Raw genomic sequence first — 71,614 nt, 5'->3', positions numbered from 1 at the left:
GGGGTGTTACAAATGGTATCAGAGCAATGATCCTGAAACCTGTAACCAATGAACCTAATGAACATAGGGAGTCAATTAAAATGAACCCGGGGTAAAAGTTGTAGGAGCTAATGCAAAGGCTTGGGAGACGTCCTAAAGTCGCGAAGTCACCCTACAATTTTGAACCGGTCACATGGGGGGGAGTGTTTGTCGAGTCGTATGTGTGTTTGGTTAACTTGTGTAAGAATGTGATGAAATGTGTTAATTGTTGGATGTTTGAAGTAGAAGGTTGAGAATGTGAAAGAAAGGTTAATGAAATATGTAGACTTGTTGTTGGAGTGATAACATGTTGGATGTTTATAAGGTGGCATTTAATCACATGATATAGTGATCTCGTAGATCGTACGAAAGGATGCGTAGCATTATATGCTTAGTTATGATATAATATGTAGTTTATAAAGTTTTTAGCATGTTAGCATATGATATACCATGCGGGTAGCGTTTCTGAGTTAGCATGACTCGATCGAGTGGGACTGACTTGATCGGGTGGGTTTTTGATGATTTCGAGTCCAGAATCGTGTTTTTGGGCACTCAATCGAGTACCTGGGGCACTCGATCGAGTAGGGGGTCACTCGATCGAGTAGCCTAGTTACTCGATCGAGTATGTTAGAGATCAGAAGGTCTGTTTGGGGTCTGATGTTTGGGTACTCGATCGAGTATGTTGGGCACTCGATCGAGTAGCTTGTTACTCGATCGAGTGTGTGTGGGAACTCGATCGAGTAGGTTCTGGGCAGTGTGTTTTCGTGTTTTTGAGGTTTAGTACGTGTGTTTATTTCTACCCTTTCTTATATATAGTTTCAAGATGCCGCCCAAGAAGACTGCTTTGTATGCGAGAGCTGAGCTTATGAACATAGATGACATCGTTAAGATGTTGGAGCATCAGGATGCCCTCACTGAGGCTTTAAAGACTATGGGAAAAGATAAGGATAAGGATAAGGAGAAGGAGGTTGATCATTCTAAAATCAGCCTCTATATAGCGAGGTTTAACCCGAAAGAGTATAAGGGAGTTGGGGAGCCTAACCTTCTCGATAGTTGGCTTAGAGAGATGGAGAACATACTAGATTTGGTTCACTGTCCTGATGAGATGAGAGTGGAACAGGCTGCGTTCTATCTGAGGGAGGCAGCTGGCAAGTGGTGGGATACAGTGAAAGTGAGTGCTAAGGAGATATATACAAACCAAGGCTTACCTGCTATACCTTGGGAGGAGTTTCGTAGGGCTGTGAGAAAGGAGTTTGTACCGGAGCATGTGAGGAGTAAGTTGAGAGAGGAGTTTGACAGTTTTAAGATGACCGCTGAGATGTCTGTGGCTGAGTACTACATGCAGTTCAATGATAAGTCTAGGTATGCTGAGGACATGGGTTTGAGTGAGGAGAATTTGGCATTAAGGTTTGAGAGAGGGTTGACCCCTAAGATTATGGATAAGTTACCCGTGGGAGTCCTTACTGATGTTAAGGAAGCCTATGAGAGGGCTGGGAGAGCTGAGAGGTTGGTGGAGATGGCTCAGGAGAGGTCAGGTGGTGAGAAGAGGAAGTCGGAGAGCGAGGGTGGTGGCCAATCTAATCACAAGAAAGGCAACCACAATCAGTCTAAGGGGTTTTCTTCTGGATCAGGGTTCAGTGCTGGGGCTTCCTTTGGGCGTGGCCGTGGAAGTGTTAGTGGTAGTTGGGGTGTGACCTGCTATAGCTGTGGTGGTGTAGGCCACAAGAGACATGAGTGCACAAGTGCACCGGGATCTTTCCAGAGACCTGCGCAGAGCTATGCGAGCAACAGACCGGCTGGATCATGGCCAAACCGGGGAAGTCAGAGTTACCAGAGTGGAGGCAACCGCAACGGCGGTAATTCTTATCAGAAACCACCGACGAACAACAACAAAAATCAAGGGTCGGGTGCTAAGCCGACCACCTCAGCCAGATCTTGTCCGGGGAGGTGGACGAAGACCAAAGGAAAGTTATTCATGATGGAGAAGAAAGCAGCTGAGGAGGATGCTCACGTTATCACCGGTACTTTTCTTGTTAATGGCGTTCATACCTTTGTTTTGTTTGATTCGGGGGCTTCTCAGTCGTTTGTATCTTCGAGTCATGTTAAGCGGTTGGGTTTGAGGGTATATGAGTTTGTTAGTGAGCAAGTTTTTATACCTTCGGGTGAGTCTGTATCATGTGGGAGGTTGTTTAGAGATGTATCTATGATAGTTGGGCAAGTGGATCTACCTGTAGACTTGCTAGAGTTTCCTTTTGACGGTTTTGAGATGATAGTCGGGATGGATTGGTTAGGAAAGTATAAAGCTAAGATAGACTGTCATCAAAAGAAAGTGTCTTTAAGGGGTCCTAAGGGTGTTAGTGTGTCTTATCGTGGGTTTCTAGTCAAACCCAAAGTTAAGTTGATTGCAGCTGTCACCTTGAAGTCTTATCTGAGGAAGGGATGTCCTTTCATCTTGTGCCATGTGAGAGATGACCGGATAGAGAGTCCGACATTTGATGCGATACCAGTGGTGGGGGAGTTTGCCGATGTTTTTCCTGACGAGATTCCGGGGTTGCCACCAAAGAGGGAGATAGATTTCACCGTTGAGTTGAAACCAGGGACGGGGCCAATCTCTAAGGCACCGTACCGTATGGGTCCTAAGGAGATGGAGGAGCTTAGGAAGCAGTTGGATGATTTGATAGAGAAGGGATACATTAGACCAAGTGTATCGCCGTGGGGAGCACCAGTTCTTTTCGTGAAGAAGAAAGATGGGAGTTTGAGGTTATGCATAGATTACAGGGAGCTGAACCGAGTGACGATAAAGAACAAGTATCCTTTGCCAAGGATGGATGACCTGTTTGATCAGTTGAGTGGTGCATCAGTCTTTTCTAAGATTGATTTGAGGTCGGGGTACCATCAGGTGAAGATTAGAGAGGTGGACATACCAAAGACAGCTTTCACGTCGAGGTATGGCCATTATGAGTATGTGGTGATGCCGTTTGGGTTGTCTAATGCACCGGCAGTGTTTATGGATTTGATGAATAGAATCTTCAGACAGTTCTTGGACCAGTTTGTAGTGGTATTTATCGATGACATCTTAATCTACTCCAAGACTAGGGAGGATCATGATGAGCATCTAAGGATCGTGTTGCAAACTTTGAGGGACCATAAGTTGTATGCTAAGCTATCCAAGTGTGAGTTCTGGTTAGAGAAAGTTGCTTTTCTGGGGCATGTGATCTCTAAAGATGGGGTAGCTGTGGACCCGGCGAAGATTGAGGCAGTGACAAAGTGGGAAGCACCGAAGAATGTTGCTGAGGTTAGGAGTTTCTTGGGTTTAGCTGGATACTACAGACGGTTCGTAAAAGATTTTTCCAAGATAGCTAAACCTATGACAGCGTTGATGAGGAAAGAGAACAGGTTTCGTTGGGATGAGAGTTGTGAGACGGCGTTCCAAACATTAAAGGAGCATTTGACCACAGCTCCTGTCTTAGCATTGCCTGAAGGGACCGAGAACTTTGAGGTTTATACAGATGCCTCGAAGAATGGGTTGGGATGTGTGTTGATGCAGAATGGTAAAGTGATTGCCTATGCTTCTAGGCAATTGAAGCCTTATGAGGAGAACTACCCTACTCATGATCTGGAGTTGGGGGCTGTGGTGTTTGATCTCAAGATTTGGAGACATTACCTTTATGGAGCAATCTTTAAGGTATTTTCTGATCACAAGAGTCTCAAGTACATCTTCACTCAGAAGGAGTTGAACATGAGACAGAGGAGGTGGATGGAGCTGATTGGCGATTATGACATAGAAATTATCTACCATGAAGGGAAGGCCAATGTTGTAGCTGATGCTTTGAGTAGGAAGAGTGTACATTCTCTCGTGTACAAATTCTATCTTTGATGAGGCTGAGAGATGAGGTAGCGAGCTTTGGGATCCATATGATGCGAAAGGAGATGCCATGGGTGATATGACAAAGATCACTTGAGTTTTATGATGATATTCGAGGTAAGCAGGCGTTGGACCCTAAGATGGTGGAGTGGAGAGCTGGAGTAGAGAAAGGGACAGTGTCCCGGTTTTCTATTCATACTGATGGTAGTTTGAGGTTCGATGGTAGGTGGTGTGTTCCTAATGATGAGGAGTTGAAAAAGACTATCATGACAGAGGCGCATTGTACACACCATACTCGACATCCGGTGGTGACAAACTGTACAAGGATTTGAAGAAAACGTTTTGGTGGCACTCGGGATGAAGAAAGAGACAATGAATTTGTGTCCGTTGTTTGACATGCGAGAGAGTTAAAGGGGAACAACGACGACCACAAGGTAAGATTCGATCTTTAGAGGTACCGAGTGGAAGTGGGAATCCATTTCCATGGATTTCATTGTGGGTTTGCCAAAGAGTCAACAAGGTAACAACATGATTTGGGTAATAGTGGATCGACTAACCAAGTCAGCTCACTTTGTTCCAATGAAAGATACATGGACTAAGGCACAATTGGCTATGGCCTATCGAAAGAACGTGCTTAAGTTACATGGAGTCCCTAAGGACATAGTGTCTCAGAGATGCGAGGTTTATATCGAGGTTTTGGAAAGAGTTGCAGGAATCGTTGGGAACAACTTTGAAGATGAGTACAGCATTTCATCCTGCGACAGACGGGCAGACTGAGAGAACAATCAAGACTCTTGAGGATATGTTGCGAGCTTGTGTGATGGATTTTGGTGGTAGCTGGGAACAGAGGTTGGACTTGATATAATTTTTTTATAATAACAGCTATCACACTAGTATTGGTATGGCACCGTTTGAGGTTTTATACGGGAGGAGATGTAGGAGTCCAATCTGTTGGGATGATAGTGCTGAGGCAGTGGTTTTAGGACCAGAGATGGTGCATGAAATGGTGGAACAGATTAAGATGATCAGGGAACGGATGAGGGCAGCTTAGGATAGGCAAAAGAGTTATGCAGATCTACATCACCGGGACATAGAGTTTTAAATGGGGGGACAAAGTTCTTTTGAAAGTGTCTCCTATGCGTGGGGTTATGAGATTTGGGAAGAAAGGCAAGTTAAGTCAGAAGTTTATCGGGCCTTATGAGATCTTAGAGCGAGTTGGGGAAGTTTCATATCGTCTGGCTTTACCAGCTGCATTAGAGAGAGTGCATAATGTGTTTCATGTATCGCAGCTGAGGAAGTATGTGAGTGACCCGTCACATGTGTTAGAGGCAGAGAGCTTAGAGCTAGATGAGTCCTTATCATATCTTGAGGTGCCTAAGCAGATTCTTGACCGAAAGGTTAGGAAGACTAGGAGTGGTGAGACAGTTCTGCTCAAGATCCTTTGGTCTAACCACGAGACCGAGGAAGCTACATGGGAGCCAGAGGAGGCTATGAAAGAGCGTTACCCTTTCCTTTTTGATCAGGTATGTATGGTTACGGGGACGTAACCTTGTTTCTTTTAGGAGGGTAGGAGATGATCGCGAACAGTTTTTAAGAGTTTCATACCCTTTTTGTATGTTGTGTCGGTATGTGTGTCGGGATGAGTTGGGTTGGTAACACGTTTTATGTTGAATTTTGTTTGATTGTTGAGTCGGGAATGTTATGGGAGTACCTTTGTTTAGTAGTGGTTTGAACTTCGGGGACGAAGTTCCTTTTAAGGAGAGAAGACCGTAATACTCCGTATTTATAAGTCTTGGGGTACTCTATCGAGTAGGCCTTACTCTGTCGAGTAAGGGTAAGTTGCGTTTTAGAAAAGTTTCTGACCTGTTGGGTACTCGATCGAGTAGCTGGGGCACTCGATCGAGTAAGGGGGTACTCGATCGAGTACCTCGGGTACTCGATCGAGTAGCCGGTTTTACGGGGAGTTTTCTCGGGTTTTGTTAATTATGCGATTAAGGAATATAACCTTTGTCGTCATTATTCTAAATCACTTTTACAAAACCTAAATTACTGTTTAAGAGAGAAAGCAAGAAAGTTCTTCATCCTAATCGCATTATTAGCAATACCCGGAGTTTGGAAGGTCAGTTCTTAGCGTTGATTATACCGTTGAGTTCCTTGCGTCGAGGGTAAGATCTATGTACCCTTTTTATTGTCTTTTCTTTGATTTGGTTAAACCCTAATTTAGAGATTTGGGGGTTTATGTGTAGTATGTGATTTGGTAGCCTTTATATGTTGTATGATAGGAGGAGGGTTCATAGAGGAAGCCTTTTGATTCAAAGATGAGACCGCCGTCGATTGTGTGCTTACCAGGTAGGATTTCCTACTCAGTATTAGTCCCATAATGGGATATTGGTTGATGTGTTGTGTTTGGTTGTTTGATATAGTAATTGTATTGTGATTGTGGTTGTGATCGTTGTCTATGGTTCGTGAGGCGTGGCCTCGGCTGAGTGGGGTCACTTGCGGGAGTGACTTCACGCCCTAGTTTCGCCTATACGTGGAACCCGCCACGAAAGGGATGTGCACATTAATGGACAGGGGTTATCGCTCACTATGTGGAGCGGGGATTTGGTGGGTACGGCTGCGGTCCCCCATCGGGCGGTGGTCCAAAGGGACGATCGGTGATAGAGATGATTGGATTTGGCGTGATTGTGTGTGTGTGATTAAGTCTGTCTCATTTATTTTATTGTTAGTATATATTGAATTGTGTGATTAGTACTGACCCCGGTGTTGTTTTGTAAACCTGCGGTGATCCATTCGGGGATGGTGAGCAGATATTGAGTAGGTATTGAGATGAGTACTGGGATAGCTGGGATTGCCACGACATGATGATAGGAGTCTTCCGCTGTAGCTTATTAGTTATTTACATTTTAGTTAGAACAGTCAGTTTGAGAACATGTATCGTACTTTTGGTTTGGTTTTGAGAATTGTAACTCTTCGCTAAGTATTTATATTTAAACGTTGTTTCTTCATTGTTATTTGATTATCATTGCCTCAGGTAACCGAGATGGTAATGTCTTCATACCTGAGTGGTCCTGGTAAGGCACTTGGAGTATGGGGGTGTTACAGAAATGACTTATACCATTGTCGAGTAGGGTTGGGTTTAATTTCTGAAATTCGCCTCCATTGTCCGAGAAAAATTGACGGATGGGTTTGTTAAAAAAAATTTCCACTAATGCTTTAAACCAAATAAATACTTGGGTTGTTTCGGATTTTTGTTTTAGTGGAAAAAGCCAGATATATTTACTAAAGTGGTCGACAAAAACTACGTAATATTCATATTTTTCGCGAGAATAACAGGGCTAGTCCATAAGTCGGAGTAAATTAATTCTAGTGGTGATGTGGTTTTGAATGACGAGATTGCAAACGGAAGTTTCTTCCTTTTGCTAATATGGCACGATTCACAGTAAGAAAAACGAGACATATTAAAATGCAAATGTTTATTGATAATATTCATAACATCAAAGGTTGGTTGGCATAATCTATGATGCCATAATATCGAGGTTGAGTCTTTCGTTGTAGAGTAGACAGTTGGTTGCGACGGACTCAATTCGTAAATTCCATTCTTAGCTTGGCCCTAGAGAAGGGTTTCTCCCGTCGTTATTGCCTTAACAAAAAAATTAGAAGAGGAAAACACAACATAAGCATTATTTTCTTTGCATCATTGCGAAATGGAGATAATATTTCGAGAAATTTTCGGAACATGTAAGACATTAGACAGTTTAATTGAAGAGAAAGGTAAAGTGGTTGAACCTATATTGGCAATATTGAGCGCGGAGCCATCCCCAATAAGCAGGTCGTCCGAGCCAAGATATGGCGAGTGAAGAGAGAGCGTTTCAAGGTCGTATGTGACATGATTCGAGGCGCCGCTGTCAAGGGGGTAATTTGGGTTTTGGGCGGTTGAATTATGGGTTGCGGCGGTGTGGGCCTGGGGTACGAACTGGTGTTGTCGGGTAGGAGGTGCAGGGAAAACGATGGTAGGAAATAACTTGCGAAATAAAAGGCAGTCGGCTATAACATGGCCGACTTTCCTGCACCATTGGCAGTGACCCTTGAAGGGCCGGGGATTTGGGTTGGTCGAGGCGGGTGTATTTCCAGGAGAGGGTGTATAGGCAGGGGTGGAATTGTTGTTGTGACGGTGGTTGTTGCGGTACTGGTTGTTGTGGCGAAAGTTGAGATTGACAGTGGCTTGAAAAGGATCGGTTGTCGGGTTTTGCTTAATGAGAAGTTCGTGTTGAAGTAACTTCTCGTGAAGTGCTTCAAACGAAATTGGAGTGTCTCGGGCGCGAACAGCATCGATTACGGGTTTGAATAGGTTATAATCGAGACCTTTAAGGACTTTGAATACGACATCTTCTGGATCCAAAACCTTACCCATTAATGCCAACTGGTCGATACACGCGTTAATGGCGTGCATATACTCGGTGATTGATTGGTTAGCGGTTTTTATGATTGAATCGAGGCGGTCTTTTATTTGTAAGATGTGGGTGCGGGACGGGTTTACATAGGTTTGAGCGACAATGTCCCACGCCTCTTTTGAGGTGGTTGCGCGGATGATTAATGCTTGAATGGTGGTTGATAAGGTACCCATTAGGGTACACAAGATGAGACCATATTGCTTGAGCCACGTGAAATATGCGGGGTTGCGCGTTCTGTTTTGTCGTCAGAGACGATTGTCTTTGATGGTGGTGGATTGGTACCGTCAAGAAATCCCAAAAGGCTGAATCCGAATAGGAGATGAGTCATTTGGAATCTCCATGACGTGTAGTTAGCCGAGGTAAGTTTCACACAATGGTTTAAATTGAGTGAGGTGAGAGGAGAGGTGGCATCGTGAGGGTTGGGAACATTGTTTTCGGTTTGGGTCATGGTGACGGGAGGTTGAAGGGGTTTGATTGTGGTTATTTTAGGGTGTTTGAACGAGGGTGAGCGTGGACAGAGGCGGCTGGTAGAGGGTGTTTTTAGGGATCGTTTTTGGCGTCTCGATACCATATAAGATGAGGAAGTTGTATGTATTAAATGTGTATTACAATGTAGAGAATGTAAAGTATATATAGTTGAAGGGAGTAAGCTAAATAAGGCTAATATAAGGATCCTGTTACATAATAGGATAGTAGATAATATTTTCCTCTATTTACAATAGAAGATAATTCTAATAGCTTGATTTGAGGAGCTAATTGATTGCATTGCTTGTTTGAGATATTTGGTGAATATTGTTAATACCGAGGATTTAACGTCTTTCCCATGAATAAGAAAACCTCTGCTGGTAAACAATGGATATGTCCATTGCTACTCGTTCTTCTAGCATATTATTGGCGTTGTTTGGCTTTGATGTTCTTTATTCTGTTGTTGATTGTAATAGTCTGCAACCTTGCATTGTGGCTGCAGAAGAGAGGGAATTTGTGTTATTTAGCTGTTGTATGGCTCTTCCTTTTTCTTGCTTTCTCTGTTTCAATGTTGGCTAAGGAATGCAATTCCTGCTTCTTATTTGGATGTTGATGTGGTGCTTGAACTTAAATCACTGGCCGTCACTATATGATTGTGCAATTTAATTTACTGTGTCATTCATTTGGTATTAACCATTCAATTTAGTCTTGATTTGAGTTGAGTAAGACACAAGGATTTTGAAGCATCCCACATGAAATTCAGCACCTCCGCGTTTATTTGTTAGGTCTTGACTCTGAGATGTCTTTTTAACCAAGCTTTCGCCCATCACACAACTTTTTATTGCACCCTTTTTAAACAAATGACAGTTAATTCCCAATGTTACCGACTTCTTATTATTCTGTCCTAATTTATCGTATCTTGCTGAGTAATTATGTTATACTCCGTATTTGACTTTAACTATTTAACTTTAATTATTTGACTTTAATTATTTATGCAAGCCAACTAATTTATGGTGATTGGAATGAGAATAGTCTATGTGTGACGATCCGCACACTTCGAACCCTTAGGTTTATTTATGCTATGTAGTTTCATTTCCTCTTGTATATTTTTAGTAAATACTTTGCTAGTTTAGCATAGTTAGCATAGCTTTTCTTTCCATAAATAGGTATATCGCTATTCTACACTTTCAATGTTTCCTGCTACCCGGATGTAACTATCAAATTTCCCTCTTTAGGTAGTACTAGTCAATCAAAAATCTACTTCCTACCAAGTTGCCTTCTTATTGCTTGTTGTTGCTTTCTTGTGAACGACTCTTGCCTTCACTTCACTAACAATCCCGTGTGTGTCGATCGAGACTAAGATTCCGACACCCACAATGCGAGACCGATTACGAATGCACTAGTGCTTGACAAACACTAGTGCTTGACGCTTTCGCTTGCATTCTTGTCGAGTGTAGACAAAGGTGCGCGTCACGCCCCGACTCAAAAGTTTCAGACCGTGACATTTGGTATCAGAGCCCGGTCTTCTTGATGGGCTGCTGTATACGATGGCATCAAAGGCGGTAGATCCGAGTGGGAACAAAAGTGACACTAAGGCCAGAGTGGCGGCTTTAGAGAGATTGATGGACGAGAAAATTCCATCCTTGGAGGCTATCATTGTGAGTTTGGAGAGTACTCACCAAGTAGTTGATGAGACGGTAAAGGGGCATGATGCCCGCTTCGAGGCCGTAGACGAGTCCATAAATAGGCACGATAGCCGCCTTGTGGCCGTCGAAGAGGCAATTCCGAAAGAGTATAACTCGAATGTGGGTTATCTTTTTAAAAAATCGAGCAACTACTCGAGAACATGTGCAATACCTTGACGAAAATGGTCGCGGACGGGAGTTTTGGTGGAACTCCTAAGGTGAAGCCGCCTACACCCCTCAAGTATAGTGGGGCGAGAGATTCGAAAGAAGTCGATAACTTCATCTTCGACATGGAACAATACTTCCGAGTGAGCGCGCTCGACGAACGTCTAAAGGTTAGCACGACGATTATGTACCTAACGGATGACGCTAAACAATGGTGGCGCTCGAAACATGCCGTGATCGAGGCAGGGACCATTAGGCTAGAGTCATGGGACGATTTCAAGTGACTCTTCAAGGAGCAATTCTACCCGGAGAACACCGATTTCCTAGGTCGAAGGAAATTAAAGAACTTGAAACATACAGGCTCGATTCGTGATTATGTGAAAGCGTATTTGGCTTGTATGTTGGAGATAGCGGACATGACCGAGAAGGATCAGGTGTTTCAGTTTATTGATGGTTTGAAGGAGTGGGCTCAGCGAGAAATCATGCGACAGCGACCAGAGTCCCTCTCGGCTGCGATGACAGCGGCTGAAAGGCTAGTTGACTATTACACGGAGCGCGAAACCTCCCAGAAGAAGGGATTCGCTGCAACGGGCGGAAGCAACCAAAGGTTTGGAGGGACGACTTCACAAGCAAGACCTCCATCTACGGGTAATAGTCGGTTCCGTCCCGGAGGTGATAATAGGAGATGGGGTCCGGCGAATTCTACTCCAACCTCTTCTAAGGGTAGTAATTCTGAAGCGTCGACTGCTAAGAAGCCGTTCACGTGCTTCCTTTGTAAAGGATCGCATCGAATGTCCGAGTGCCCTCACCAGGGGGAGTTCAACACCCTCAAGAAGAATTTATCCAAGATGTCGGTAGAACAGAATCCCGAGGGGATAGACCAGGATGCAGAGGGGTGAGATGATGATGAGGCCAGTGAGCAAGGAGAAATGGCTCGAATGGGAGCAGTCCACATGATGTGCTTAATGGGCATGGGCGTTGAGCGCTCAATGGGCATGGGCGTTGAGCGCTCCGAGACCAAGTCCACGGAACTGATGTACATGAAGATAAGTGTCAATGGGAAGGCTACTCGAGATATGATAGATACAGGGGCCTCCCATAATTTCTTCACCCCCGACGAAGCAAAGAGACTCGGAATGAAGTTGAACCGAGAAGGAGGAAGCATGAAAGCTGTTAATTCCAAGGCCTTGCCGATTCAGGGTGTCGCTAGAGAAGTGGTGATTAAGATGGGCGAATGGACGGGAAAGCTCGACTTCACCAGCATCCCGATGGATGACTTCAAGATCGTCCTCGACATGGATTTTCTGAAGCGAACCCCAACCTTTCTGATTCCCCGCAATGGGTCTTTAATAATGGTAGGATCAAAACCCTATCTTGTGAAAGTTGTTAAAGCTGACCGAAAGCAAAAGGGGCCACTCCTCTCGGCAATGCAGTTGAAGAGGGGACTTCAAAAAGGAGAGCCTACATACTTGTGTACCGTGTCCATGAAAGAAGACACACTTGCTGAATGCTTGGAACCACAAGTAGAGAAGGTGATAGGAGACAATAAGGACTTGATGCCTGATCAGTTACCTATGAGTCTTCCACCCCGACGTTTGGTAGACCATCAAATTGAATTAATCCCGGGCACAAGACCTCCTGCTCGAGGGCCATATCGGATGGCGCCTCCCGAACTTGCGGAACTACGAAGACAACTAGACGATCTGATTCGCTCGGGATCGATACGACCTTCCAAAGCTCCATATGGAGCCCCTATGCTCTTCCAGAAGAAACAGGATGGTAGTCTGAGATTGTGTATCGACTAATGGTCTCTGAACAAGCTGACGGTGAGGAACCGCTACCCCATCCCATTGGTGGCGTATTTTTTCGCCCAATTACAAGGCGTTGTATACTTCACCAAGCTCGACCTGAGATCTGGTTATCATCAAGTTCGAATTGCCGAAGGAAATGAGCCGAAGACTGCTTGTGTGACGAGGTATGTGTCTTTCGAATGGTTGGTCATGCCCTTTGGCTTGAGGAACGCACCTGCAACGTTTTGTACGTTGATGAACCATGTTTTCCACGAGTACCTGGACAAATTCGTGGTGGTATATCTGGACGATATCGTTGTATATAGTCGCTCATTGACTTAACACGTAAAACACTTGGAGTTGGTTTTCGCGAAGCTACGAGAGAACCACTTATTCGTGAAAAGAGAAAAATGTGAATTTGCCAAACCCGGAGTGAATTTCCTTAGTCACATAGTGGGCAAAGGCAAACTGAAGATGGATCCGAAGAAAATTGCCGCTATCAAGGACTGGGGAATCCCAAAGAGTGTGTCTGAGCTCCGCTCTTTCTTGGGGCTCGCAAACTACTATCGAAGATTCATCCGAGCGTACTCGAAAATTGCTGCCCTGCTCACTGATTTGCTGAAGAAGGATAATAAGTGGGAGTGGTCTATCGACAAGAAGAGGGCCTTTGAGAAGCTCAAGGAAACGGTGGTATAATAGCCGGTCTTGGCGTTGCCGGATATCACGAAGCCTTTTGAAGTTGAGACGGATGCATCTGATTACGCCCTCGGGGGGTGCTACTCCAAGAGGGTCACCCAGTGGCTTTCGAGAGCAGAAATTTTAATGGAGCCAAGAATCATTATGCGGTACAAGAGAAGGAACTTCTAGCTATTGTTCATTACTTGCGGGGATGGAGGCACTATCTCTTGGGATCGAAGTTCGTTGTCAAGACTGACAATACCGCAACATCTCACTTCTTGACTCAGCCCAAGCTGAACATCCGACAAGCTAGATGGCAAGAATTGTTGGCAGAGTTCGATGTGGAATTCGCTTACAGACCAGGAGCCGCGAACAGAGTCGCTGATGCCCTCAGCCGAAGATGTGATTTGGCCACATTGCACACGATTGCTCATTTGTCTACCACCACAGTGGCTACCGATATTCAGGCTAAGGTGAAAGAGCACCTCGACAAGGACCCGGTGGCAAGGAATCTAAAACAATTAGCCATCGAAGGGAAGACTCGCAAATTTTGGATGGAGGATGGCCTCTTGTTCACGAAGGGACATCGGATCTTTGTTCCAAAAGCGGCAGGGCTGCGAAAGATTCTCTTGCAAGAGTGCCACGATACATTGTGGGCAGGTCATCCGGGGTGGCAGAGAACCTTATGCCTACTGAAGAGAAGCTACTACTGGCCGCAGATGAAGGATGATGTGATGGAGTACACAAAGACACATGTCGATCCGCCAAAGAAGACAAGGGAGAGAAACAGAAGCCGGGGGGGCTACTAAATCCTTTACCGGTACCGACTCGTCCATGGGAAAGTATCTCGATGGACTTCATATATGGGTTACCAAAGGTAGAGGCTCTCAGTGTGATCTTTGTCATTGCGGATCGCTTCTCGAAGTATGCCACATTCCTTCCCCTTCCGAAGACGTGCAGTGTTGAAGAGACGGCCACGATGTTCTTCAATAATGTTGTGAAATATTGGGGACTACCTCAAAGTATAGTAAGTGATCATTACTCTCGCTTCACGGGACTATTTTAGGGAGAGTTATTCCAGATCCTGGGCTCTAAACTTCGGATGTCCTCAAGTTACCATCCTCAAACATATGGCCAGACGGAAAGATTCAATAGCATGTTGGAAGAGTACTTGAGACATTTTGTGGGCGCAACCCAGATGGAGTGGGTGCGCCTCCTAGATGTTGCCCAGTTCCGTTTTAATGTTCAAATGAGCTCCTCTTCTAACAAGAGCCCGTTTGAGCTTGTCACAGGTCAACAACCGTTATTGCCTCCCACAATTGTAGATTTTTATGGTGGCCGGGCGAAGAAAGCTCACGAGTTTGCTAAAGAATGGAATGTCAATGCTGAGATTGCTCGCGCTTACTTGGAGAAGGTATCCCGCCGCATGAAGAAGTGGGCAGATGCGAACCGGAGGCCAAGAGAGTTCAAGGTAGGCGACATGGTCATGGTGAAATTGAATAAGGAGCAGATGAGATTTCTTAGGGGAAGAGACAAGCGGCTAGTGCGAAAGTATGAAGGCCCCATCCAAGTGATCAAGCGGATTGGGGAAATTGCTTACAAGCTTGACCGCCCTGCCTGGATGAAGTGTCACCCGGTCTTCCATATGAGCTGCTTGAAGCCGTACCATCCAGATCCTGACGATCCAACCCGCAATAAGAGCAAGCGCGCCAAAATCCGTTCCAATCAACTTCCAGCAACATCAGCCGAATAATCCAGCCTTGAAGACTTGAAGACTTGAAGAGTTCTAGCGTTGCCGAGGACGGCAACATATTAGGTGGGGGAGAGTGTGACGATCCGCACACTTCGAACTCTTAGGTTTATTTATGCTATGTAGTTTCATTTCCTCTTGTATATTTTTAGTAAATACTTTCCTAGTTTAGCATAGTTAACATAGCTTTTCTTTTCATAAATAGATATATCGCTATTCTACACTTTCAATGTTTTCTGCTACCAGGATATAACTATCAAATTTCCCTCTTTAGGGAGTACTAGTCAATCAAAAATCTACTTCCTACCAAGTTTCCTTCTTATTGCTTGTTGTTGCTTTCTTGTGAACGACTCTTGCCTTCACTTCACTAACAAGCCCGTTTGTGTCGATCGAGACTAGGATTCCGACACCCACAACCCGAGACCGATTACGAATTCACTAGTGCTTGACAAACACTAGTGCTTTACGCTCTCGCTTGCATTCTTGTCGAGTGTTTAGACAAGGGTGCGCATCACGCCTCGACTCAAAGTTTCGGGCGTGACACTATGCAAGCCAAGTACTCCGTATTATTTTAGTTACTTGTATTATTTTTGAACTTATTATAATGCCACCACGTCAGCTGCCACACCAGCCCCAATCCACCACAAGAAACAGGGTCACAACCGGGTAACATTCATGGTTCAACTTCAACAAACACTAATATAAAACGCCGGTCAAACCCTTTCTCCGATGGTCAATGGAGGTCCGACGTGAGTCCAACTACTCCCTGGTAGTACACGGTCAAGGTCACGGTAGTAGCTAGTCTAGAGGCGGTCTAAATCACGAGTTATTGTAATTATAAGATGCATATGTTATAAGATTATATAAACTTACCTTGAGACGGTCTTAAGATGAATGTACTCTTTTCCTTTCTAAATCTCCCAATCTACTTAATTGTAATTTTCAATTTGCAATTATGAATAAGAAGCTAGGGCATCCCCTTTATATAGAATAAGGTATTTCCTTATTTTATCCCAACTCCTAACCATACTATTGTTATTAATTATTAATGACTCGGGAATAACATCCCGACACATGCATTGAAATCTCGAATACACGGCCCAACCCCATGGATCATTTGGCCCGATGCCATTCTCTCAAATTGTTATTGTATCTTATTTATCTTTTTATTTTGCTTCCATTATTATTTATTCGCAATTACTCGAATTACATAACTTAATAAATATTTACAACATGAAATTACGGGGTATTACAGTCTTCCCCCCTTAAAAGGAACTTTATCCCCGAAGTTCACCTAGAAATGCTACCAACAACCTCCATAAAACTTCATGTAACTTAATGTTACTATTTCAGCTCATAACCAACTTCATGCAACCAATCATCTCATCATTATCAATTATACGAATGTATCAAAATGTATCACGAAATATCTCCAAAATACAAGGTGTCACATTCTACCCTCCTAATAATAAACTTTGTCCCAAAGTTTTGGAACTACTACAACCAGTGGCGGAGCCAGGATTTTAACCCGGGGGGCGGACCGCGATCGGACGTAAACAACAAGTTTGTATTTCAAAACCTATTTCAACATAGGTTACAAATAAGGTCAATTTTTTTTAATAATGCATTTTAATAAAGTGGATCCGCTAAAATTACATGTAAAATATAAATAACATCCTAAAAATCACTAGTTTGTTTTCGAAATCTTTAACAATGATCGACAATTCTTCTTAGAAGCGAATTCATCAATTATCGAATCAATGTCAAACTCCTTGGCAATACCTTTCTCAACGTACACGATTAATGAATCTGTTAAATAACCATCCTCCATGTGATTACGAAGTGCAGTCTTTATCAATTTCATGGCTGAAAAAGCACGCTCTGCAGTTGCAGTTGACACCGGTAGAGTTAAGACTAATCGAACTAGTCGATCGATAAGATAATATATCTCCCTCTTTTTAGTTTTCGCAAGCCATCGACAAAGATCAGATATAGATTTTAACCTATCTAATTGAGGGTGCTCTTTCATATCAAGCAAGAAGAGGTCTAACTGACTTTTAAGATTCAACTTCTCTTGCTCGGTAAAATCCGCTGAATAAAATTTTGAAACAAGCTTGTAAATGTCATCAACCTTGAAATTTTGAAATTTTCTCTTCGGGTCAAGAGACGAACTCAGAGAAAGCAATTCAATCATTTCATCATTGAATCTAAAATCTAGCTCATGTAGTTAAGAGTCTATCGCAGCATTGAAGACATCAAATCGAAAATAGTGTAAGTTAGTGACACGATCTTTTGGTTGTCTGAATATTCCTCTCCCATAAATATAATGATCCTCCATGTTTGGCACTTCGATCTCATGGTTGTTGCAAAATAATAACACTTGTTGTAACAAATTCTCCCACCCATCATCTCTTAGCTTTTGTATCAAGATCTTTGTATTAGACACTAGGTGCATAGAATTTAATATATCTTGTGATTTTCTTTGCAATGCTTGACAAAGTTCATTTGATATCCCCAAAATCTGAATCATCGTGTGCAAGACAAGAACAAACTCAAAGGAAGTCATGTCATCATAAGCCTTATCAGCTTCTCCTCTTTTTACACCTTTTCCTTTCTTTATTACGGTCTGTAACACTGAACATGAAGCGGTATACATATTTAACAAGCTATTAAGTGATCCCAAGTGTGAACCCCATCGGGTATCTCCTGCTCGTTTAATAGTGCCTATTTGATTCTGTCCTTTCCCAGTTTCTAACTCCTCAAGTTCTATCAATCTCTCTATCTCAGCTAAATGGGCTGCTTGTAATTGATCATGCCTCTTAGCAGATGAAATGATGATATTAACAATAAATGTTAGCTTAGAGAAAAACTAATAAACAGATATCACATCCCGAGATGCTGCTAGTAAAGCTAGTTGTAGTCTGTGAGCAAAGCAATGAACATAATAAGCATATGGACATTCGTTCAAAAACAAAGCTTTTAGACCTGACCATTCTCCACGCATATTACTAGCTCCATCATATCCTTGACCTCGAATATTTTCAATGTTCAACTTATGTGCAAGGAGACATTTTTCAATTGCACCCTTTAGATATAATGCATTTGTTTCTTTGACATGAATCAAGTCAAAAAGACGCTCCTGGATATAACCATTTTTGTCAACAAATCTCAATACCACTGTCATTTGCTCCCTTTTTTAGACGTCTTTTGTTTCATCAACAATTATACAATACTTCTGATCACCAATCTCATTACGTATAACGTCTCGAATTCTATCACTATATATTGACAATATCTCTTGCTGGATTTGATGTGATATGTATGATGCATTTCCTGGAGCATTTTCTAGGACAACTTTTTCAACATCTTTACTAAAAGAGGCTATATCTCGAATAAATTCAAGAAAATTATCTCTATTAAGTGAGCCAAGACTTTCATCATGCCCCCGGAATGCACAGTGCTGAAAAGTCAACCATCTGACTGCAACTATTGATACTTTTAACTTCAATCGATTCCTTTCAATAATTTCAGGTGTTATATTATCAATCAGAGTGTCAATATGTTGTTCCATTCTCAAGAGATCATTACACTTTTTTACTGCATTTTTGTGAGCTGAGTTATGATCTCGCCCTATATGACTTAAAAAGGCACAATCTTTCCCATTTACTTTCTTCCATGAGCGAAATCCCTCAATTGTGAAAGCATTTTCCCTTTGACGATTACTTGGTTTGGTATACAGAAAACATGGGAGACAATATGCAGCATCAGTAGTCAGTGAATAATCTAACCAATCAGGAAATTGTTTGAATCAAGATAAGCAAAAGTTTCTACCCTTTCGGTCAGAAGGATATTTTGTTGTATGCCATGTGTATGGACCTTTTTGAAGAAAAGTTTTACGGATTTCATTTTGCTCTTTTGATGTTTGGTATTCCTAAATTGGCTTTCTTTTCCCTGGGTCACACTCTAAATATAACTGATCTGACACTTCAACACGGGGAACTTTAAATGGGAGCTCTTCATAAATTGGATTTTCAGTACCCAAGTTAGATTCATGATCATTAAATTCTTCTATATTTGGGTTTTCAGTTTCTGTCGCATCCGTAGAAGTTACAGTTGGATTACTAGTGTTAACCTCTTCTTAACTTCTTTTCTTGAAAAAATCAGAAATTTTCATATTCTTACTCATCTACCACAAAAAAGAATACACTATAAATAAAAATTATATCTAATTAAGCATGACAATTCAAATTTTCAATTAATACTAGTGTATACATTATAATTGATCAAATTTTCAAGTTCATGTCTACTTCTCTAACAAATTGCACAATACAAATACATAACTTATAACTCAAATAGAAGATTATAAATCAAAATAATTAAATTTGAGAACATGCCTTTGTATTGAGATTTGAGCAAATACAAAATCAAATTGTTATTGCTATTTGCTAATTGTTACGGCTAACTTACCTGCAATTGACAAAAAAACAATTGCAAAAAACCTAAGGATTAGAGAATTAGGCATAACACAAGCTAATTTGACATTAAAACTCACAAATTGGACTTTGGTTACTTACCTGCCAATGCTTTAGACATATAGACGTGAATCGACAATAATTGAAGGAGTGGAGTTTGTGGGTTAGGGCTCTGCTAATCTTATAATTTTTATTAGTGTATTAGTTTAGGGTAATAAATAGTATTTAGGAAATTTTCCTTATTTGTTATATTGTTATATAAGATAAAAGATTATTTGGAAAGAATAGTTTAATAGATAAATTTTTTCATAAATTCTAATTTTTTTTCAATTTTTTTTTTCAAAACTTAAGCTAGTATAAAAAAAATTATGTTTTCACCAGGGGGCGACCGCCCCTGCTAGCCCCCCTAGTTCCACCACTGACTACAACTTAATTAAAACTACTGATAACTTAAATACTTATAAATGATAAAACTCCCAAGTCCTCCTATCATGAGGTCTCATAGTGTCATTTCTATCACTCATCTATCATGGCTTAGAAAATAATAAAGCATTTATATCAAAACTTTTGTAAGACTCGCATTTTCAGAAACCAAAATCAAGATGTAAATTTCAAAAATCACCATTAAATAACCGTTGGACTAAATCTCGAGTTATTATACTTTCTGAAAAATATAGAGAGTTAACCAATCATGAGAAAAATAATGAACTCCAAAGCTTATAAATTCTATTTTTAAAATTTTTTACAACTCAATTGGTCAAAACAGAAACTTTACAGCAATGTGTCAGAAATTTGGGTCAACTTGCAAAAATCATAATTGAATAACCAAATATGGTCTAGCAACATGACTTATCAATTTGAAAAAATTCGTGAATTTTTTAGACAGTGGAGTTAGAATTATTCAAAAATTATAAGTACGTTTTAAATGAGAATTTTTATAAAAACATGGGTCGAAAACATGACTACACAGGAACTTTCTGACCACTGTCCACTAAAATATTTATTTCTCCCAAACCGTAAAACTTTTAAACTTGAAACCAACGACATTAGAAAGCTAACTCACAGGGATAACTCTCATAAATTTTCGGCCTAAAACAACAAACAGGAAATAAATGGCAACCAGATCAATTCGGTGCAAAATCTGACATAACAAGGTTCAGCTCTACTTTTCACTTACTAAACCACAAGTCACTACATATCCCCAACTATGCTTGTACTACTACATCTTAGTCATCACACTCCACCTATAACTAGTCTCCATTCCTAAACATGCCTAGCTCAAATCCTACTCATTACATTACAATTAATATGGTTATGAGATTCACAAAACCGCATATCGCTAAACATGATACTACTTGTAACACCCCCTCATACCAAGATACCTTACCAAGGACTACCCTAGCAAGAAAGGTTGTTACCATCTCGGTTTCCCGAGGTTAGTATATCAAAGTTACAAATTCCAAACAACATTTATTAAAGTATAAAGAGTTAGCGATTACATTATCTCAGACCAACTCAAACTAAAAGTTTAAGAATCTCAATACAACTGAAATCAAATGTAACGCCCCGTAAATTTCGGACCGTTAATATATTTCAGAAATAATTTATTAATCAAAATAAAAGTGATAATTAAGTATTTAATGTAAAAATAATTTAAAGAAATATAATTTTATTATATTTTGAAGAAAAGTATTTATTTTGATAGTTTTGAAATGTTTAAAAATAGTTTAAACCGTGTAAAATCTTTTATTTCGAAATAAGGGCGTATCGGGGGGAAAATGACAATTCGTTTGAACGTTGGGTAAACGAATTTGGAAATGGGTCGAATGAATACTCAATTTTATTGTAATCTCGTGTTTAAAGACTTTGGACTTGACGGAATTTGCATTTGACTTACGGATTTAATTATTATTGAAACGAGTCAAAACCGACTCGTTAAAAATCCCGACTAAAAATCCCGCACGTACTTTTTCCTCCTTTCTTCTCTCACGCGCGGCATCCCCTCCCCCCTATTCTTTCTTTTTCTGATTTTGTTCATCATCATCCTCAACATATTACAAAAACACCAAAACACCATTAACATAAAATCAAGCTTAAAATCGCCATAAAATCTTCGTTTCTTGTCCGTTTTTCGCATAATTTACCTTTCCGGAATCCCCTCGCCGCGATCTACGACTTAGTATGTTCTAATTTCAGTTTTCATTAAGTTATTTTAAGACCAAATTTCGGAATTTTCGGTTTATATGCTTATTATTGTGTTTTAATTGTTTATTTAGGTGAAGGATTGGAAGACGAGTTCGGGGACTCGTATATTGTAGAGGATAGCGGTTAGTTGTGGTTAGGGTTTCGGTTTTGAGGACTAATTGCTCATTTTCTAGCTTAAGGTAACATATTTCGAGTTACTCGACGAAAGATCGTCACATGTTTTTGATTCTTGTATGTTTGGTGAATTTTTGTTTGGGTAGTAATTTTCACATGTTAAACTTAGTTGCATGCAAGCTTAAATTGTGCCTTTTGGTAGTTTAAAATTATCAAAGTTGAATTGGGGACGATTAATTAATTTTCAGACGGTCTTATAATGTATAAAAATGAAAAAAAGAGAAGAAATGGTGCGGCGCAAATGCGGCGGCAGAGCCGGCAAGACAGCCGCCCGGCCGGTCTTGGGGTTGGCCCGGTCGTCCGTTGCTTGTTTCGCGGTTTTCCATGCTTTGTCCGTCATTTTAAGTTCATCATGGATATAGTTAGAATGAGTATACATGGTTAAATTTGTTAAGAGAATCATAAAAGTAGCTAAAAGTTATGCTAATGGTAGAAAAATTATGTTATATTGACAATTATCACATGTTAGGATAATTTACAAAATGAAATGGTAATTAATAGGCTCAAAATAAATTTTATAGCTATAATTGAAATGTTTTGTTGATTGTCTGCTAAAACCGAGCCTTAGTCCCTTTGATCGATGCGATGTCGCTTAATTGAGTGATTGGTCACCGCAATTTGACCCGCACTGCCGCAGGCTGGGGTTGCGGGTAAAAATTCGGTTGAATGAATTAGATAATCGGCCTTTTTCTTGTTTTAGGCCATTTATTATATCTCTATTTCACATGTGTAATTAGTTGAATTTAAATAGTTTCTTATTTAGTTAGTTGAATTTAAATAGCTTCTTATTTTGTAGTAATGGCCCTAGTTTTCCCTAAAGCCTTTTATATTGTTATAATTGCTAGGATTGGAAATTAGTATTGAATTCTTATTGAGGAACCGTTGGGATTGTATCTTTGTAAATAGACATTTATATAGCTTTCACATGATAGAATGTTAGAATTTATGTTAGTAAGTAGGACTTTTTGCCCTCTTAAGGTTAAGTGGGTGTCTTACTTGACTTATGTGGTGAGTTTTGGGTGGTGTGGGCTAAAATATTCAAGCTGGGACTAGCTGTGACTAGGTCCTAGGTGAGTATTTCGGCCTTCATCATAGATAGGTCTTTATAGTCTCTGACGAGTATATGTTCACTGCTTGATAGCCTTTGTGTTCCTGACTAGTGGATGTTTATCCAAGTTGGGGCATGACCTCAGGTACTAATTTTGATAGTATGGGGTCAGCTTAAGTACTAGCCGACCCTTCGGTGGCGTCCTTAGGGTACTCACTTCACTTTGTTTTAAAAAAAAAGTTGTGAGTCTTGGGTGCGGTGGTGTGTATCCGCATGTCTAGGTCTCATGATTTTAGGCTAGGGTTGTGTTGTCTCTTGGCCATGTTTTCTTAATAGTAACCGCTGAGCCAAGATACCGGTTCGATTACCTTCCCTACCTCGTGGTATAGACTTGAGTTACAAAGTGACTATTGACGGGACTAAGAACTTATGCCTGTCTTTGATATATTGCCCTTTCTTGTTTGATGATTCTATGAATCATAGAAGGTGAGATGCAAGCCGGCTATGGTTGATAGAGTTTGGATTACAATTTGTTATATGATTCACATGATAGTTAGTTGGGTCAGTTTAGGGGTCATTTGTTAGAATACATGATAAGTAAATGGTTTATCAAATTGTTTACATGTTACATTACATGTTACATTAATTTTGACGATTCGTGGCTGGGAGGACTCGAAGTTACTCCCCACTGAATTGTGGCTTTCGTGTTTGTATAAAATGCGATTGACAGGTTGTTGATGCTTTGTTGGGGGTCACAGACGGCTAGTGAGCAAGGAACCTTGGACCTAGTTTTGGCTATTTTATTAGTAAACCTTTTACACTTTTGGTTTGTATATAATTTGAAGGGACATATGTCTCCCTTTCTATTTTTGGTTTGTATCCTTATATTTCCGCGTCTTTAGTTATATATGTAAGTTAGTTTATCACCAAGCGGGGTTATGACACTCTTCTTGAGTTGGAAATGGTTGTGAATGGTTTAGTTAGAAAAATTTTTGAAATTGCAGGTTTTGGACTAGTTGAACCATTTACAAACATATCCTACCAGTTTTTCTGTAGAATTTACGTATATAATTAAGGCTAGATTTAAGGGTGTTATAGTTGGTATCAGAGCCTATTGCTCCCGATGCACGTTTGTGCACCCCACTTAGAAATCACTTGACCTTAAAATAATAAACTTGAGAGAAGGGTAGGATGGGTAGAATTAAGATTTTATGTGGTAGTCTGTTTGTGATTGCTAATTGTTAGGTTTGTTGATTGTTAGTTATTAGTTTTGGTGCCACTAAAGGTTGGTTATGCCAAATGTAGAATGCTTCCACTTTCTTGATATTTCTTTTCGTATTCAGTGTATCTTACCTTAATCTTCCATTTTCGTTGGTCATTCGTCTTTCAAATTCCTCTTATCTCGCCTAGGTAACTACCTTTCAATTCTTTCTCCCGTTTCATCTTAGGTTCGTCTTCTTCTTATAATAAAGTCCATGTGGACACTTTCCTTTTATACCGCAGGATAGTTCCCTTGTCCAAGAGAACCCAGTTTTGAGAGAATGTAACTTTGAAGGGCGTGAACGAGTTGAGAAATTGATTGGTTAAGGTTTGAGTGGTATAGGAGAATATAACTTGGGATCCTTTGGTTAATCTTGTTAGTTGTGCTTAATGTGAGAGTTTAGTGAGTTGAGAAAATACCTTGGGATTTATGTCTATAGAGAGCTTGTTTGTTATAGATGATTCAAAGATGGGTACTAACTTAGAACATAGGATGGAATGAACCTAAGCTACTCCATTTGAGAGTCTCGATATTTCTTGTGGAGAATTAAAGGTATGATAGTTAGCCCTAATCCTTGTGGGCCTTGAAAGGAATACAATAGGACATTGATGTTGCTTAATGGATTGGTATTGTACTTTTGAATTAGTTAGTTTGTTAAACCTTTTAAGTTGACCAAATCTAGTATAGAGTAGCCCTTGTTGACCTTATAAAACATATCTGAATTTGGGAATTTTGGTGGAATGTTGTTCGATATAGTTCGTGAGTTCAAGGATGTGATTCCAATTTATGGTATCGGAAACTAGAAGTATTAAGGGGTGAGATGATGGAGTAAACAAGCCAGGGTACTTGGAGATGACATAGTAAGTGAAGTTCAATGACGAGAATTGTAAAGGAGATACTTTGGGACATGGATGGTAACAAATGAATTTGTGTGGTGAATTGATTTTGGCTCTTAGAATCAATTGAGTTGAGGAATACTTACCATTGTGGAATCCTTGTTAGTCCTACGATGTAGTAGACATTTAGGGCTTTGTTGAGCACTTTAGTGAAGTAACCTTATCATATCGATCATAAGCTTTGATGAGTGTTTAGTAAGCGGTAACCCTTTCATTGTGCCGCTTCTATTCTCCTTTCCTTCTCTTTAACGATCATTGAACCTTGTCTTTATGCTAAATTTTACGTATCTTCTTCTTTCCCGAGATATCTTCTTAACTCGAATACCTCTTATTTTTGTCAACCGTTGTCTTTACGGTCGACTCCTTAGTTTCCTAACTTGTCGATGCATGCACCCTTCAAAAATGTTTTATGTTACTCTTATTCCGTTATCACTCCTTACCTCCTTAGTATAGTTGGTACCCTGTTGACCATGTTTACAGAGTTTGTAAGATGTGATTTGAGGATATAGGTTTGACTAAGTAGCCGAGTTTGGGTTGGGCTTCCATAATCATTTTGGATATGAGGGTTTGATAGTGTATATGTTATCATGTGGGAAATGTTAAATGTGGGATTATTTGTTGGTTTTAGAGGGTGATATTGATTACTACTTGAAGTATGTTATGAGAGTGAGAGTAAGCTACATTGTTGGGAAGTCTTAGCACTTGTTTTGGTAACTAGAAAGGGTAATGGTATGGATGACACCAATTGTTAGGCTAAGGAACCTAATTTCAATTTATGGTTTTAGAAACTCTGAGGTGATAAAGTGTTGTTACAATTATGACCTTGTACCTTGAGAATTTGATGGTAAGTAAGTTTAGGATATCAAATTTGAAAGAATACTCCTTGGGGATGTTGATGACCAGAATGGTTTGGTGATGTGATTTGGCATTCTAGTTGACTCTTGAGAGTTCTTGAGTTTAGAGAGACTTAGTGTTGAGAAGAATTTGTTAATCCTATAGTTTTATAGACCTTGAGGTCGCATTGAGTGCTTGAGATGATGAGATAATGTTGGAGCTGGGTGTAGTTCTGCTTTTGAGAATCCTTAATAAGTAAAAGGATAGAGAAACTTGAGATCCTATTGATTTTTCATAATTTGAGGTTGGTATGTTACTACCTTGTTTTGAAATGAGAACCTTGTGGAATTTTTGAGGAACCCATAGTTGACATTAGTGGGATACAAATACAGCTTTGTTGGAAGTCTTGACCTTAGGCTTGTGAAAGTCGTTTCGGGATGTTTGAGAATTTGGAGCGTTGAGATCACACTTATAGTGAAATATCTTGTTCCAGGGAATATGTTAGGAAGAAGTAACATAAGCGATTGAGGAGACTCTTGGGAGTGATGTTGTTATTGGAGATATGAGTGTCTGGCGTTTCCTTGGTGTCTAATCTCCCTTCTTCCTTGATCATGAGCGTTACCGCTCATATCTCTCTTCCTTACATCATCATACTCCTCTCGTAAGTTTGATGTTGGTAACCTATGAAACTCTATCTTTGACATCCTTGTAATTATGACTTCAATTCTTACCCCATAAAATTCATCATAGTTTTTTTTTATTAGTTAAGCTTGAATCCTTTTAGCATACCTGCTCCTATGAGGTCTAAGTTACTTTTCACTTCGGGGAATTTCTAAATATTTCAAGCTACCAGTTTCGTTTCATTCTTGAAAGTTTATGTCACTTCTGCAAACCTAACCTATTTTTAAGGATTTGAAAATGAAATTTTGATTTATTTCCGTAAGGTATTCCTTTTTCTTACTTTTGTTCCGAGTTTCTAACCCTTGTATAATCATATTTAGTAAAGATAGTATTCTTACTATAGAATTTTAAACTAAAAGGTTGAAAAGGCTTTTATGATTTTCAATGGTTTTAACATTAGTGAATGTTAAATCTCGTTGTTGGTGACGTCCCCAATAATGGATTTTCTCATTTATTGGTGTAGAAATATTTTTATATCTTGATATGAATATGGATGTTCTTGTCTGATCAACAAGAGTATCACCGTTTCATTGAAAAGATACCTATATTTTCTTATAACTATAATATCTCCTTCTAAGTTTCGAGGACGAAACTTTTTTAAAAGGAGGGTGATTGTAACGCCCGTAAATTTCGAATCAGTTAATATATTTCGAAATAATTTATTAATCAAAATAAAAGTGATAATTAAGTATTTAATGTAAAAATAATTTAAAGAAATATAATTTTATTATATTTTGAAGAAAAGTATTTATTTTGATAGTTTTGAAATGTTTAAAAATAGTTTAAACCGTGTAAAATCTTTTATTTCGAAATAAGGGCGTATCGGGGGGAAAATGACAATTCGTTTGAACGTTGGGTAAACGAATTTGGAAATGGGTCGAATGAATACTCAATTTTATTGTAATCTCGTGTTTAAAGACTTTGGACTTGACGGAATTTGCGTTTGACTTACAGATTTAATTATTATTGAAACGAGTCAAAACCGACTCGTTAAAAATCCCGACTAAAAATCCCGCACGTACTTTTTCCTCCTTTCTTCTCTCACGCGCGGCATCCCCTCCCCCCTATTCTTTCTTTTTCTGATTTTGTTCATCATCATCCTCAACATATTACAAAAACACCAAAACACCATTAACATAAAATCAAGCTTAAAATCGCCATAAAATCTTCGTTTCTTGTCCGTTTTTCGCATAATTTACCTTTCCGGAATCCCCTCGCCGCGATCTACGACTTAGTATGTTCTAATTTCAGTTTTCATTAAGTTATTTTAAGACCAAATTTCGGAATTTTCGGTTTATATGCTTATTATTGTGTTTTAATTGTTTATTTAGGTGAAGGATTGGAAGACGAGTTCGGGGACTCGTATATTGTAGAGGATAGCGGTTAGTTGTGGTTAGGGTTTCGGTTTTGAGGACTAATTGCTCATTTTCTAGCTTAAGGTAACATATTTCGAGTTACTCGACGAAAGATCGTCACATGTTTTTGATTCTTGTATGTTTGGTGAATTTTTGTTTGGGTAGTAATTTTCACATGTTAAACTTAGTTGCATGCAAGCTTAAATTGTGCCTTTTGGTAGTTTAAAATTATCAAAGTTGAATTGGGGACGATTAATTAATTTTCAGACGGTCTTATAATGTATAAAAATGAAAAAAAAAGAGAAGAAATGGTGCGGCGGCCCGTCAGCAGAGCGGCAAGGGCCCACGGCAGCCCCGGCCGGTCTTGGGGTTGGCCCGGGTCGGTCCGTTGCTTGTTTCGCGGTTTTCCATGCTTTGTCCGTCATTTTAAGTTCATCATGGATATAGTTAGAATGAGTATACATGGTTAAATTTGTTAAGAGAATCATAAAAGTAGCTAAAAGTTATGCTAATGGTAGAAAAATTATGTTATATTGACAATTATCACATGTTAGGATAATTTACAAAATGAAATGGTAATTAATAGGCTCAAAATAAATTTTATAGCTATAATTGAAATGTTTTGTTGATTGTGCCGAAAACTGAGCCTTAGTCCCTTTGACTGATGCGATGTCAGTTAATTGAGTGATTGGTCACCACTTTGACCCGCACTGCCGCAGGCTGGGGTTGCGGGTAAAAATTCGGTTGAATGAATTAGATAATCGGCCTTTTTCTTGTTTTAGGCCATTTATTATATCTCTATTTCACATGTGTAATTAGTTGAATTTAAATAGTTTCTTATTTAGTTAGTTGAATTTAAATAGCTTCTTATTTTGTAGTAATGGCCCTAGTTTTCCCTAAAGCCTTTTATATTGTTATAATTGCTAGGATTGGAAATTAGTATTGAATTCTTATTGAGGAACTGTTGGGATTGTATCTTTTTGTAAATAGACATTTATATAGCTTTCACATGATAGAATGTTAGAATTTATGTTAGTAAGTAGGACTTTTTGCCCTCTTAAGGTTAAGTGGGTGTCTTACTTGACTTATGTGGTGAGTTTTGGGTGGTGTGGGCTAAAATATTCAAGCTGGGACTAGCTGTGACTAGGTCCTAGGTGAGTATTTCGGCCTTCATCATAGATAGGTCTTTATAGTCTCTGACGAGTATATGTTCACTGCTTGATAGCCTTTGTGTTCCTGACTAGTGGATGTTTATCCAAGTTGGGGCATGACCTCAGGTACTAATTTTGATAGTATGGGGTCAGCTTAAGTACTAGCCGACCCTTCGGTGGCGTCCTTAGGGTACTCACTTCACTTTGTTTTAAAAAAAAGTTGTGAGTCTTGGGTGCGGTGGTGTGTATCCGCATGTCTAGGTCTCATGTGATTTTAGGCTAGGGTTGTGTTGTCTCTTGGCCATGTTTTCTTAATAGTAACACGAGCCAAGATACCGGTTCGATTACCTTCCCTACCTCGTGGTATAGACTTGAGTTACAAAGTGACTATTGACGGGACTAAGAACTTATGCCTGTCTTTGATATATTGCCCTTTCTTGTTTGATGATTCTATGAATCATAGAAGGTGAGATGCAAGCCGGCTATGGTTGATAGAGTTTGGATTACAATTTGTTATATGATTCACATGATAGTTAGTTGGGTCAGTTTAGGGGTCATTTGTTAGAATACATGATAAGTAAATGGTTTATCAAATTGTTTACATGTTACATTACATGTTACATTAATTTTGACGATTCGTGGCTGGGAGGACTCGAAGTTACTCCCCACTGAATTGTGGCTTTCGTGTTTGTATAAAATGCGATTGACAGGTTGTTGATGCTTTGTTGGGGGTCACAGACGGCTAGTGAGCAAGGAACCTTGGACCTAGTTTTGGCTATTTTATTAGTAAACCTTTTACACTTTTGGTTTGTATATAATTTGAAGGGACATATGTCTCCCTTTCTATTTTTGGTTTGTATCCTTATATTTCCGCGTCTTTAGTTATATATGTAAGTTAGTTTATCAGCTGTTGCAGGGTTATGACACTCTTCTTGAGTTGGAAATGGTTGTGAATGGTTTAGTTAGAAAAATTTTTGAAATTGCAGGTTTTGGACTAGTTGAACCATTTACAAACATATCCTACCAGTTTTTCTGTAGAATTTACGTATATAATTAAAGCTAGATTTAAGGGTGTTATATCAAAGACAACAAAACTCGTAACAGTGGAAGCTAGAATCGAAGTGATGACTCCCCATGACTACCCCAGAGCTAAACATCTGCATCACCTGCCACAATCTGCTCACCATCCCCGAATGGATCACCACAGATTTTACAAAACAACAACGGGGTCAGTTAGTGAATAATTAAAGTAAGACAAGTGCATAAAGCAACCAGCTGATCATCCTCCGCCCCTAGTCTCCCGATCTCACACGGTAACCGACTACACACCGAGGTGTGTAGCCTTGCCAGACTACCCATCGCAACAGGTAGCCCACGCCGCCAGTGGGGGACCGCTGCCAATCCCCATCAAAATCCCGCTCATCAACGAGCGATAAACCTGTTCCTTAATGTGCACATCCCCTCTCGTGACGGGTTCCACGGAGGGCGAACTAGGGCGTGAAGCCACTCCCGCATGTGACTCCACCACAACCATCACAACATCATCACAACCACCACCACACCAACACTCTGATGATCAGCAGACAAAAATCATACACAATACACAAACATCTTAAATCAATTAGACATAACTGAGTAGGAAAATCCTACCTTTTCGCAATCCAAGCACACTCAAGCAATCAATTATGATCCTTCACATATCCATCACCTACATAACATAATTATGTATAATTACCACCTACTAAATCAATTAATCATGCAGATAACCTAGACTCGTCATAACTTAATATATAGGAATATCAACTTAAAGAACAAACACGACTTTTCCTGATTTTTCAACACATGACAGACTCGGAATAAAATACATAACTAATTCCAGAAAAATCGAATCTATGCAAGGCCAATTGGATTGGAACCCCATGAGTCTTAGCTACAAATTATATCCAACGAAGTTTTCTCAAATTCCAAAATTATCAAGGGTTTTCAGACTGATTTCCAAACGCTGACAGAATCCGTCGCATAAAAAGTATTGATTCATAAAACGAGTTTAAAACATTATTTTTCAGAAATTCCAAATTTTATTGTCATCTAGAATCTACATAGATGATGTATGAAAAAGCCCCAAAACTTAATCGACATATAAATTAGGTTTTCAAATAATTTTCCACAACCAAATCAGATTCGCGGACTTTTCAGCGACATGTTAATAAATAAATCACCTAGGACAAACCATAAGGAATTTGACCACAAAATTTGATATGCATAAACTAGACTTCAAATAAACAGGACTCTGTTTTCAAACTTTTTGAAGACGACAAGTTTAAAATAGTGTAAAAAATTGAATGAAATCGACTTACAAACAGGGAAATCGAATTAGGTTGAAAAATATGAGTCCAATCCAATGAAAGGCTCGACACTCTTCTTCCTCTCCCTCTCTCTAGGTTTATAAAATGGTTTTTAGAGATGTTAAAATGAATTAGAAATTATATAATCAAAACATAAAAGAAACCGTCAACTTGCTGAACTGATTTACTCGGTTAAGTGCACTCGGCCGAGTAACACACACTCGACCGAGTACCAACCAAGTACTCGACCGAGTACTCCAATTAAAATATGGAGTATTACAGTCTTCCCTCCTTAAAAAAAACTTCGTCCCCGAAGTTCCAACCTAACCTATAAAACATGGACACCTAACACTAACTCCACCAACCACGCTTACTTCCACACTATGGCTCACGATATCGTCTCAACTACAGCATAAACTCTCAATGCTAACTCCACAGTACTATCGGATACCCACAACATAAGTGTTGCCAACTCTGTCTTAATTTCATAACACTCACTAGCACCCTCAATACCAAGACAATCCACCAAACAAGATCAACCGTCAAAATGGAATGTTACATTCTACCTGTAACACTCCCTCATACTAAGGTACCTTACCAAGGACTACCCTAGCATGAAAGGCTGTTATCATCTTGGTTTCCCGAGATTAGTATATCAAAGTTACCAATTCCAAACAACCTTTATTGACGTATAAAGAGTTAGCGATTACATGTTTACAACACCAAACCAAAGTAAAAGTATAAAGGCTCAATACAACTGAAATCAAAGACAGCTAAACTCGTAACAGCAGAAGCTAGACTCGAAGTGATGACTCCCCTTGACTGTTCCATAGCTAAACATCTGCATTACCTGTCATAATCTGCTCACCATCCCCGAATGGATCACCGTAGGTTTTACAAAACAACAACACGGGGTCAGTACCATTCAATCAATATAAGACAAACAAACAATATAACTGGCTGATCATCCTCCATCCCCGGTCTCCCGATCTCACACAGTAACCGACTACACACCGAAATGTGTAGCCCTGCCAGATTACCCATCGCAATAGGTAATCCTCGCCGCCAGTGGGTGACCGCAGCCCATCCCCACCTAGTCCAGCTCATCAACGAGCGACTAACAATCCCTGTCCCTTAATGTGCACATCCCCTCCCGTGACGGGTTCCACGGAGGGCGAACTAGGGTGTGAAGCCACTCCCGCAAGTGACTCCACCACAATCACACACACACAGCATCACAGCTGTCACAACACCACAACCGTCACAACACAACCACACCAACACCGTCACCACAACACCCAACCTCCGATGATCAACAGATAACAACAATAATGAAACATATGCAATCTCAGTCAATTAACAGTACTGAGTAGGAGAAACCCTACCTTTTCGCAATCCGCTTACGCTGCAATCAACCATACAAATGAATAACAATTACCACATCATCACCTACAACAACAATCATATAATTCAAATCACTAACTACAAAACCCCATATCCCTCAATTCATGAATAAAGACAAACCCTAGAATTAATCATCAACAACATATGGGTAAAGACTTACCGGTGAAAGAAACAAAGGATGAATGCACTTGTTATGATCACACACACACAATGGGAGATTTGGAGAGGATTAGAGCGTCGTTTGAGTGATTAGATTTTATGAAATGTAATTGGAAACTGTTTTGCCTTTATAAAAAACTCTAATCCTTTCTACATCAACCGCGGAAAATATTACCCGTCAGACCGGATACTCGGTCGAGTATAGAGTATACTCGGTCGAGTATCCTCTACTCGGTCGAGTATTCATCATACTCGGCCGAGTATGCCTCGACAGAACCCAAACAGAAAGCACATTTAGCACTACTCGGTCGAGTACTTAGCTTAATAAATCCCTAGTATTACAGTCTTCCCCCCTTAAAAAGAACTTCGTCTCCGAAGTTCCAACCCAACCTATAAAACATGGACACCTAACACTAACTCCACCAACCACGCTTACTAGATAACATATCCTTTCGATATTGACTCCAAAATATTATCGAATAACCACAATATAATGTTGCCAACCTCATCTAACTTTCATAACACTCACTAGCAACTCAATACCAAGACAATCCACAAAATAAGATCAACCATCAAAACCTGAATGTTACATTCTACCATCCTTAAAACGAATTTCGTTCTCGAAGTTTACTCACACACATAAACATCCTCAATTCGTCTCACTTTCATAACATCATACTACTACGAGCACTGCCATTACCTGTAATAAATCGACCACAACACAAAAAGTCCATCCTTTACTCTACATCAACACCCGAACTTCCAATTGTACTATAACATGTACAACCATCAAACTCTCTTTGTCGATCCTACTCCTCTTAAGATGAAAGTTACGTCCTCGTAACAAACTAATACTAGGTCCATTGCCATACCTCCCATAATCCTCATTACTACAGCTTGACAACGATAACCCACTATAACCTCAACACTTACAACCATTCCTATAACCAGGACTCTCTTCCTTTAACAGTTCTCGTGTCTCCAATTATTCTGTACTCACATAACATATTTCATAAAATCCTCAGTATAACCACTACTCCAACTCTTCCACATTACCGTAAAACAACATACTTCTATATACTTATACACTCATCTCCACGATCTTAGCTCACAATCCACCATTGTTACACATATTCACCCTTAACTTCTCAAGTTCATCTCTTTTATTACCACAAAACTCACCCTTAGCTTAAAAGGATACTAAGTCCCAAAACTCCGTACTCACTGTCCCAAGAAAAGGTGTTAAACCACATGTAGTTTCAGTTCAATATCACACATGCTCCACAATTCTCTTGCCACAACTATATCCACCAATGCCTCATCTAAAACAAGATCTAAAGTACTCTAACAACCTCTCACTACTGAGTCCTATTAACATAATATTACTGTATCATGACAACCACAAAACCATACCCAACTCTCTTTCATATCCCACTCTACCTCTAATCCGAAGCCGAAACTGCTAAGAAACATCAACAGACAAAACAACACTCGATATGTCAACACCGACACTAACAGCAAACAACAGTAAACAAACAACATTATGTGACAACTTGAAAATACCCGTATCACCACACGGATTACCGTGCACAGTGCACAAAACCATATCGATAGCCATCACAACTTTTACAATCTCATAACACTGACTCAGCACAGTTTCCTTGACCACAAGACTTTATTAAAACTGCTCTACCAGATCACGACGCAGCATATTAGACAGGATCACAAATACCAACCTTATGAATATTATCCATACCATGACTCTTGAGGCCGGAACCTCACACCATTACTTACAAATATCATACATACATATATAAATATAACATATGACGCGGGGCACACATATAACAACTCGTAACTATCACGCCACACCATTACTCGTGAGGCCAAGACCTCACACAAAGTTTTACACACTTCATGACCCATAATAGAATCTAACTAACCAATCCTGACCACGTAAGTTACCACTTGACAGTGACTATGTCTCATCCGGACTTAACTCAGGTGCCCTTCATAACATATCCTCTCCTACACCCAGCTATCACCACCGGGGAACGTAACATATCATCAGTACCCAACTACAAGTGAACACCTCATATATCCACATCTTATACTCCGTCACACCCATACATACTAATCAGTATCCACAAAACAACGTTTTTAGAACGGCTAACTTCCCTATTTAACCTCATCCTTAATCATTAGACAACATTATAACACCATCATCTCCCATGCAACTACTCTCTCACTATCACTTCTTAATATAACTATGCGTTTCCTCTCTTTGGTTATCATCCTAAATAACGAACATCAAATCCATCAACAAAATTTTACCTCAACATTATTTCCAATTCTACCTTTTATTGCGTCGTCACCTAACTCTCCATCAAAATCTCAGATCTTGTAAACACTCTGCCAGTTTCTTACTCCCTTAATACCTCAAAACAGACGGCTGGCATGTCGTCCTGAACTCCTATATAACTATTAACTCACGTCTCCTCATAGTGTTATCGTGCATTTCCATGATTCCTTACTTTCATGTCCCATAACTTTGGTCAACGTTCCCTCACTTACTTCCGTCCAATAATAACGATTAATAATTCATCTCATTCCTTCTCCTACCTAACCTTTTAGTAATATGATTACCTTCTTGTTACTCCACGACTCACATTCCATTAATTCATATCAATTTCTTCTCATTCTTTCTTATCACTTATCCCCTTTCATCTCGCTTCTCACACTCCCTTGTCACTAACAAGTCCACACACCAACGGTTACTCTTCAATTGATCGTATCACCCTTTCGTATCTCTAGAAGCCAAAGTTCACCTCATACCGTTAATTGTCTAAAGAATTACACACTAGGCTCACCTCTAGATATTCCAAATTCCCAAATTTGACCATTATCTACCCATCGCGGCATAACTCGATCTCATTACGCATCATTCGTTTCCATCCCTCAATAACGACCTTTCGTCACATATATCCCTAACTAACAAATCCTAACCGTTTCCCTCCATAAATCCTTACACATCCCAATATGCCACTATTCGTATCCCTCGTCTCAATCTTTAACTCTCACGTTTCTTTACACTTACATCACCCTGCCCATATACCCTTGCTTTTATATTACTCAACACACGGCTATAACTCTCACCATATTTCACAAAACATGTTCCTAGCCTCATTTAGCTCTTCAATCTACTCTTTTCTTGTTCCACTATCCCTCACAACCACATATAACTCATGTCCTTTGTATCCAACACCTATCCCTCATAAGCCGGCATTCTCCCTATCATAACATTGGGTAACTTACGTATTAAGACCGTCACATATACAAAAGAATGCGTTAAGACTCAAAAAGTACATGTGTACATACCCTGGAACTCAAAACCATGTAAGAGCATAGTTACCGACTCAAAAATTAAGGTGAAAATATAGCCACCGACTCAAAATAGCCGCCATTGAGGTACTCGGTCGAGAACATAGCATACTAGGTCGAGTACAGGATACTCGGTCGAGTAACTATATTACTCGGCCGAGTTTTCGACTCCAGAAGCGAACGTAATTATCACAGAGGATTACTCGGTCGAGTATTGGGAATACTCGGCCGAGTAGCCCTTACTCGGTCGAGTATTACTTTACTCGGTCGAGTACCAACACAATTCTCAGCATCGTCCAGTTTTCGTAAAACAGTCATATCTCACTTGTTACTTGGTCGTTTTGGGCGTGTGACCTATCGTTAGAATCGTAAGAATACATGCTATCACCTCCAATTGTAGTTAAAACAATATCATTTCTAAAACTAAACTTATGACAGTTTTAAGACAACCCTTCCATAATCGATCATCATACAAATCAAATTTCCTAAACCAAAACAATTTGAACATGCATAAGGCAATGACAACAACAAAATATTTCAAGAAACAAGTACATAATTGAACTCTTATCATACCCACATGCAAATTTAAACACAACATTCATATATATATATATATATATATATATATATATATATATATATATATATATATATATATATATATATATATATATATATATATATATATATATATATATATATATATATATATAGACACATGCCCTTAATCACATGCTACTACCAACAAACCAAACATTAACATCATCATGATCATATAGACGCATCCTACCTCACATTACATATACTCCAATTTCACATTTCGTTAACACAATTAAACAAGATTTTCCATCTATATATGACACTCCACACCCCATTTCAAAAGCCAAGCAAAGAACCACATAACATGCTTCAGGTTCACACACACAACTACGCAATTCCTTTATCATATACCACCATGGTCAGATCCTTTCATTTCATCCAACAACTATACAAGGCTCAAGTTACAAGTATTACACACACATGACTCAAACATACAAAATTTCCCCCCATGTGACCGGCTTGAGATAGTAAGGGCCTTAGTGCGATTCCGGGACGTCTCCCAAGTCTTTGCGGTAGCTCCAAACAACTCTCCCCGGGTTCATTTTACTTAGACTCTCTAAGTTCATTAGGTTCATTTGTTTAGGTGCTGGAATCTTCGGCTCTGATACCACTTTGTAACACCCCCTCATACCAAGGTACCTTACCAAGGACTACCCTAGCATGAAAGGCTGTTATCATCTTGGTTTCCCGAGATTAGTTTATCAAAGTTACCAATTCCAAACAACCTTTATTGACGTATAAAGAGTTAGCGATTACATGTTTACAACACCAAACCAAAGTAAAAGTATAAAGGCTAAATACAACTGAAATCAAAGACAGCTAAACTCGTAACAGCGGAAGCTAGACTTGAAGTGATGACTCCCCATGACTGTTCCATAGCTAAACATCTGCATTACCTGTCATAATCTGCTCACCATCCCCGAATGGATCACCGCAGGTTTTACAAAACAACAACACGGGGTCAGTACCATTCAATCAATATAAGATAAACAAACAATGTAACTGGCTGATCATCCTCCATCCCAGGTCTCCCGATCTTACACAGTAACCGACTACACACCGAAATGTGTAGCCCTGCCAGATTACCCATCGCAACAAGTAATCCTCGCCGCCAGTGGGTGACCGCAGCACATCCTCACCTAGTCCAGCTCATCAACGAGCGACTAACAATCCCTGTCCCTTAATGTGCACATCCCCTCCCGTGACGGGTTCCACGGAGGGCGAACTAGGGTGTGAAGCCACTCCCGCAAGTGACTCCACCACAATCACACACACACACACACAGCATCACAGCTGTCACAACACCACAACCATCACAACACAACCACACCAACACCGTCACCACAACACCCAACCTCCGATGATCAGCAGATAACAACAATTATGAAACATATGCAATCTCAATCAATTAACAGTACTGAGTAGGAGAAACTCTACCTTTTTCGCAATCCGCTTACGCTGCAATCAACCATACAAATGCATAACAATTACCACATCATCACCTACAACAACAATCATATAATTCCAATCACTAACTGCAAAACCCCATATCCCTCAATTCATGAATAAAGACAAACCCTAGAATTAATCATCAACAACATAGGGATAAAGACTTACCGGCGAAAGAAACAAAGGATGAATGCACTTGTTATGATCATACACACACAATGGGAGATTTGGAGAGGATTAGAGCGTCGTTTGAGTGATTAGGTTTTATGAAATGTAATTGGAAACTGTTTTGCGTTTATAAATAACTCTAATCCTTTCTAAATCAACCACGGAAAATATTACCCGTCAGACCGGATACTCGGTCGAGAATAGAGTATACTCGGCCGAGTATCCTCTACTCGGTCGAGTATTCATCATACTCGGCCGAGTATGCCTCGACAGAACCCAAACAGAAAGCACATTTAGCACTACTCGGCCGAGTAGGTTCTACTCGGTCGAGTACGTAGCTTAATAAATCCCTAGTATTACACTACCACCCTTAAAACGAACTTCGTCCTTGAAGTTTACTCACACTCGTAAACATCATACTACTACAAGCACTGCCATTACCTGTAATAAAATCAACCCCAATACAAATCCATCCTTTACTCTACACCAACACTCAAACTTCCAATTATACTATAACATGTACAACCATCAAACTCTCTTTGTCGCATCCTACTCCTCTTAAGATAAATGTTACGTCCTCGTAACTCACTAATACTAGATCCTTAACTATATATTCTCATTATCCTCATCACTATCGCACGTCAACGATATCCTCTTATAGCCTCGACACCTACTACATCTATTCCTATATCCAGGACTCTCTTACTCTAGTTGTTCTCATATCTCAATTCATTCGGCACACCACATAACCTATACCACAAACAACATACTTCTTTATACATGCACTTATCTCCATAATCCTAACTCACGATCCACGATTATTACACACACTCACATTAGCTTCTCAAGTTCACTTCTTTTATTACCACAAAACTCACCCTTTACTTGACATGATACTAAGTCCCAAAACTCTATACTCACTGTCCCAATAAAAGGTGCTAAACCACATGTAGTTCCCGTTCAATACCACACATGCTCCACAATTTTCTTGCCACAACTACGTCCACCAATGCCTCATCTAAAACAAGATCAAGAGTACTCCAACAACCTCTCACAACTGTGTCCCACTAACAGAATATTACTATACCATGACAACAACAGAACCATACCCAACTCTCTTTCATATCATACTCTATTCTCACTCCCATACCGACACTGGTAAGAAACATCGGGAAACAAAACAACGCTCTATATGTCCTGACCGACACTGACAGAAAATAATAGTAAACAAACAACAATGTATTACAACACGAAAATACCGTACCTAGATCGCCATTCGAGGCACAACAACCATATCAATAGCCATCACAACTTTTACAACCTCATAACACTGAGTGAGTACCACTTCCTTGACCAGAAGACTTTCTTAAAACCGCTCTATTAGATCACGACGCACATAATAAACGGAATCACAGATACCAACCTTATGAATATTATCCAGACCATGACTCATGAGGTCAGAACCTCACACAAACATTTATGCATATCATTGACCCATAATCGAATGTAACTAGCCAATCCTGATTTCGTAAGTTACCACTTGATAATGAATACCTCTCATCCGGACTTAACTCAGGTGCTCTTCATAACATATCCTCTCATACACTCAATTATCACCACCCGACGAACGTAGCCATATCATCAGTACCCAACTTATAGCGAACACCTCATATATCCACCATACATACTGATCAGTCTCCACAAAATCAATTCCATTAGAACAACTAACATCCTTAATGCGACTACTCTCTTACTATCACTTCTTAATATAACAATCCGTTTCCTCGCTTTGGTTATCATCCCAAATAACGAACATCAAATCCATCAACAAAATCTACCTCATCATTATTTCCAATTCTATCCTTTATTGTATCGTCACCTAACTCTCCACCAAAACCTCATATCGTGCAAACACTCTGCCATATTAGCTTCTTACTCCGTTAATACCTTGAAACTCACGGCTAACATGTCGTCCTAAACTCCTATCTAACTATTAGCTCACCGCCTCTCATGATGTTATCGTGACTTTCCATGATTCCTTATTTTCATGTCCCATAACCTTGATCAACGTTCTCCCAACTTACTTCCATCCAATAATACCAACTAATAATTCATCTCCTTTCTTCTTCTACCTAACTCTTTAGTACTCCGATGACCTTCTTGTTGCTCTACAACTCAATTTCCATTAATTCATATAAATATCTTCCTATTCTTCTTTATCACTGATCCCCTCTCATCATACTACTCACTCACACTTGTCACCCTCAAGTCCCCACAACTAACGGTTATCCTTTAATTAGTTGTATCTCTCTTTCGTATCCCTAGAAAACCAACCATTCACCCCAAACCGTTAATTGTCCAAAGAATCATACACTAGGCTCACCTCCTGATAATCCAAACTACCAAACCCAGTCACTATCTACAAATCGACGTCGCGACATAACTCCATATAAGTTCACTACATACCCCTCTTCTCTATCCCTCTACAACAACCTTTCATTACATATATCCTTAAGCAACTCAATCCTAACCGTCTCCCTTCATAAATCCTTACACGTCCCAATATGCCACTATTCGTATCCCTCATCTCAATCATTCATTCTCACGTTTCTTTACACTTACATCACCCTTGCCCATATACACTTACTTTTATATTACTCAACACACGACTATATAACTCATCATACCTCACAAAACATGCTCTTTGCCTCGATTAACTCATCAATCTTCCCTTTCTTTTTTTCCATTATCCCTCACAACCACATATAACTCATGTCCTTCCTATCCAACACATATCCCTCATAAGCCGGCATTCTCTCTATCATAGCATTTGGTAACTTACGTATCAAGACCGTCAAATATATAAAAGAATGCTTTAGGACCCATAATAAACATGTGCACGTACCCTATGACTCACAACAATTGTAAAAACATAGCCACCGACTCAAAATGACTGTCCACTGAGGTACTCGGTCGAGTACATGGCGTACTCGGTCGAGTATAGGATACTCGGTCGATTAATGAGACTACTCGGCTCAGTTCGCGACTCCAGAAGCTGAACAGACTTATCATAGATAGATTACTCGGCCGAATATGGAATACTCGGTCGAGTATGAAAGATACTCGGTCGAGTAGGGCCTACTCGGTCGAGTATCGGCGCAGTTCTCAGCACCGTCCAGTTTTCGTAAAACAGTCATATCTCACTCGTTACTTGGTCATTCTGGGCGTGTCACCTATCGTTAGAATCGTAAGAAGACAAGATATCACCTCAACTTGGAATCACAGCAATATCGTTTCTAGAACTTGACTTATGACAGTTTTAAGACAACCTTTCCGTAATCGATCTTCATACAAATCAAATTTTCTAAACAAAACAACTTGAACATGAATAAAGCAAACATTAACAACTCGATACTTCTAAAAACCAGTACATAAGTGAACTTTTATCATACCCACATGAAAATTAAACACGACATTCCTATATATAGACGCATGACCTTAATCACATGCTACTACAAACAACTAAACATTAACATCATCATGATCATATACGCATGTACCACTACCCTTTTGAAAGCCACATAATAAACACTTAACATGCCAACATATTCCATACTAAAATTCAAATCAGTAAATCTCGCCATGCTTTTCACATGTTTCCACATACCACTTCTCATACCGCATTATCTAACCATTGAAGTTCCAAGTACCATATACATATATGACTCGACACACAATAGTCCCCCCCATGTGACCGGCTTGAGATCGTAAGGGCCTTAATGCGACTTCGGGACGTCTCCCAAGTCTGTGCGGTAGCTCCAAACAACTCTCCCCGGGTTCATTTTATTTAGACTCCCTAAGTTCATTGGGTTCATTAGTTTTAGGTGCCGGAATCGTCGGCTCTGATACCACTTTGTAACACCCCCTCATACCAAGGTACCTTACCAAGGACTACCTAGCATGAAAGGCTGTTACCATCTCGGTTTTCCGAGGTTAGTATAAAAAAGGTACAAATTCCAAACAACATTTATTAAAATATAAAGAGTTAGCGTTACATTATCTCAGACCAACTCAAACTAACAGTTTAAGGATCTCAATACAACTGAAATCAAAGACAACAAAACTCGTAACAGCGGAAGCTAGACTCGAAGTGATGAATCCCCATGACTGCCCCATAGCTAAACATCTGCATCACCTGCCACAATCTGCTCACCATCCTCGAATGGATCACCACAGATTTTACAAAACAACAACGGGGTCAGTTACTGAATAATTAATGTAAGACAAGTGCATAAAGCAACCAGCTGATCATCCTCCGCCCACAGTCTCCCGATCTCACCAAAATCCCGCTCATCAACGAGCGATAACCCTGTCCCTTTATGTGCACATCCCCTCTCGTGACGGGTTCCACGGAGGGCGAACTGGGGCGTGAAGCCACTCCCGCAAGTGACTCCACCACAACCATCGCAACATCGTCACAACCACCACTACACCAACACTCCAATGATCAGCAGACAACAATCATACACAATACACAAACATCTTAAATCAATTAGACAGAACTGAGTAGGAAAACCCTATCTTTTCGCAATCCAAGCACACTCAAGCAATCAATTATGATCCTTGACATATCCATCACCTACATAACATAATTATGTATAATTACCACCTACTAAATCAATTAATCATGCACATAACCTAGACTCATCATAACTTAATAGGAAAATCAACTTAAAGAACAAACACGACTTTTCCTGATTTTCCAGCACATGACAGACTCGGTATAAAATGCATAACTAATTCCAGAACAATCTAATTGATTCAAGGCCAATTGAATTGGAACCCCATGAGTCTTAGCTACAAATTATAACTAACGTATTTTTCTCAAATTCCAAACGTATCAAGGGTTTTCAGACTGATTTCCAAACACTGACAGAAACCGTCGCATAAACTGTATTGATTCATAAAACGAGTTTAAAGGATCATTGTTCAGAAATTCCAAATTCTATTGTCATATAGACTCTACAAATATGATGTATGAAAAAGCCCTTAAACTGAATGAACCCAATGAACTTAGGGAGTACTGAGTATGAAAAAGCCCTAAAACTTAATGAACCCACAACCGTCACAACACAACCACACCAACATCGTCACCACAACACCCAACCTTCGATGATCAGTAGATAGCAACAATTATAAAACATATGCAATCTCAATCAATTAACAGTACTGAGTAGGAGAAACCCTACCTTTTCGCAATCCAAGCACACACAAGCAATCAATTATAATCCTTCACATATCCATCACCTACATAACATAATTATGTATAATTACCACCTAATCAATCAATTAATCATGCACATAACCTAGACTCATCATAACTTAATAGGAAAATCAACTTAAAGAATAAACACGACTTTTCCTGATTTTCCAGCACATGACAGACTCGGTATAAAATGCATAACTAATTCCAGAACAATCTAATTGATGCAAGGCCAATTGAATTGGAACCCCATGAGTCTTAGCTACAAATTATATCTAACTTATTTTTCTCAAATTCCAAACGTATCAAAGGTTTTCAGACTGATTTCCAAACACTGACAGAAACCGTCGCATAAACTGTATTGATTCATAAAACGAGTTTAAAATATTATTTCTCAGTAATTCAAAATTCTATTGTCATCTAGACTCTACAAATATGATGTATTAAAAAGCCTCATAACTGAATCGATATATAAATTAGGGTTTTAAATCGTCTTCCACAACCAAATCAGATTCGCGGACTTTTCAGCGACATGTTCATAAATAAATCACCTAGGACAAAGCATAAGGAATTTGACCACACAATTTGATATGCATAAACTAGACTTCAAATAAACAAGACTCTCTTTTCAAACGTTTTGAAGACGACAAATTTAAAATAGTGTAAACAATTGAATGAAATCGACTTACAAACAGGAAAATCGAATTAGGTTGAAAAAGATGAGAAACCTCCAATCCAATGAAAGGCTCAACACTCTTCTTCCTCTCCCTCTCTCTAGGTTTAGAAAATGGTTTTTATAGATGTTAAAATGAATTAGAAATGATATAAGCATTATAACGATATCCTTGGTCAAAACATAAAAGAAACCGTCAACTTGCTGAACCGATTTACTCGGTCAAGTGCACTCGGCCGAGTAACACACACTCGACCGAGTACCAACCAAGTACTCGACCGAGTACTCCAATTAAAATACGGAGTATTACACTACTACACATGATCATACAACCATCACACAATTCACATTATATAACATGCTCATAAACTCAATAATTTCAAAATCCACTCCATATTTCATTTACATCCAACAATATAATCATTTTCAATCCAACGCATTTGCCCAACGCCTAAACCACACACATTACTTACCTCATTCTTCTCCAGCACAAAAGTTAGTACAATATCATATTAATTTTATCCATTCCTTTTCTTATCTACCCCACTCTCCAAATTCTCTCATAAGAATTCCGGTTCAAAATAGAAAGGGCTAAGGAGTACGAATTAAGGCTAGCTTCTTAACCGCACTGAGAGATCCTAACCGTTTCTGCCCGTGGTTCATTTTATTAGACACATCCTACGTTCATTATTATTCATTGGTTGGGCCTGAGGATCGTTTTGCTCTGATATCACTTTGTAACACCCTCATTTATTCAGGAGCCTTTAGCTAGACTTTCCCAAATAAATAGCACTGTTACTATCTCGGTTTCCCGAGGCAGTGAATAATAAAGTACAACAAACTAAAGTACTTTAATTAAAACTTTAGCGATTACATGCTTATTAAAAATTAACCAATTAAAACGTAATATAAAATAATATACAACTCGCAGCGGAAATAAATAAAGTGATTAAATAATCTATGTGGTCTAGACTTCTAGGTAGACTGGCCAAGTCCTCACGCATCCCATAGCTTCCAAGTCAGCTAATCTTTAGTATCTGTCAAATCTGCTCCCCATTATGGTTCATCACAGGTGTTCACGAATACACTGTCAACCACGAGGTTGAGTAGGAATAACTAACAACAGTAGATGACAATAACAATATGAATATGCATGATATGACTTAATAGAACCATTCAACCGAGTTCATCACTCGCAACACTATTCATCCCGCCAATCCCTGGTCGGGGCAGCCTCAAACCGAAGGGGAGAAAACACACTACATTACTATAAAGTAATGTCTGCCTCAACACACAGATGATAAATATCCACTAGACGGTTTGCAGAACCAGCCTGGGGCCTGCCTCGAGAATTCACGATTATAATCGTCTGGCAGAATAAATCTGATAACCACTATACATTACTATAAGTAATGTCTGCCAGAATAAATCTGATAACTAATGCAAATGTCATACTTATATGAATGCAACGAATAATACTAATAATCAGCCGGATATTAGTATCTGCTCTAAAGAACTTTTACTCAGTTAGACCTGTTTTTCTGGATACTCAAACCACAAGATTGGATGAATTGTAAATTGTGTAGCCAATATAAGTAACCCACCTTTTTCTATCCTACCGTAAAAGTAAAAACTATCTATTAGAATTGATAACCGTATGATTTTAGGATATTATTATTCTTTCAATATTGTGTACAGCTTTTCCATCTTTCTCCTATTTATACAATATAATGATAAGTTTGTCTATAAGCTAAATAAAGAAAAGAATCATTTGGCTATGATTCATATATTTGTGCAACGGCTCCTGGAGCTTTGATTTGGCTCTTCTTGTCAACGGCACTTTGTTGCCTTAGGTAGAAGATTTTATTACCCCCCCCCCCCCCTCTCAAGTTGGAGCGTGTAAATTTGAAACGCCCAACTTGGAAAGCAACTCGTCGAAAGATGGTCGTCCAAGTGCTTTGGTAAAAATGTCAGCGAGCTGACTTCTTGTATGAACATAGGGAGTAGCAATAACTCCTTTTAAAATTTTGTCACGAATGAAATGACAGTCGATCTCGATGTGTTTGGTCCGTTCATGAAAGACAGGATTCTTGGCAATATGTATCGCGGATTGATTATCGCAATGTAATGGCATAGGTGTCGTGTGAGGTATGCCGAGGGATTCAAGAAGTCCTTTTAACCATTTTATCTCGCATGTGGCCTGTGCCATGGCACGATATTCGGCCTCGGAGGATGAGCGAGAGACGATGTTTTGTTTCTTTGTCTTCCATGAAATTGGAGAGGACCCGAGGTAGACGATGTAGGCCGAAACGGATCGCCGGCTTATGGGGCAGCTGTCGTAATCAGAATCACAGTAAGCCTGTAGCCGGAGGTTGTTCTCGGACCATAGAAGAATACCTTGTCCTGGTGATTTCTTTAAGTATCGTACAACCTGTAAAGCCGCATCCCAATAAGCTTTCCGAGGTGTATTCATAAATTGAGCCAAGATGTGTACCGAGTAGATGAGTTCCGGGCGTGTAATGGAGAGATAAACTAATCGTCCAACAAGCCTTCGTTAGGGTTGAGGGTCATGTAAAAGCGGAGTTATTGATAAAGCAAGTTGATGATTGGGTTCCATGGGAATGTTTGCGGGTTTGGCGCCAAGAAGGCCGGCTTCGGTTAAAATGTCGAGGGCATATTTCCTTTGGGAGACAAATATGCCGGTTTTGTTGCGAGCTATTTCTAGCCCGAGAAAGTATTTGAGTGTCCCGAGGTCCTTCATGTGGAAACACTTGGTTAAGTAATGCTTGAATTCGGCAATTTTTGTGTCCATGTTCCCACAAATAACCAAGTCGTCGACGTAGACAAGAGCATGAATTTCGGCTTCTTGGGTTGTGTAGGAGAACAGAGAGTGATCATAGGGGTTTTGCTTGAATCCATATGTAAGTAAGGCGGAAGCGAGGTTGGCATACCAGCATCTATGGGCTTGGCGGAGTCCATAAAGAGACTTTTGAAGTTTGCAAACCTTCCCGTCTTGAATATTATGAAATCCCGGTGGAGGTCTCATGTATATTTCCTCGTTAAGGTCACCAAGTAAGAATGCATTGTGAACATCCATTTGATGGAGAGACCAATTCTTTGCAAAGGCTATGGCAAGGAGAGTCCGAACGGTCACGAGTTTCACTGTGGGAGCGAATGTTTCATTGTAATCGACACCTTCGACTTAACGATTCCTGTAGATACCTCATTTCTGCACCTCCCGCAAACCACCCGATGATGATTGGGCCGCATGTTTGATACGCGGAACGATTTGTGACAATTCGTAAGATTATCGTCAAGTGATTGCTCAAATACTTGTGTCTACCTCTTAGTTGTCATCTACGTCCCGATACGGTCGTTTTGACAGTAATTAGAGTACATTCGGAGTCCGAGCCTAAAACCGTCTCCATTTTCTGATACCCGTTAAATCCCGAGTCAGAATGTTCTGGAATGTTCCGGATATTTCTATTCCATATTTCATAAATTTCATCTTTTAGTAAGTAATTTCCCGTAATATTCACATAAGATATTAAGGAAAACCGAATTATTTCCGTCCTACCATAACTCAAACACGGAAATCTTTCTTCTGCAGGAGGAAACCACTTGGGAACAGACGCAGCAGGTGCTGCGCCTCTTCCAAGAGACGCAGTGGCTGCTGCGCCTCTTCCCAGGCCCTTTTCTGCATGTTTCTCGTATCTTTTTCATATCTTTCCGAGATTCACTTCCAAAGAGTCTCCGAAACCCTAATTCCTTCACGTGATTAGTATAAATAGGAGCCTTCGCTCCTCATATTTCTCACACGAGTGTCCGCCCTTCTCTTCTCCCTTTGCATTCTAGACTTTGTTCTTACTTTTTGGCGTCTACGTGCTTGAACTTTCGACCACGTAAGCTCGGATCCTTCTGAGTACCAGCCTCCCCGTTTGCATGACCGACCAATTTGACCAACTACACCAATAATCAACTTAATTAATTAATCGTTTTTCTCTTACGAGGGCACTTTCTTTGCATTCGCGTCGAGCATCACTAATCGATATCTTAGTCCTTCTCGTTTCGTCAACATGTAAGTCTGAGGGTGTAAATCTCTCCTTTTATTTATTGTATTTATTTATTGTATAATCAATTGTAAGGTTTATGTCGAAAATACCATTAAAACCGATTTCTGAAACCATGTTTTAAAACCTCTTTTTTTACGGATTTCCAGTAGATAACCGTCGAGAAAGGACGCAGCAACTGCTGCGCCTCTTCGAAGGAGCGCAGTTCCTACTGCGCCTCTTCGTGAGGCTGCCGCAGTTCCTGCTTCCTTTCTTCTTCGTTCGTCCTCTGTTATTCGTCAAAATCCTTTTGTTTGTTTCGTTTATTTGTCAATTCTTCATCATAATAGCATATAATTCACATGTATATTATAATCATCATCATTAATATGTTTTAATCATTGTTAAATCCGACTTAAATCCCTTATAATCCAATATTCGTGGGTTTTCGTCATTAAATTCAATTCCGGGTTGTAGAGATTCAATTCGTCAATATTGGGTTTCTGGAATTCGTCTTTGATATAGTTTAGATCTGTTTATTCACATGTTCATTGCATATTCATCATTAATCTATCATATCTAACCTAATCAATTGAATTAATTTGTTTGACTCATTAATATTTTTCACTTCTGTCATTATTCCATCTTATATTAATTCATTCAAATCCGTCTTATTCATGTTTTGCTGTTTTCACGACTCATTCGCATGTTAAATAACCCATTAATCACTTTCATCCGAGTAAATATCATTAATCAATCATTAAATTCACCAATTAACATTAACGGCTTGCAATTACGGCTTCACAGCCAGAACTGGGCCAAGGAACAGACGCAGAGTCTGCTGCGCCTGTTCCTGGCTGCGTTCTGTTCCTGAACTCCGTTTCTGCCTTGACTTAGTTTAATTAGTTTACGTATTAACTAACTATTATTCGTATTATCACCTTCTGATCTGTTCGATAATTTATTTCTTTCTTTTCTCAAATTATCCGTTTTAAAGGTATTTTCGACATAAATCGCCTATCCTTTGTAATTAATGTAATTTTCATTATTGTAATTTATAATTATTGTATTTCTTTTATTGCTTGTATGTTTTCACATGTAAATAAGCATTAAATCCTACTTCGACCCAATTGTTTGCTAATTAACTGTCAACCGACTTAGTTAAATTCACATGTTAGGATTAAAACTTGGATGTTGCATTGCATGCATATAGCCGACGATATATCAAGTACGAATAACTTCCCTAATCATTAGTAGAGGCCGCTATCGAGGCGGGCGGGATTAGGTGTTCGATCAAAAGAGCTTCCTAATACGTACCCTCACCCCTTACTCCAGATATCTGTGAACACCCGTGTTCATTGGCATCCACGAGAGTCATTCTAGACATAGAATGCTAAGGGTAACGATTGCTTAGTGTTCATGTCTCTACTTTGTGTCTTGACATGACACGAGGTATTCGAACGGTTCCAATTTCCCATAAAAATTGGTGGCGACTCCATACAAATGCAAACGCTTGTTTCCCAAGCGCCCCCGTGGCCCCCTCGCTGTCCACAGTTTGGCTCCGCTGGGGATAATACACTTACGTGTAGCCAAGGGTGAAACTTGAACAAGGCTAGGGAATAGTTTGTACAAGACAATTGTCGGTTTTCATAACTCGGTCTTCCTAGACCGTTTTATTCGGCCTTCCTAGGCCCAACCCAACCCATTCGACCAATCGTCCCGTCTAAACGGTCCTAATTCTTATTTGGGCCTAAGGATGGATAACGATTGACGTCATCCATACCATGGTGCTTACTCTTGTTTGTATCAAGGGCCTTCACTACTTGAGGAAATGGACTAGGAATCGGCCTTACTCTTGTTTGGTACGAACCTCTCCACAGACTTTGGGTTTGATGGTTCGGTATGACAACCCACCCTTTAAACCAAAACCCTTCTAAATGCACTCAGCATCCCGTTATAATGCTTGTATAAATGTGTATACCTTACGTGATCACCATTTCTAAACGAAACCATGACGATTTTTCAAAAATCAAAACCCGTTTTCAAACAAAATTTCGAAATGGGCTTTTAATTAGCGCAAAAATCCGGTCAAAACTCTGTCCATTTGTCGTGTCAAAATTCGGGCCACAAGCCCATTTCAAAACCTCACTTCGAGTCCACTCCTACAACTACACTATAGTTGATTAGGACACACATTTTCAAAGACCTTGTCTTTCTTCAAAACTCACTCAACACAAGTGACACACACCCACTTCACGAGTCAAAACTTTTCCTCTTTTAGCAAGTGTGTTAGAATGGTCGATCGTGTTTTGATTCGTCGCCGATATCTTATCCAGTTTCCAAGATGCCCGGATCAAGTGATGAAGCAAACTTCAACCAACTTCAAAATAGTAATGATCGAATCCTAGCCGCGCCAGCCCAAATGCAATCTACTCAAGAAAAAACCTATGACCGCCTTGAGCTCATCGAAGGTCGTATCTTTGCCGTGGAGGGAAGGTTGCCTCCTCATGAAAGTGAAGTACTACGTGACTCTGACAACGAATCCAAGGACGAAAATCCTCTCATGGGGATGATCAGAGTGAGAAAAGACTCCAATACCTAGAGGAGCAATTGATGTACCTTAAGGGTGATGATATTTATAGGGAGAACAATCGCAAGTATGAGGCCGTCAATTCCAAATTGCCAACTAACTTTAGTATGACTGTAGATACCCGTATCCATCGATATTAGAATTTATAGAGAACCCGACAAACACCCGATGATGATAGGACACATGTATTTATTTAGTTGTCATTGTCATTATTTGGGTTCGTTTTACGATGTAGAATGAGCGTTATCGACGGAGTATTTTAATTTAAATGATATTTAAATTAAGGTCTTTTTTAAGGTGATTTCAATTTATTTTATTTTATTTTGAATTTATTTTCTTAAGTTTATTTTATTGAAAATAAAATAAATATTTGATTTGAAAAATCATTTTATGAGTATATTTGGTTTGAAAAATCATTTATTTTAATGTGTTAATTGATTTGAAAAATCGATTTGAAAATCGAAAAGAACTCGTTTTGAACATGTGTTTTTGAGCTCGATTTTAGCTCGGTTTTTGAGCCCGTTTTCTTTACGAATTGGCACGAATCTCGAGTACACTAACCAACCTAAGCCTCTACCCATCCAACCCAGTTCGAACCCCATAACCACGGCCCAAATCCCGTCCCAAACACCCCCCAAACAGCCCGCATAATACACGAGCAGCCCTCCCTGTTTTGCAGCTCAATCCCGAGCCCAAAACCTGCTCCAAATACCATCAAAACCCGTGCCCATTAACCCTAACCCATACCCTAATATCCTACCCATATTACCTTACCTTAATCACCAAGAAAAACCCCCAAACGAACCCTAGAAAACCCCCCAAAAGCTGCTGGACAGCAGCTATGCTCAGCCGAGCCCGTCTGCCTCTCCTCTCTTTTACCCTACTTTAACTCCTTATAAAAACCCACCCTTCACCATACATTCATTCCTCTAGGTTCTCCCCACATCCTACCATCACTCACAAGCTTTTAACCTCAGAAACGAACTCTAATTGCCTCTCAAAATCCCTCCACAAAACCGACATACAAACTGAAACTGTTTGTGTGTCCTCCTCGAAAAACAATTCGTTCCTCCGTCAAACCTCCATAAAAACTCGATTTTCTTGTTCCTAATTAACCACATAACATCCATCTACACATTAGACAAAGATTTACGAGCCAAATTGCCCTTGAGAGTACACGAATTCCCTCGAAAAACAGAGTGTTATACACTCTGTTTTCGCGGTTTGTTCCTGTCTGTCCAGTTCTGTTTGTGCTCGTTTTTCGTGCCCTATAACTCAAAACGAGCAGGGGTTGCTTTAATATCTCTGTTCTATTCTCTTTCTAGTTTTCAAAACATCTTTTAAATCGAATTTTCATCGTGAAACGAGGGAGAAATCATCGTTTGAAAGTTGCTGTCCAGATTTGCTAAAAACGCGTGTTTGCTTTGTTTCTTCGTCGACGACGGCCTCTCGAGATAAAATCTACCATCGATTACGACCCAAGATGGTGTCAACGATACATGTAGGTTGAGGGTGCATCAAATCCTCCTCTTTCTCCTTTTTTATTTCGTTTTTATGTTTGTTTTTCTTATAGTTTGTTTTGTTTGTTTATCGCTTTTTATTTATCGTTTGAATTAACTATGAAACTAGTTTAGTCCGAGTATGAGTTAAAGTACCACCATGAACACCCGCGTTGACTTGAGATGGGAAAAGAAACCGCTACATCAGTCGGTCGTACACCCCCGTCTCATTTACATATCCTCGTGTTCAAGGTAGGGCATAAATAAAACGAATTTCTAACTTCCGTTCCTCGCTTTTGACCCTTTGTTTGTCTCGGCCAATTCGACCCACCTTAGGACCCGTTGTATGTTAGTATGACCTCTGATTGTTAACATATAACTCGTTTAGATGACATTAGATTAATTTAATAACCTAATTAGACACTTTAGGGTACATCGACATAGCTTTAAAAATCAACTGACAATTCTGTAACTTAATGAACGCATCTCTCTCTTTCACCTAGTTTCTCGCTAGTATAAGAGTGCGTGATTAGCACCTTCTTATTAACACTCGATGAGTTAAATTAATTAGCGAATTTGACCTAACTTGACCCCCTTTAGGCCGTGTAGAATGCACCTTTGCGCGACATCATCTCAACCGATCAACGTCGTTTTCAACTTGTTTTCTAATTTGTTTCGAGTTCGTTTCGCAATCATTTGATCTAACTAATGAACCTGACCTAGGACCTAGGGTAGCCGTGTTTGGTTTGGCCGTGATTTGGCCGTGTCTTTTGGTCCTTTTGGTTTCGTCCGTTTTATGAATCGCTTGTTCTTTATCGCTTTATAACTTGTAATTTATCGTTTGTTCATCGAGTTGTAATTTTCAAGTTAGTTTCCCTTTATCGAGTCAAAACCTCTTTCAAAAACCTTAGTTTCGTTTGGTTAGATGGTTGTGTCCCAATGCATGTAAGAGCGTAGTAAATCGCATGTTGTTTAAAGCAACATGGCCCGGTTTATGCTAATGCATGCTTTGGTGCGTAGTCCTATGTCTAATTCGATGAGATTAAGTGAAAGCACGCATCACGAGGAGTGACCCAAGGCCATGAGTCATGTAAGCCGTGGGCCACCCCTCTTGTGTGCGGTTTCCTAGGCCGATTGGTCGTGTAATGTGTCGTGTACGGTTCTGTATGTAGCAATTGTATTTAGATCGAGTTGTATCTTTAATTTATTGTTGTGTCGGCATGAAATGCCTGGTTTGTAATAGGTAGATCCCAACGGCTCCCCCATTCCCCCTAAGCCTTGTTTGCTTTCGTTTATATGTTGCTTAGATCAATCAACCCACATGCTAAATTACAACTTTGACAAAGTTAGTTTAGTTGCATCTAAATCGACATAGAAACTTCACATGTTAGGGTTAAAACGATGTTTGCATTTCATATATCGTAGTAGCTATGACCTTGTTTGAAATCCATACTTGACTTAGTAGAAGCCGTTATTGACGGGCGGGGTTGGGTGTCCTTATGGGCTTCCCAACACGTACCCTCACCCCTTACTCAAGATCTATGGTTTGTGGATCCGTCTAAATACCATTGGATTACGAGAGTCATTCAAATCGAGTGATATAGGGTACAAGTCTTTATCTTTAATCACTCGTAGTCGATTGGCTTTATGCTTTTCGATGAAAGGTGTAAAGTTGACTTGAACGGTTCCAAGTTCCCAAAAAACTTGGTGGCGACTCTAATATGTCTTAATTCGATTCGAAAGAACATCGAGTCGATTATGCCTAGTGTGGATCCCGCGGACGCAGTTCCCGAGGGCCTTGTCCACAATGACGGATATCCCTAAGTTCAAGGGACACGAGAACCCTTTGAACCACATTCGTGCCTTCAAGGATTACATGTCTATCAAAGGCATCAAACCCGAGATGTTCTTAAGGATCTTTCCTTCATCTCTCGATACCATCCCAAGGCAATGGTTTTACTCTTTAGATCACAAGAAGGTCGCTACTTGGGAAGATGCCGCAATCGAGTTCTCCAAGCAATATGCGGAGAATGCCGAGATCCAAGTCAACATGCGTACTCTAGAGGTTCTTACCCAAAATGACAAAGAAGGATTCACCGACTTCCTAAGTAGGTGGAGGAAGACTAGCACTCAACTAGTAGAACGCCCGGACGAGGCTACTCTTGTGGAGAAGTTTGTGGATAATCTCAAGCCCATCTATGCCAATCATTTGAGATACCAAAACATCAAGACTTTCAAAGACTTGACCGTACTAGGGACAAGGATTGAAGATGACATCCGTAAAGGACTCTTGTCCAAAACGGTAGGTCGAGGATATCAGGGGTCCACAAGCCGTTCATACGGCTCTACTAGTAAGACCGATGAAGTTAACCTTCTCGAGCCATCCAAGAAGACTACCCCACCAAGGAAATTCACAAACCTTGGGGACACTTACTCCAACGCTCTAAAAAGGTTAATGAAGCAAGGTAAACTCCAACCCATTGGACCTACTCCCGAACCCGAAAAGAAGTCCAAGTTTTAGGACGAGAACTCATACTGTGAATACCATAGGGGCAAGGGGCACGACACAGAAAAATGCTATAAGTTGAAAAACGTGCTTCAAGACATGATTGAAGATGGTCGACTCCCAATACCACCGGCAGGTAAGCCCAACAACACTCAGAATCCTCTTGGAGTTCTAGTGATCATAAGTGATGAATCTACCTTAGATTGCTCACACCTCATTTCTCCCATCGAAAATGAAATTCATGCAATCGAGAATGAAGGGCTCTACTCTACTATCTCCCCTACCATTTCCGACTTCATCACATGGGCAAGGAGTGTAGATAGGCAAGTTTGGGAACTAGAAAACATGGTAACAACCTTACGAGATCGTAACGCAATACCCGAAGAGCGTGTGCCACTAATCTTCTCTCAAGATGACACTATGCAAGAAATAATCACCGTGGTTGATAAACTAGTCGATCAAATCATACGACTAGAAGATGATATCGTGAGAATGAGGGAACTAGCTGCAATCAATGGGGTTTGGGCCGATGATGAAGAGGACGAGTATCTCATTGAAAACTCCCTAGTCAAAGAAATAGTCCAAAATGGTGAAGACCAAGATGTGGACCACCTAACTCGTTCGGTTCGTCCATATCAAAACGCTACTCAAAACAGTCCAACCAACGTTGTTACACCAAATGACAACGAGGATGACTCCACTGATCATTTGCTCAAGCAATTACAGAAAACAAAGGCTGATCTTTCACCGCAACTAGTAGCAAGCTCATTCCCACATCGCCAAGCTTTACTGCAAGCTTTGGCCAAGCTAAACGTAGCACACAACTCTACTCCTGAAGATGTAGTCAACTTGGTCTTCCAAGAATCACCTAAGCTAAGTAATCCTATTACTTTCTCAGACAAAGATTTGCCACCTTTTGGCGCTAGTCACAACCTTGCTCTATACATCATTGTCATTTGTCTAAAGAAGAATGTGCCAATGACCTTGGTGGATGATGGCTCCGCGGTCAACGTCATACCCCTCAAAACGGCATACAAGCTGGGCATGAAAGAGTCGGATTGGACCCCTACCAATCAAGGTGTGCGTGCATATGACGGTACACGACGAAAAGTAGTAGGACTTGCTAACTTAACCATAGCCACAGGGCCAATTGAGCGAAAGGTTAATTTCCAAATAGTGGAAATCGAGGCTTCCTTCAACATACTTCTGGGAAGGCCTTGGATTCATGCTTCCAAAGCGGTAACATCCACCCTTCATCAAAAGATCAAGATCCCACTAAACGGCAAAGTAGTGACGATCACTTCGTCACCCATCAAGGCAATAATCGAAAAACAGTCGAACAATCAAGTCCTTGCGGATCCTATATACGAACTTGGGGCTTCCAAAGTGTAAGTGTCATAGAAAGTGAGTTGGCACCCTTATACTATAATCCCTACTCTAACTTGGTGGTCAACCACATACTCAAATCCCAGGGATACTTCCCTGGAATGCCTTTGAACCCTCTTCGGAAGAATACCTTCGCACCATACAAGGAAGGCAACTCAACAAGGATACCACTTGGACTAGGGTACAAACCTACAAAAGAGGAGGTTCTCGAAATGCTCGCCCAAGTCCAAAACCGCAAGCACGTGGGAGTCCAAATGAGGCCCTATCTCCCTACCTTAAATGGGTACTTTGTTCAAGAAGGAAGTCTAGAACTCTTTCACGGATTTTCCGAACCTTGGCATTATCTCGAGAGGAAGTTAGACGGAATCGAGATCTTTCACGATTGCTATTTCATCCCTCCAGAAACGGTTCCTACCGTCAAAACCCGTCAAGCACCTTGCTTAGACGAACAAGCTGTTAGCCTATTGTTTGGAGAAGATCGATTCGTTAGGGCCGCGCAGGATGAGATCATTACTATGATACTTCAAGACGATCGCTTCAACCCCACCGCGTTGATCACAGAAACCGACTCGAAACAGTAGAAAGGATGGAGAAAATCTATCAAATGGACCAACAATCAAGGAAGACTCTTCAAGCTCACCACTGGAGAAGGAGAGATGTTCAAAGGAGAACCAGAAGACGATGAGTTCGAGTCGGAGTCGGAGTCAGAGGCGGAGTCTAGAGAAGTCATTAGAGAGTCTACTCCTGTCGTCATCCCCACTCCCTTCGTTTCTCCTAGCTTAGTCTCGAGTAGTCACAGTAGTTCGGGAAATGCCCCAACCACTGTCCCTTTGCCGCCACTGACCATGGATCAGTTGACTTCTTTGTTTCAACTTTACTCAAATTTTAATATGAATAAATCAGGTTCTGCTTACTCTTTGTGTTATCTTGAGTGCAATTCTGTTTACGATGATACTGAGGATGACCAAGACTTAGACTCAATCAAAATACCTCCCTACGTAGCCAAATAAATAATACAGGAAGGGGAAAGGGGACCAGTAATAGAGGACACCGAACCCATCAACGTAGGAACCGAACTAGAACCCCAAGAACTTAGGATAGGGACTACCTTGAGCTCTACCGAAAGGGCCGATTTCATAGATCTCCTAAATGAATTCAAAGACGTTTTCGCTTGGTCCTACAAGGATATGCCAGGGATCGACAGGGATATCGCTGAACATAGGATTCCGATTAAGCCAGGTTTCAAACCCGTGAAATGAAGCTTCACGAATGAGAACGGAATGGGCTCTAAAGATTAAGGAAGAAGTTGACAAACAATTCAAAGCCGGGTTCATCAAAGTTTCCGAGTATTTTGACTGGGTAGCTAATATAGTACCCGTACCCAATAAGGATGGGAGAATCCGCGTTTGTGTTGACTTTAGGGACTTAAACAAAGCAAGTCCAAAAGATGACTTCCCTCTACCTCACATCGACATATTGGTAGACAATACTGTGGACCACGCATTACTATCCTTCATGGATGGGTATGCGGGTTATAACCAAATCAAGATGGCCATGGAAGATATGCATAAGACCGCATTCGTCACCCAATGGGGAACCTACTGCTATACGGTAATGCCGTTCGGGTTGATCAACGCCGGAGCTACATACCAACGCACCGCAACTACGCTCCTACATGACATGATGCACAAAGAAGTTGAGGTATACGTAGATGACATGATTGTCAAATCCAAGGAAAAAGAAGGGCATATTGCGAACCTTCGCAAGTTCTTTGCAAGGCTACGAAAGTACAACATGAGACTTAATCCTCAGAAATGCACATTCGGGGTAACATCTGGCAAACTCTTGGGATACGTCGTTAGCCAACGAGGTATAGAAATAGATCTTTCCAAAATCAAAGCTCTGATTGAAATGCCACAACCTCAAACAGAAAAAGAAGTCAGAGGATTCCTGGGAAAAGTGCAGTATATAAGTCGATTCATATCGAAACTTACGATGATTTGTGAGCCTATCTTCAAGAAACTCAAGAAAACAGACCACACCATGTGGGATGACGATTGTCAAAAGGCATTCGACCGGATCAAGCAGATATTGGCTAAACCACCAGTGCTCATGCCACCACAACGAGATCAACCTCTTGGTTTATATCTCACAAGAATCAAACGGCCATGGGTGCCATGCTGGCACAAACTGTAGGAAGTGAAGAAAGAGCTATCTACTACCTTAGTAAGAAGTTCTTGGAATACGAGTGCAAATACTCACAACTCGAAAAGACATGCCTCGCTCTTGTGTGGGCAACGAAGAAGCTACGCCATTACATGCTTAGCTACTCTGTCAAAATATACTCCAAAATGGATCCAGTCAAATACCTCTTCGAGAAACCCGTCCTCAACGGACGTCTAGCAAGATGGACCTTGATGCTCTCAGAATTCGACCTCAAATACGTGCCACTGAAAGTTATAAAAGGTCGCGCCGTCGCCGAATTCTTCGCAGAAAATCCTATCAATGACGCACAAACAATAGATACTTGGTCATTTCCAGACGAGGATATACTCCAAACTGTTGTAGACTCCTGGGACCTGTACTTTGATGGAGCATCAAACTTAAGAGGATTCGGAATAGGAGTGTTGCTCATTTCTCCTGAAGGTGAGCATACACCAATTGCTGTCAAACTCGACTTCGAGGTGACAAACAACGCTGCAGAATACGAAGCTTGTCTCATTGGACTACAAGCGGCTGTGAGCTTAGGCATTAAAAACCTCCGAGTACATGGGGATTCATCACTGATCATCAACCAAGTTACAGGATCTTGGAAAATCCGAAGCGAAAGCCTCGCACCTTATCAGGCTAGGATAGACCAAGTCGCTCAATTCTTTGATCACGTAACCTACCTACACCTACCTCGGGAGGAAAATCAATTTGCAGACGCTCTTGCGAAACTTGCATCATTGATTAATATGCCAGATCACATAATGGAAATGCCTTTATGCATCGAACGACGGTCAGAGCCGGCTTATGTCCACCAAATCACCGATGAAGAGGAAATCGCGCAGGAACCCTGGTTTCAAGCAATCCTGAATTTTAAGCTTAATGGTACATATCCACCAGATATGGACAAGAGGGGACAACGCGCTATACGCCTACTAGCTTCCCAATACATTCTCATGCAGGGAGAATTATACAAATGAACACCTCTTGGTGTAGTCCTACGTTGCCTTGATCATTCACAGGCACGAAAGGTGATGGAAGAAGTCCACGACGGAGAATGCGGTCCTCACATGAGTGGGCCCATGATGGCAAAGAAAATCACACGTTTGGGATATTATTGGACCACAATGGAATCCGATTGAATCAAATACGTAAGACATTGCCACAATCGCAAATCTTCGGAATGTACAACATGTCCCTCCTTCATTACTCTATACAATGACATCTCCTTGACCATTTTCTCGCATGGGGAATTGACATAATCGGAAGATAACCCCGCTTAAACAGAGGTCACTGTTTCATTCTAGTAGCAATCGACTATTTCACCAAATGGGTAGAAGCGGCTTCCTACACTGGTCTTACAGCTAAAAATGTGGCAAAATTCATACAAAACAACATCATCTGTCGATATGGTTGCCCACATGAGATCATTAGCGATAACGGATCACATTTCCAAGCTGAAACCGAGCAATTGCTAGCCAAATACAAGATTAAGCATCACCACTCTTCGCCCTATAGACCACAGACTAACGGCGCGGTAGAGGCGGCAAACAAGAATGTTGTCACGATTCTCAAGAAAATGATTGACAACTATAGAGATTGGCCAAGCAAGATACCCTTTGCTTTATGGGGGTATCGTACATCTGTCAGGACGCCCACTGGGGCTACTCCTTTCTATTTGACCTACGGCATGGAAGCCGCACAACCAAATCGAGCTAGAAATACCATCCTTGCGTATTTTACTAGAAAGTCAAATCCCGGAAGCCGATTGGAAGAGGGATAGATATGAAGAGCTCATCCTCCTGGATGAACGTAGGCTGCGCGCCTTGCATAATGTCCAAACATATCAAGCATGTATCAAACGGGCTTTCAACAAAAGGGTTAGGCCAAGGAATATCAAAGAAGGAGACTTGGTGCTTAAATCGGTTAGAGCTCTCTTACCTGTTGACCCACGGGGAAAATTCAAACCTAATTGGGCCGGACCATTTCTAGTCAAGTCCATACTCCCAGGGGGTGCGGTTAGGATCACAAACCTAGATGGGAATGAGTTTTCAAACCCAACAAACCTTGACCAACTGAAACGATACTATGCCTAGAATAGGAATGAAAACGCGCCTCGCGTAACCCCACGTGTCGCTCTTGTGGCACTAAATAAACGGCCCCTGGCCAAGCTGAAATAAGCTAAATGTCACTGTGCTCTTGCATTTTGACAAATTTGTCATCCTCGTATCATCAAACAAACTAAATTCGCACCTTCAGAGTAAGCAAAAGCTCATGCTTATTTTCTACGTTCATTACAGGCTCTTGCTTTGAACAATTATTCTTTTACATTTATTCGAACTACGCGCAAGGGTTTGATTTCGCTTTTTAAGTGAATACGTAGGCAGTCCTTCACGGGATTCAACCCATTATATCTAAATGTAAATAGAAGGACATTTGCATTGCATTTGAAATTCGACAAGAATAATAGATAGAAAATCACCACGGTTTCATAACCACTTAACCTTTTTATTCCATTCATCTTCTAATAATAATACGCTACATAATAAAAAAATAGAATAGGCTAGGATTCTAAAAATCCCTCCTTTTTATTACAACAACAATAATAATAATAATCAAATAATAATAAAGAGACTTGGGCTATTCCTCCATCTTCCCCTTGCCCTTGTCATTCTTGTCATATTTCTTGTCACGACCTCGAGCCGGACGCTCTTGCGCCACTTCAGACCTAATCACCAACGGCCTTTCTCGAGGTCTAGCTTTTCCATTCTTGCCAATCACCATCTCTGCGACAGAGTAGTCTTCGGTTTCTTCGAAGGATGAACAACTTGAAACCCGGCTTCTTCTTCTCCCTCTGTCAGATGCTTCTCCTTCTCTTTCTCTCCCTCGCGCACCTTGTAGTCGATAGGCTCGCGCTTCCTAAATTTCTCCCGCTCTTCCGGAGTTGTAGCCTTTCTCCACCGCAGATAAGAATCCGACACCCATAAAGCATTGGCGGAGAAATTCAAGAACCACATGTTTCTTTGGGCCCATTTGATAGCCCACTCTCTTCGGCTCTCTGTAGTAAGCGCCATAGCAGTCTGCGGGACGGTATCAAGCCTCGGGATCGTCTGTTTCAACCCAACTTGTCTCATCAGCCTTTCCGGGAAAATGCACACCATAAACTCCAATCCAGGAATGCGCACCGACCTAGTGGGATCCAAAGAATACACTCCAGTGACGGACTTGAGGTGCCACCATGGTACGACCCACCTAATCAAGGGACCATCATCGCTCCTTAGCTTGTTCTTCCAATAATCACAGACCCGGGTGAAGTCCACCATGTACAACCTCGTCCTCATCGCAATCGAACGGGCATGATAGGAAAGTGCATGAACTGGGGGCTCGATCAATCGGAGCCGCTCCATAAGCCAAACCTACCAAAAATAGGTATTAGACATCAAAAAAAAAAAAAAAAAAAAGTGTCTTTTACCTGCAAAATGACGGGACTCCCCAAGAACGGCAGGTCACGGTTAGATTTCCTATTATCCAAACCCAATATAACCTCTCCTAAGCATAAGCAAGCTGGGCTCCTGCGCAGCTCCATCTGCTCAACAAGGCCTAAAAGACGGGGATCACCTCTCAAGTCTTCATCAACATGCCCTTGGAAGACATACACATGCAACAAGCAAAAGCCAAATGCCCTCCGCCTAGCACCATGATAAACGGTGGGGTCGGCCCTATTGATAAATCGATCTATGAAGTCCAACATTCTCACACCTTTTGAGGTAACTAGACGGTCCACCTCAAGTCTAGTCAATCCGAGCAAATCTCTAAATTTGCTTTTGTAACCTTGAGAAGTGAAAGGAATGGCAGGCAAATGTTCGGGGTCCCATCCACCAATAGCAAGAATCTCTTCAGAAAGGGGCAAATATCACCTCCAAGGAACGCAAAAACATGGTAATTTGGGTCCCAATAGTCAAGGCAAGCATCCAAGAACGGTTTCACAACCTTGATGAGTTTCAAACTCAACAACGATCCAAAGTTATAAGAGCCCATATCATGCTTCTCCATATTTGAAAACTCGTTGGTCCATTCCTTCAAGCGGATCTCCAAAGTATTCATGATGAGAAAATTTATTTTGAAGAATTTTGTGTATTTAGACGAAGATGAGACGGAAGATTTGTGTGAATAAACGCTCCATCAACGTTTCTATTTATACTAATTGCTGTTTCCAAAAATCCGTCGTAACGAACAACTTGGGAACAGCGCAGACTGCCGCGCTCTTCAAAAGGACGCAACTCATGCTGCGCCTCTTCCCGAGCTTCACTTCTGATATTTTCCGCATTGGATCTTTCCTAATTCCATAAAAAATAATTTCCTATTCCTACAGGTTATTATTTTGGTAAATACGGGAAGATTACCATGTTTCAGGTTTCCTAAATTCCGCGGGCACGCATTTCGAGGCGACATCGACATTTCTGCCATTATATCACACTTATATATTTTCATTTTAGGAAATAATTTTCATTTTAATTTCAACTTGTATATATTGATTTCTATTCTTTAATTTCATTTCTAAACTTATAGATTTATATTTTTTCTTTTTTTAGGGGGTAACCCTCCCTACCGTCCGGTCATTTCCGGCAAAATTTTTGCATTTTTTGCATTTTCCGCGTTCTTTTGAGTCTCTCATTTTGCGCTAATTAAGGCCATATGTATATAAAAATGTATGCTTTGCATGTTTTCTCTATGTAAATTTCGGCAGCATGACGGCGTAAACCGTCATCTACCAAACCTGTTCGAAACTAACCTGCAGATACAAGCAACACAACCCAGCAGCAAAGGCACTCAGGCCATCGTATATATACCAAACGGAGGAAATGTACAAACTGGGGGCTCGAGCCCCAAACCAAAGTCCAAAAATGTTCAAAATCAATGTACAAATGTACAAGACACAGCCAACAAACAAAAAAGCTACACAAAACTACTGCTGGGCGCCCTCCGACTCTGCAACTCTCGCCACAAGAGCGGCGATCTCGGCATCCCGAACCTCGAGCTCCCTCAACACGCGAGCTGTCTCCTCCCGAGACTGGGCCAACTCTCGCTCCAGCTCGCGGTCACCCTAAACGATAAATTGGCTCATGTCAATCAATTCAAGCAAAATTAGAAAATTAAAAATCAAAAATGGAAACAGGTGTAAGGTTCATACCTGACGACCTCGACCGCCGACAAGTGCCTCGACGGCAGTATCTCGCAGCCGGTTGGCCACCCTCCACAACGCCACAAACCGAGACGGCGCAACCTGCATTTTCAAAAAGAAATTCTCAAACAATCGAACAAACTCAATCGAATGTGTTCTTACACAAAGGTCATACAAGTTAGAGGCACCCTTCGAATCAGATGCTGCCAGTCGTCCAGGCCAGCATCCGTCACAGCTACGTCAAAGTCACGCAGCTCGGAGATCGTCGTCCTCCCGATCGCATCAGTGTACTCGAGGGTCTCGTGGTACTCTGGGGGCTCGATGCCCGCCGCCTCGACCTCCTGCAAAGACAAATGGTTCTCATCATTCGATGATCTTTCATCATGTTTCTCAAAAATCAAATCAAAAGGAAAAATAAAAAATACTCACCACTACCGGCCAGTACGCCAACCTCCCGTAAAGGAACGCCGAGTAGTCCTCGCCAGGAAGAAGAAGGGCGTCACCACTGGCACCAGCCAAGTCCGCCTCCCTCTCGCCTCGTAAGGCTCCCTAAACATCGTCTGGGAGGATCGACGGAACCGTCAACACGCCCCGCAAGCACCGACGAGCCAAGCGCGCCAAGTACCACACAGACCCATCGATGTCCTCAATGTTAGCCGCCCGAGCTCCTAGGTCGAAGGACACGCCCACAAAGGAGGCGCCCCAGGCGTACTCCGCCCAAGGCCTGGGCACCCACTGAGACAAGATAAAAAGGATCATTCCTACGATCAACTTAAAAGCAAATATAAGAAGCATGAGCAAATATAAGTGTGATGCTCACGCTGCTCAGCTGAAGAGCGTTCACGTCCCGCCGGTAGACGTTGTGAGAAGAACGCTTGCTCTTCGTCCGACACATCACCCAATCCCTCACCACGGGATAGGCCCTCTCCAACGGCTCCGTCCTCTTGGGCGCGAGACTCGGAAAGTAGGAGTACACCCACGCCTGCAAAAACAAAATAATCAATGACGATCCTTCGTAATTTGATAAAGAAAGGAATTTACTTTGGTCTAAAGGTAGGTTCATACCTCCAAATACAGTCCAGTCCGACAAAGACCAGGAGAAGTCCCCTTCTCCATCAACTCCGGACGAACCATGGCCCTCATGAAACGGATGAGGACCGCAAAACCAAGAAGGACCCGGGGCCCCAACGTCCTAGGGAACTCAGTCGTCGAAAGGAAGGGAAGAAGCTTCGTCGACAGCCTCTCGCCCTTGTCTCCGAGGTAAATCGAAGACGAAACCACCAGAGCTACGTACGAGCCCTCTCGCTCGGGATGTACGAGGGAGGAGGAGCCGTCTCCTCCCATCAATCGTCACCGCCGCCGGGTCTTCCTCGCAAAGTAGTCTCGAACGTAAGAATCTGGGTATCAAACCCGCATCAGAATAGACCTTTTTGGCGACAAGTTCCAGCCGATCAATCTCTCGCCTCGGCCGAGTCCGCCCTCATGGCGCCTCCGCCACACCACCTCCTGGCCCCGCACGGCAGACTGTAAATCATGTCGTAGTCCTCCAGAGTGACTCCCACCTCACCAAAAGCCATGTGAAATGTGGAAGTCGTATCCCAGAATCGGTCCAAGAAAGCACGGACCAGGCTAAGGTTAGCCCGCAACTTCCTCTTCGCGATATCCCTCCAGAACTGAACCAAAGGACCGAACGCTCCACGCTCGATCATGGCCCTCCTCCTCCGCCGACGCCCGCCGTAGTGCTCCATCGCCGTCGTGTAACCCGAGAACGGCCTGATGTTCCCGGCCTCCTATTGTGATTTGAAACAAAGCTATCTTTAGTTTTGAAGGAAATTTGAAAGAAATTTGGATAAAAATGAATAGGGATGAGTAGTGAGTAGTGAATTCCTATTTACTGGACTCTTCACCGTCCCGTAGGACAGGGTGACCTCTCCGCAGCCCACACCAGGTGCCCGCTCTCCCAAGTCTCAGGCCACGCGGAGCCCTCTCACCGACGACCTCCTCGTCCGACGTTGGCCCGTCTCGGGGCCTCCTCCTCCTCAACGGCCTCCTCCTCGTGAGCCTCGTCCCCAGCAGCCATCACCGCAGCGGTGAAAGCCTGCTCCAAAGCCTCCTCGACAGTAGCAGCGTCGATCTCCATGGGTGCTCTCCCAGAAGTAGAAGCCTCATCACCTGCAACATTAAAGCAAATTCAGGCCGCGTCACATGACGACAAGCCTTGGTTAAAGGATTTTCGAGCCTTCGGAAGCCCTGAAACCGCCCTTTTCTCGCCATCCTTGGCCATATTTCCACCAACCCAATCACTCATGTGGTAAATTAGGGTCAAGTCAAGCCTAATTCGAAGCCTAGTTCCGGGTTCGAGTCGAAATTCCGACAGCATTTCGCTATAATGGCGATTATGCCCTAGAAAAGTGTCCTGAAAAAGCTGTCACAAACCAAAATTACCAGATGGTAGAAAGTTTACCCATCATTCAAGGATCCCAAATATCAAGTTTCATCGCAAATGGGCAATCCTAAGGCTATTTTCGAAGCAATTTACTTGCTCACCAGAAACCGTCTCAAATTTCACTCAAAGGCTCAAAACTTGATGAAAATTCGAAACAAATACATGGTTATGTTCCTAATATTACCTACTATCCATTTCTAGTGTCAATTTGACAAAGCAAATTCATTTGGGGGAAAAGCCCCAAATTTTCGATCGAAAGGGTCATAAACCCTAGGTTTTTCGGCTCAAAATTGGACAAATGTAGAAGATTAATGCAAGATTGAGACACATACCTCGATTAGTCATGATTAATGCAAGCTTTTGAATCAAACCTTGGCGGAAATGGTGAAGATTTGAGAGAGAAATGAGTGATTTGTGTTTCGAATAAAAATGAACAAAACCTCCTGATTTTCGCGTTTTTACGCAGGAAAACCAAATTGGGGAATAGACGCAGCAGGCGCTGCGCCTCTTCCTTTTGTTCCCTTCATACGAATTTTCAAAAATTCGTTATGAGTTCGTTATTTGAAGGCCCATCTTTGGTGCGCCTCTTCCCCGGCGTTATTTTCATTCTTTTGGTCCGTTTGGCGATTTTTCTTTCGTTCCGGCCCGCATTTCCAAGCCCGCAGCAGACTGTTGCGTATTATTTATTCCGTCCAAGACCTTTTGCTTGTCGCAACGAGCACTCATTCCTTCATAGGATTCGACACACCTTCGTTATGTCTCCAGCGAGAGTAAGCGGATATACTTTCCCTCTCATGACAAGAAAAATAATTCCCAATCGTGTCTCTAGCGAGAGTAAGCGGACGTACTGTCTCTCTCAAGACGTAAGGATTGACGATCTACCTAAGCAGATTTCCCCTCGCGCTTCCCCGCTTTGTGTCCTCGCTATTCGCAATTGTTTCTCAAGACTACCCAAGGCAATTTTCTCTCAGCAGCCTCCGCTTTGTGTCCTCGCTACTCACAATATTTCTTGTTCCCCCGCAGAGTGCGACAAAGGTGTCGTTCTCCAGAAGTTCCCAAACCAAAGCCTTCTTTCTTAGGTTCGTAGACCCGAAAATAGGATTTTTTGACTATAGGATCCCAATCCTTTTAGGTTCATAAGCCTTCAAGTTCCCAAACCAATAGAGTTCCTATACCCAAGCTTTAGTTACCCTTAAGTTGAACTTACTTTAGGCCTCCTTCGCGCCGATGCTTTCCTTTAGGGTCCCACACCCTAGCACCAATCCTTATGTATCCTTTAGGTCTTACCCTTAGCTCCCATGCCCAACCTTAGCTCCTACGCACCTCTGGAAGCATCTCGAGAAGAAGTCTCGTGTATGGTCTCTCCTTATGGTCAAGCGAGCCTCCTTACATAGTCTAATGGACTTTAAACGACCCTCCCCGATAGTCGACAGACTCTAAAATGTTCCCGACAACAAGTCCTTGGTTCAGACCCCTTGAGCCGCCTCGCGTCGCCATAGTCGTCAGGTTGTAATCTTCGATTGACCTGATGGCTATACTTTGACTTTCGCCTTGTCCAAGCCTCAGTCAAAGTGGGGGCTCAGAGATACCTCATTTCTGCACCTCCCGCAAAACCACCCGGTGATGATTGGGCCGCATGTTTGATACGCGAACGATTTGGGACAATTAAATAAGATTATCGTCAAGTGATTGCTCAAATACTTGTGTCTACCTCTTAGTTGTCATCTACGTCCCGATACGGTCGTTTTGACAGTAATTAGAGTACATTCGGAGTCCGGGCCTAAAACCGTCTCCATTTTCTGATACCCGCTAAATCCCGAGTCAGAATGTTCTGGAATGTTCCGGATATTTCTATTCCATATTTCATAAATTTCATCTTTTAGTAAGTAATTTCCCATAATATTCACATAAGATATTAAGGAAAACCGAATTATTTCCGTCCTACCATAACTCAAACACGGAAATCTTTCTTCTCAGAGGAAACCACTGGGGAACGCACGCAAAGGTCCGCGCCTCTTCCAAGAGACGTAGTGGTACGCCGCGCCTCTTCCCAGTGCCCTTTTCTGCATGTTTCTCGTATCTTTTTCATATCTTTCCGAGATTCACTTCCAAAGAGTCTCCGAAACCCTAATTACTTCACGTGATTAGTATAAATAGGAGCCTTCGCTCCTCATATTTCTCACGCGAGTGTCCGCCCTTCTCTTCTCCCTTTGCATTCTAGACTTTGTTCTTACTTTTTGGCGTCAACGTGCTTGAACTTTCGACCACGTAAGCTCGGATCCTTCCGAGTACCAAATTCCCCGTTTGCATGACCGACCAATTTGACCAACTACACCAATAATCAACTTAATTAATTAATCGTTTTCCTCTTACGAGGGCACTTTCTTTGCATTCGCGTCGAGCATCACTAATCGATATCTTAGTCCTTCTCGTTTCGTCAACATGTAAGTCTGAGGGTGTAAATCTCTCCTTTTATTTATTGTATTTATTTATTGTATAATCAATTGTAAGGTTTATGTCAAAAATACCATTAAAACCGATTTCTGAAACCATGTTTTAAAACCTCTTTTTTACTGATTTCCGAGAGATAACCGTCGAGAAAGGACGCAAGAATCGCCGCGCCTCTTGAAGAGCGCAGCCTCTGCCGCGCCTCTTCGTGAGGGGCCGCCGCAGCTTCCCGCTTCCTTTCTTCTTCGCTCGCCTCTCATTATTCGTCAAAATCTTTTTGTTTGTTTCGTTTATTTGTCAATTCTTCATCATAATAGCATATAATTCACATGTATATTATAATCATCATCATTAATATGTTTTAATCATTGTTAAATCCGACTTAAATCCCTTATAATCCAATATTCGCGGGTTTTCGTCATTAAATTCAATTCCGGGTTGTAGAGATTCAATTCGTCAATATTGGGTTTCTGGAATTCGTCTTTGATATAGTTTACATCTGTTTATTCAAATGTTCATTGCATATTCATCATTAATCTATCATATCTAACCTAATCAATTGAATTAATTTGTTTGACTCATTAATATTTTTCACTTCTGTCATTATTCCATCTTATGTTAATTCATTCAAATCCGTCTTATTCATGTTTTGCTGTTTTCACGACTTATTCGCATGTTAAATAACCCATTAATCACTTTCATCCGAGTAAATATCATTAATCAATCATTAAATTCACCAATTAACATTAACGGCTTGCAATTACGGCTTCACAAACGACCGAAAGCCAAGGAATGACGCAGTCTGTCATTCGCGCTTATTCTAAAAGACGCAGCTCTGCGCTGCTTTGTTCTCGGCCGTTCGTCCCGAACTCCGTTTCTGCTTTGACTTAGTTTAATTAGTTTACGTATTAACTAACTATTATTCGTATTATCACCTTCTGATCTGTTCGATAATTTATTTCTTTCTTTTCTCAAATTATCCGTTTTAAAGGTATTTTCGACATAAATCGCCTATCCTTTGTAATTAATGTAATTTTCATTATTGTAATTTATAATTATTGTATTTCTTTTATTGCTTGTATGTTTTCACATGTAAATAAGCATTAAATCCTACTTCGACCCAATTGTTTGCTAATTAACTGTCAACCCACTTAGTTAAATTCACATGTTAGGATTAAAACTTGGATGTTGCATTGCATGCATATAGCCGACGATATATCAAGTACGAATAACTTCCCTAATCATTAGTAGAGGCCGCTATCGAGGCGGGCGGGATTAGGTGTTCGATCAAAAGAGCTTCCTAATACGTACCCTCACCCCTTACTCCAGATATCTGTGAACACCCGTGTTCATTGGCATCCACGAGAGTCATTCTAGACATAGAATGCTAAGGGTAACGATTGCTTAGTGTTCATGTCTCTACTTTGTGTCTTGACATGACACGAGGTATTCGAACGGTTCCAATTTCCCATAAAAATTGGTGGCGACTCCATACAAATGCAAACGCTTGTTTCCCAAGCGCCCCTGTGGCCCCCCGCTGTCCACAATTCCCCATGACAACTAGTCGAGCTTTGTATCGTTCGATAGTCCCGTTGGCGTTGTATTTTATTTTATACACCCATTTGCACCCTATCGCCTTTTTGTTGGGGGGAAGATCTTCCACGGTCCAAGTGTTATTTTTCTGGAGTGCGTCGAGTTCAAGTTGCATGGCGGCTTGCCATTCGGGTACCTGCACGGCTTCTTTAAAAGAACTAGGCTCGTAATTGTTGGTCACGGCGGACAAGAAAATTTGATGATTAGGAGAAAATTTACCGTTGCTAATATAATGAGAAATCGGAAATTTAGTACCTGAGGATGATGATGATGCGGAGAACAAGTGAGTTGATGGGTGGACGGGTGGCCGAACAAAGTCTTTTAAATTAGAATTTGGGATTTTTAAACGGTGACCACGGCCCAATTCGGTTTGTGAAGGTGTTGGGTCACTAGTGGTCTCGGCAAGGCCTTTATTTGGCTGCTTCTTTGCCCCTTGTTTGTGGATTTCATTGATAGCAGGGCTTGTGGAGCTTGGAGTTGGGTCTGGAGGAGTAAATGAGGCCATGTTTTTGTTTTGTGGGTTCTGGTCTGTTTGAAGAGGGGATTGGCCTCATTATGACCAGAGCCTTGTGGCTCTGATACCATATTAGAATTGATAACCGTATGATTTTAGGATATTATTATTCTTTCAATATTGTGTACAGCTTTTCCATCTTTCTCCTATTTATACAATATAATGATAAGTTTGTCTATAAGCTAAATAAGGAAAAGAATCATTTGGCTATGATTCATATATTTGTGCAACGGCTCCTGGAGCTTTGATTTGGCTCTTCTTGTCAACGGCACTTTGTTGCCTTAGGTAGAAGATTCTATTACTATCAATAGCCCATTTTGAATTAGCCTACTATTTTACCGATTTTCGTTTTAAGGTCAATACGCGTTTTAATTAGATTATACAACTAATTTACTTGTATTATTAATGTCATAAATTAGTTGCATGTAATGCTATACCATTATTTTTATCAGTATAAAATAACTTGCTTAAAAGTAACCTTTAGTAAAAAAAAAATTTCTACCTCTTATTAATATTACTCCGTATTAATTTAGTAGATTATAACATAAAATTAAAAGAATAGTTTTTTATGCAAATAATTTAATTGAAAAGTCTCCTTATAAAATAAATCTAAAAAATGTTGTACTTTAACACGGGAATTATACTAGTTCGAAATATCAAAAATAAAAAGTTATAATCTAATTGAAATTGAAATTCAAATAGTTAAGTCGGTAAAACGACAAGTAAATAGAATGCCAACTTAACTAGACACGTTTTCGAGTTTTAGGAAACTTTTACACCGACACACTCACACAATTACCCACA

At 40.8% G+C, this 71,614-nt stretch overlaps 4 protein-coding genes and 2 long non-coding RNA genes across 6 annotated transcripts; 3 read left to right on the top strand and 3 right to left on the bottom strand.

Moving 5' to 3' along the window:
* Positions 1-11,581: 11,581 nt before the first annotated feature.
* LOC141587600 (uncharacterized) lies at positions 11,582-12,457 on the top strand. The gene has a single exon (XM_074409074.1). The coding sequence runs from the start codon at positions 11,582-11,584 to the stop codon at positions 12,455-12,457; it is 876 nt and encodes a 291-aa protein (XP_074265175.1).
* Positions 12,458-16,557: 4,100 nt separating this feature from the next.
* On the bottom strand, positions 16,558-17,064 carry LOC141587599 (uncharacterized). Its single transcript, XM_074409073.1, has one exon. The coding sequence runs from the start codon at positions 17,062-17,064 to the stop codon at positions 16,558-16,560; it is 507 nt and encodes a 168-aa protein (XP_074265174.1).
* Positions 17,065-17,097: 33 nt separating this feature from the next.
* Positions 17,098-18,054, bottom strand: LOC141587597 (uncharacterized). Its single transcript, XM_074409072.1, has 2 exons — positions 17,812-18,054; positions 17,098-17,727 (listed from the first exon to the last, which is right to left on the bottom strand). The coding sequence occupies exons 1-2, from the start codon at positions 18,052-18,054 to the stop codon at positions 17,098-17,100; spliced, it is 873 nt and encodes a 290-aa protein (XP_074265173.1).
* Positions 18,055-18,066: 12 nt separating this feature from the next.
* On the bottom strand, positions 18,067-19,463 carry LOC141587596 (uncharacterized). The gene is made up of 2 exons (XM_074409071.1): positions 19,445-19,463; positions 18,067-18,653 (listed from the first exon to the last, which is right to left on the bottom strand). The coding sequence occupies exons 1-2, from the start codon at positions 19,461-19,463 to the stop codon at positions 18,067-18,069; spliced, it is 606 nt and encodes a 201-aa protein (XP_074265172.1).
* A 1,616-nt stretch (positions 19,464-21,079) lies between these two features.
* On the top strand, positions 21,080-23,635 carry LOC141658628 (uncharacterized). Its single transcript, XR_012549319.1, has 3 exons — positions 21,080-21,521; positions 21,619-21,726; positions 23,500-23,635. It is a non-coding gene; the product is annotated as an uncharacterized LOC141658628 (long non-coding RNA).
* A 3,872-nt stretch (positions 23,636-27,507) lies between these two features.
* On the top strand, positions 27,508-29,891 carry LOC141658627 (uncharacterized). The gene is made up of 3 exons (XR_012549318.1): positions 27,508-27,675; positions 27,773-27,880; positions 29,658-29,891. It is a non-coding gene; the product is annotated as an uncharacterized LOC141658627 (long non-coding RNA).
* Positions 29,892-71,614: the final 41,723 nt, after the last annotated feature.

Source organism: Silene latifolia, chromosome 6 (assembly GCF_048544455.1).
Source record: "Silene latifolia isolate original U9 population chromosome 6, ASM4854445v1, whole genome shotgun sequence".
NCBI lineage: Eukaryota > Viridiplantae > Streptophyta > Magnoliopsida > Caryophyllales > Caryophyllaceae > Silene > Silene latifolia.
Note: the sequence above shows the minus strand (reverse complement) of the source record. Positions and strands in the feature narration are given on the sequence as shown.

Bases quoted from the DNA above. Each gene is read 5' to 3' on its own strand.
- LOC141587600 (XM_074409074.1), top strand. From the start codon at position 11,582: ATGGCTCGAATGGGAGCAGTCCACATGATGTGCTTAATGGGCATGGGC.
- LOC141587599 (XM_074409073.1), bottom strand. From the start codon at position 17,064: ATGATTGAATTGCTTTCTCTGAGTTCGTCTCTTGACCCGAAGAGAAAA.
- LOC141587597 (XM_074409072.1), bottom strand. From the start codon at position 18,054: ATGACAGTGGTATTGAGATTTGTTGACAAAAATGGTTATATCCAGGAG. The intron at 17,728-17,811 runs GTTCATTGCTTT...TTTTTCTCTAAG, and splicing joins AATGTCCATATGCTTATTAT to CTAACATTTATTGTTAATAT.